The sequence below is a fragment of the Amia ocellicauda genome, chromosome 10, assembly GCF_036373705.1.
Source record: "Amia ocellicauda isolate fAmiCal2 chromosome 10, fAmiCal2.hap1, whole genome shotgun sequence".
Lineage (NCBI taxonomy): Eukaryota > Metazoa > Chordata > Actinopteri > Amiiformes > Amiidae > Amia > Amia ocellicauda.
This window is the reverse complement of record NC_089859.1, coordinates 20,862,176-20,929,229: the sequence shown is the minus strand read 5'-3', so window position 1 is coordinate 20,929,229 and position 67,054 is coordinate 20,862,176. Positions and strand designations below refer to the sequence as shown.

At 40.6% G+C, this 67,054-nt stretch overlaps 3 protein-coding genes and 1 long non-coding RNA gene across 4 annotated transcripts; 2 read left to right on the top strand and 2 right to left on the bottom strand.

Annotated features, from left to right (window-relative positions):
* The first annotated feature begins 16,016 nt into the window (after positions 1-16,016).
* On the top strand, positions 16,017-19,069 carry bet1 (Bet1 golgi vesicular membrane trafficking protein). Its single transcript, XM_066715481.1, has 4 exons — positions 16,017-16,197; positions 17,053-17,162; positions 17,471-17,527; positions 18,330-19,069. The coding sequence occupies exons 1-4, from the start codon at positions 16,179-16,181 to the stop codon at positions 18,483-18,485; spliced, it is 342 nt and encodes a 113-aa protein (XP_066571578.1). The 5' UTR covers positions 16,017-16,178; the 3' UTR covers positions 18,486-19,069.
* Positions 19,065-37,880, bottom strand: LOC136760188 (probable acyl-CoA dehydrogenase 6). Its single transcript, XM_066715480.1, has 9 exons — positions 37,627-37,880; positions 32,721-32,841; positions 24,310-24,439; positions 24,036-24,142; positions 23,493-23,660; positions 22,743-22,916; positions 21,294-21,455; positions 21,055-21,205; positions 19,065-19,695 (listed from the first exon to the last, which is right to left on the bottom strand). Exons 1-9 carry the CDS (start codon positions 37,876-37,878, stop codon positions 19,602-19,604), a joined length of 1,359 nt encoding a protein of 452 aa, XP_066571577.1. The 5' UTR covers positions 37,879-37,880; the 3' UTR covers positions 19,065-19,601.
* Positions 37,881-39,817: 1,937 nt separating this feature from the next.
* LOC136760187 (uncharacterized) lies at positions 39,818-41,319 on the bottom strand. Its single transcript, XR_010820170.1, has 3 exons — positions 41,229-41,319; positions 40,545-40,640; positions 39,818-40,004 (listed from the first exon to the last, which is right to left on the bottom strand). It is a non-coding gene; the product is annotated as an uncharacterized LOC136760187 (long non-coding RNA).
* Positions 41,320-47,725: 6,406 nt separating this feature from the next.
* Positions 47,726-51,312, top strand: tfpi2 (tissue factor pathway inhibitor 2). Its single transcript, XM_066715479.1, has 5 exons — positions 47,726-47,934; positions 48,217-48,387; positions 49,238-49,417; positions 49,870-50,043; positions 50,354-51,312. Exons 1-5 carry the CDS (start codon positions 47,862-47,864, stop codon positions 50,422-50,424), a joined length of 669 nt encoding a protein of 222 aa, XP_066571576.1. The 5' UTR covers positions 47,726-47,861; the 3' UTR covers positions 50,425-51,312.
* Positions 51,313-67,054: the final 15,742 nt, after the last annotated feature.

Below are 67,054 nucleotides of genomic sequence, written 5' to 3'. Positions count from 1 at the left end.
AACAATGGGGTATATATGCAGGGATCTGATGAGTTGGGAAACGAGAGACAGGTGCGTAAGTTATCATGTGACAAGGACTGACTAGATAATGATTAGGTAATGGGGTGCAGATAGCCAGAGGAAAGCAGAGAGATACTGGGGAGAGGGAGACATCTGATGGTGAACTTGGGCAATGTCAGGGTTGGGACATGACAGTCATCCATTCTAGAATATCTCAGATATCTTCAATTGCAATATCATATTTTAACCTTGATATCAGTTTGATAATAATGTACAGATGTCTGATTTAGATATGATGTGAAATGTTAAAATGAATTATATGAGAAGTGAGATATATTATGATAAAAATGCACAAGAAGATTTGAAGCCATTTCAAAATATTTAAAGATACAGTGCCTGTAATTATATTAAGATCTCTCTATTTCATGATCATTTGGACATACTATATGATCATTTGTCTTTTGCCATTATTGGTAATACTGTATTTGGCAGTACACAGAATTTAGGCAAAATGTACTTTAATTAGCTCTGATGTCACTTTATCTTCTGCTCCTTTATGGGACATTTGCACTTACCTGATGGCATTTCAGATGCTGTTTAAAAACTGTAGGCAATACAATATTTTGAACTCTGAGGCTTTGTGATTTATTTCATAGTTCATAAAAAGTAAAGAGTTCAACTGATTTACAAGCATCATATGTGCATTGTAAGCTTGATACAGTCATCCAGCTGAACAATTCACGTTTTATTAATAATTATACTACCATATGCAAAACATTTATACTAATCAAAGTAGTTAGCTACTTGTATATTATAATACATGCTTCATTGACAGTCAATTAGTTATATTTATGAGCAAAACGGTAGAATATTCCACAGAGAAATTAAAAATGAAAAAAAAAAAAATTAAACGAGATTCTGTTCTGCCTAATTGCTAGCCTGATCATTTTTTTTTCCTCAAATCTTCCTGTTAAGTTTCACCAAAAGCCAGTAAACTTAATCTGCTGCACACTGTTCCTCACATTCAAAACATGTCTGGGGAGACTTAATTACAGTCATAAATGGGATGATGCTCAGAGTGATATCAACCAAGATAAATAAAACCTTGGAGATCTGGGATTTAATAAAACAAATACAAATGACTGCCAACAATGGAAAAAAATATGTATTAAGATCCTACAATTCCCCACAGTGTGGTCTTTGGATGTTTTTTTGGCCGACACAGACTCATTTTAAGAGGACACTGACTGAAGGTCAAGATGCCAAGAAACCTCTCTTTGCTTTGCAACACCGCCAAGATTGGGTCTACTGAGATTTAGTGATTTGCTCACACACCATATGATCAGCTACTTGGGTAACTAAAAGATCAGTTTTCACCCAAGCAAACTACCATAACAGACGTTTAGCCAAAGAAGAGGGAAATAATAATCTATGAATTGCAAACAAAGGAAACAAGACCATATCCCATTGCAGCGCCCTGTTCCTCCTTTTTCCTTCCTTTAAGCTTCTGTAATTGAAAACACATCTCGTGATTTTCAAATGCCAAGCGCGACAGACGAGCGATTGACAAGCAATGTCCCTAAGCACAGATAACGAACGCTGATGTAATCGGTGACACATTGAGACAAGTCAAGTACCTTGGCTACAATGCCAAAGCCACACGCTATCGCTGTCTTCTCTCGCCTGTGGGTTTTGGGAGGAATAAACTCTGCTGCTAAATCGAGAGCTGATTTTATTTTCCCCGCTGCAGGCAATTCTCAGAAAGGTGCCGTCGCATTCTTTGCCATTATGCTGTACTTCCTAACAGGGTCCCTGATGTATGTCGTATGCGTAACATTTTGGAAAAGGAAATCCTTACATAGTATAGATCTCAATCATCGTCTTTCAATCCTTGACTTGTGAAGTGTGGCACATTCCCGTGCCCAGAGAGAGAGGGATGTGAACCTGGCAGGGCAGTCGAGTTAATCAGGAAGTGCCCCATGTCCCACAGTGAGTCTGCAGAGGTGAGTGGGCCACGGAAATCCTTTATTGTCACACATAATAAAGATAATTGAGCCCTGCCTAAGTTTTTATTGTACTTCCTGTGTTTATTTCCTATGCTGTAAATGTTGACATTCATTACTATTTGTCAAGCTGCAAGGTTAAGCCACACACAACCATCTACAATTAACAGATTTCTCCTGTTTTTGATTCAAACATTGACTGTCCCTGTAATCTAATTTTCTTACATGTTTCATACACATACGGTACAGTACGGTGCTCTTTCGAAAGTGTCACTGTGCCTGGTTTGTTTATAAGTTTACATTGCTAGATTATGGTTAATATTGCAGAAAGGAAAATGTGAAATTATTGTTACTACTACTTCTACTGACAAAGTGCGGTCCAGGGAGCAGGTGCTCGGGATAAATGGCACTTTGGCAGTCTTAGGGAAAAAGGGCATATGTTCTGCACATTTTGAGCCTTACCTGTGCACGTGCCTGCTTCTACTAGTAAGTCATGGCATTATATTACAGCATTCTCAGATTTTCTAATTGCTCTAATTACAACTATTCTCACAGGAGAAGACTGGCGACTGCTTTAGTAAAGTAGCAGATCTTTCAGACCATTGTTACTGAATAATACTTGTGATCTGTTCTATGCATGGACTCTCTAAAGATTATTGTCATTCTAAATCTGTCCCACATGGAGAGGACGTGACCCAGCGGAGTCAGGGGTTTTGCATGACTGGTAACAGATCCAAAGCTTGCTGCTGACCCTAATGGCGCCTGTCAGATTCATGCTTCAGGAGATTCCTGATGATGTCACATGTATAAATAACAGCAGGCGAGATGCTCGGGGCACTGAGTTTGTCTAGTCAAACAAAGGGCAGCATTGTCAAACACAAAGTAACTGTACTGTTTCATTTCTTTGTGCACGTGTATTATTTCTGTGTACTATTTGCACATGTATCTGGCTCTTAGATATCCTATTGTGTTCCAGTGATTGGCGCAGTGACGGATATTTAATTACATTTTGTATTCATATTTATTTTTAATTTTACATTTATCGGGACTAAAGCTGTATTCCTAGGCAACTGTTTCCTGAAATGTGTATAATTTGTGACAACTGTAAGTCTCCCTAGCTAAGGGCATCTGCTAAGTGCAGTGCGGACACAAGCTTCCTTATCAGCTCCTGACTGGGGGCCCAACCTATTAGGAAATCTTGATAACTATCTGAAAATGTAATACTTGTTATTTATAAACTCAAGAAAATTGCTATTTAAATTACTAGGTGTTCCTGATATACAATAGAATATTACTTGTGATGTATTTTTGCATAATCTAGTTCTATTAAACGTGAATGTTTGTAATACATATATGAGTGATTATCTAGCGTAAATATATATATATATATACACACTCACCTAAAGGATTATTAGGAACACCTGTTCAATTTCTCATTAATGCAATTATCTAACCAACCAATCACATGGCAGTTGCTTCAATGCATTTAGGGGTGTGGTCCTGGTCAAGACAATCTCCTGAACTCCAAACTGAATGTCTGAATGGGAAAGAAAGGTGATTTAAGCAATTTTGAGCGTGGCATGGTTGTTGGTGCCAGACGGGCCGGTCTGAGTATTTCACAATCTGCTCAGTTACTGGGATTTTCACGCACAACCATTTCTAGGGTTTACAAAGAATGGTGTGAAAAGGGAAAAACATCCAGTATGCGGCAGTCCTGTGGGCGAAAATGCCTTGTTGATGCTAGAGGTCAGAGGAGAATGGGCCGACTGATTCAAGCTGATAGAAGAGCAACTTTGACTGAAATAACCACTCGTTACAACCGAGGTATGCAGCAAAGCATTTGTGAAGCCACAACACGTACAACCTTGAGGCGGATGGGCTACAACAGCAGAAGACCCCACCGGGTACCACTCATCTCCACTACAAATAGGAAAAAGAGGCTACAATTTGCACAAGCTCACCAAAATTGGACAGTTGAAGACTGGAAAAATGTTGCCTGGTCTGATGAGTCTCGATTTCTGTTGAGACATTCAGATGGTAGAGTCAGAATTTGGCGTAAACAGAATGAGAACATGGATCCATCATGCCTTGTTACCACTGTGCAGGCTGGTGGTGGTGGTGTAATGGTGTGGGGGATGTTTTCTTGGCACACTTTAGGCCCCTTAGTGCCAATTGGGCATCGTTTAAATGCCATGGCCTACCTGAGCATTGTTTCTGACCATGTCCATCCCTTTATGACCACCATGTACCCATCCTCTGATGGCTACTTCCAGCAGGATAATGCACCATGTCACAAAGGTCGAATCATTTCAAATTGGTTTCTTGAACATGACCATGAGTTCACTGTACTAAACTGGCCCCCACAGTCACCAGATCTCAACCCAATAGAGCATCTTTGGGATGTGGTGGAACGGGAGCTTTGTTCCCTGGATGTGCATCCCACAAATCTCCATCAACTGCAAGATGCTATCCTATCAATATGGGCCAACATTTCTAAAGAATGCTTTCAGCACCTTGTTGAATCAATGCCACGTAGAATTAAGGCAGTTCTGAAGGCGAAAGGGGGTCAAACACAGTATTAGTATGGTGTTCCTAATAATCCTTTAGGTGAGTGTATGTGTGTGTGTGTATTGAGAGAGATCTACACCATTCTGGTATTAGCTTTTTGAGACCAAATTCAGTATTATCTATAATATAGCGGATTGATATAATAAACTGAAAGGTTTCCTATTGGCAGCCCATGGTGGCATCGTGAGCATCTCTCCCGATAAAACGAGATTCAATTACTAACCCATATTAACAAATGAAATTGGGGTTGGAGTAACAAAATTGAACATTCAGAGTAAACTTCCTCTTAAGTAAGATATTGTCACTGTTATAATCATTATTAAAAGTAACTTCTATCCATTTTATCATACAATGTATTTAACTTCCTATTTTATTTGTTATTTTAGCAATTTGGCATTGTCAGTGTACCTTTCCTTTATAATAAAGAGTTATTTGTAAAAGAGTTGTTTTTAAAACTGTTTGTGTCTGATCTACTCTATTGAATCGAGCTCTACTGGTCAAACACTGTACAAAAGTTATTTCATTGAAGAAAACCGAGTCTTGTATTACTATAGAATAGCACTACAGGGCTCAGATCTATCCTCAGTGTAGTGTGGATGATATTGGTGTTTCCCTGAATGTGCAGCAGCGAGGGCCCCACTACAGAGACTTACTCTCAGGTATCCTACACATGAGTCACAGGCTGAAAATGTTGTACGTTTTCAGTTTTGCACAGCTCCCACCAGCCTGCAACTAGAGTTAGTAAAAATAACGTATGCGTGCCAGTCACAGATATTTTGAAGTCTGTTGGGTTCTTCATTATTTTTTCTGTGTGATAATTGTGTTTGAATGTATTTTACCATTATCTTGGTTTCAGTTTCTTGACGGCTTCATGGTTAAGGGTAATTTAAACTGCACTGTGCATAGGAAATGCGCTGCTAGTTTTGGTCAGTCTGCACTGTGGACGAATGCGGTTCAGACCGTTATCTCCATCATTAGAAAGTGGCGTCCTTAAATACAGGATCATGCATGAAACCCATACATCAATTAGTAGATAAGTTCTGTGGTAATTTCCTTTTAGTTTCCACTGCAGTTACGTTCTGGCATGTGAATTGCCTTTAGAGGAAGATATCCATCAAACAAGGAATAACAAACGACTAGAATAATTTTTCTACTAGTTTCAGTTTCATCATCTAGACTGATATCTCAGCATATATGTGATTCTGGTACTGACAATATAGTGATCCAGTGGATCGCATTGGTATTATACCCTGACTGCTCTCAAAGGCAGATGGTTTGCTCTGAAGCCTTTTGTTTGGTGTAATGTAGTAGAAATATTATTTCAGCTTACAAAGGCAGTTCCATAAACTCCCTTTCAGCAGAGATGTTGCATACGCCACCCCCGTTTGATTATGGTGAGGGGGGAGGGGGGACGGACGGACTTACAATCTCTCTCCCCGCACAGGTTCAGTTTGAATCTCAGACACACACACCAGGAGCAGCAAGTGGTTTAACAAAAAACTGGAAAAAAAAAAAAAAAAAAAAAAAAAAAAATTACAACGATGTTGCACAAGTAATTCAGGAAGGCCAAAAGTCCAGAAGGGGCTTTCCTAAAAATAGTACAAACTATTTAAAATGCCTTTAATCTAGGGGCGATGAAAACAAAGAAAATGGAACAAAACAAAAGAAAAATGGGCAATTGAATGTTAATAAAAATTATGTATAAAACCAGTCCAACTAAATTAAACAAATTAAAGAAAATGAACCCAGGCCAGCTGGTTAGCCCAAACTCTAAATACCCGGTACCGGAGACCAAGTGTCCAAACCAAGTTCTCCCCAGTCCTGCCCTGGCCAGAAGACAGTCTCGCACCACTGCGTACTCCATGTTGCCTTCCTCGTTGTCCGATCATGGTCAGCGTCCTCAAATGCCCATTGGCGAGGGAAACTCAAGCCAGGGCTGCCTCCACTCAAAACCAGTGGAATAGACCCCTCTCTTGGTGTACGGCTCCCCGTTCGGTCTTCTTCACCGCTCCAACAGCTGGTTCAAGGAGGAGATGGGGAGAAAAAAAGAATCAGAGAATCAGGAGAACAGAAAACACAGTGAAGTTGGTTGCATTGCTTCTGCGCACTGGATGATGACCGATTATTCACGTTTCTCTCTCCACAGATTCGTCTTCAGCCGGCAACAGTCATCAGTCTTCAGAGGGATCCCAACTCCACTGGCCCTAAAAGGTCAAGATCATACAGGTCACTGGTCATATGCAAGTTTCTCTCGAAAGGATTTTTTCCTTTTCTACAGGAGTGGGCGAGAGAGTGGAGGAGGCTTCAAGAGAGGAAGAGAGAGCAGGTCCACAGCAGCAACAGATTCCAGCCAAATCAACACATCTACACCTCAATGAGGGTATAAATCCATAAAGTAAGTTCACTTAGCTTCTTCCGGTTGGACCTCTTCACGACCACTGCAGCATCTGCCGTCAGTAGACCCTAGTCTGGCTTTTTAAAGTCCACATCCTTGTTGCAGGGAGGTGAGGAGGAAAGGAAAAAGGTGCACGGATTGTTCAGTCAGGAGATAACGCCCAGTGCAACAGGTGTGCTGCGTTTGGGCTCAGGGGCTCATAACAATGTAACAGAAAAACCTGTGCAAATCAATAATTAACTAATTAAGGTAATGAAACAAAAAAAGACATTGCAATAGTGATAATAAAACACAAATAGTGCATAAAAAACATAAAACACCTAAAACAAAGTAATCAACCCCAGATACGCCAATATAAGTCAAGGAATAAATAATTAACACATAATCACCAATAATGAGCTCCAATGCACAATCTGCAACAATGAGATCTTATTATTATTATTATTATTATTATTATTATTATTATTATTATTATTATTATTTATTTTATTTTTTTATTATTATTATTATTTTATTTTTTTTGGCAGACGCCCTTATCCAGGGCGATTTACAACATAAGTGCAAAAATACAGAGAAGTACAAGGCATCAATCATTACAAGTTCAACTTAGCTAAAACATAGCAATTCAAAATACATTTTACAGATTCCAATTTACAATTTACACAAGTACAGTGAGAGACTTCCTACATCCTGGACGGTGAAAGCTAAGTGCTGTCAAGATGTAGGGTTACAGACGAGGGCTATGGGAAAGGGAGCAAGGAGGAAAACAATCAAGAACGCGAGGAGCATAATAAGCTGAAGTGCTATCTAGCAGGGATAGAGGACTAATATTACAAGTGCTGTCGGAAGAGATGCGTCTTGAGTAAGCGCCACAATGAGGTCAAGGACTCTGCTGTTTTGACTTTGGTGGGCAGGTCGTTCAACCATTTAGGGGCCAGGGATGAGAAGGAGCGGCTCTGGAGGAAGAAGAGTGGAGAGGAGGCAGAGTTAGTCTTCTGGCACTGGATGAGCGCAGTGGTCTGGAGGGGATGTATGGAGAGACGAGTGTCTGAAGGTAGCTTGGTGCAGTGTGGTCAAGATAGTGGTAGGTGAGGGTCAAAGTCTTGAACTGAATGCGTGCCGCTATCGGGAGCCAGTGGAGGGAGCGGAGCAGTGGAGTAGCGTGTGAATCGGGGCAGAGAGAATACCAGACGAGACGCAGAGTTCTGGATGAGCTGGAGTGGGCGTGCTATGAAATTCACCTGTGAGCCCTGGTTACATCTGTCTCACAAGCTGCCATCCTGACAGACATTGTGGCCTCTGTGTTGTATTTATTAATTGCTTCAAGAGACAAGCTCGTGTTTTCGTTCACACATTTTATAAGTGTCGAAATCCCTTTCTTGGAAAATAGTTATTATTTTTTCTTCTTCTTCTGGTTTTAATTAATTATTTTCAGGACGATTAAAGAAAGCGTAGATCAGCAGTACAAGTCGGGGGTTATGCGTTGTTATGGTAGTGATATTGTCCTAGAGCGAGGGGGTGCGGTCAGGGGTGAGGCGAGTCTATGGGTTTACACACTGTCTTCCCACCCCCTCACCTGCTGCCAAGGCCTCCTTTAACTGAAGGACACAATTAAACAGAAGGCGAGAGCTATTCATGTTCGATATCTGTGGCGGGTCTTTCTTCAGTGAGTTATTTAATCTGCTCAAAAGTAAAGAAATAACTGCAGCAACTGGCACTGCTGTTAGTGATTAACTGGTGCAATGTTATTTCTAGTTGAGACCACCGTAAATGAGGCTGTAAAGTGCTTGAGGTGGGTGCATGTTCAACAACCCATTAATAAGGGTCTTGCCATCTGAAGTGGACAGACACACACACTCCCACCTGCTCGGATTCAAACTGTCATCTCAGACACAACCTGATCCTCGCAGAGTCACCAGCAGAGCAACAAACCCACAGCGCGAAAAAGACCAGCCACCGGGCTCATACACTCTGAGCCCCGTTACACAACAAAAGATAGAGACACTAAAGCCACGCCTTTATCACACGCAAACTCGCATAACACTAACCCCCAATCTGCTGAACAACCTCTCTGGCCTGGCTTCCTGTGCGCTGACTTGCTGGGCTGTAATGACATTCAGCACCTTGGTCAGCATCCGTGAGGAAACCAATGCAATCTGGGCCCTGATCCCCAGAGAATAGAAGAGCTCAGATTCTTCTTTCATGATAAGCCAGGCTTACCAAAACACTGCAATATAGCACTTCACAGCCTTTTACTTGGGGAAAATAATCACAGTCACAGATTTGAAACTAAACTAAAATACTACGGTCATTACTGAGCTGTTATTCTTCACCCAACACTTTCTGAACATCTTCAATCTTCATCTTCAAACAAACTTGGTGCTCGCCTGGGCTTTGGAAATTCTTATTTAGTTAACAGGATGAAGCAGAAATATAATATCCCTCTCAGAAACATAATCATTGCCTTCATACACTGTAAAAGCTCTGCTCTTAATATAGGAAGGCCCCTGGGCAACATTCTATGTATTATTACAGATTAAAAAATGTCAAGCTGGTGAAAAATCCCTGGCAAAGACATGCACGCTGTACTGTTGCTGTATATACATGCTGTACTGTTGTTGGCTCACTCTATCCCCTTTCATATATTGAGTATTTCATATCATAGCAGCATGCCAACTATCTGACTAAAGAAAAGAAAAGAAAACCCTGAGAAATTAGTTAGAATTCAGTGGAGTAGACCGTTGGGGATTCATGCATTTCAATCAATGTTGCTCCTTAGGAACCGAAGCCTCACTCTCGAATAATGCATAATCTAGTTGGATTTGTCTGCTCAAACCTGTCCCTAAAGTCGGCAAAGTTACTGTGGCTTGAAAATTGCCTTCTTGATCAGCAAAGGTTTGAATTTCAATATGAGCTCTGAAGCTGCATTGCATTGTATCTGTGTTCAAAATAAAGAAAACTTGGGCTCGTCTGGAGAAATCTTTTCTGAATAGCTACAGTTATCTCTGCGCTGATGCAATATATGTGAATCACACCAGACTGCAAGAAATATTTTAATAATATGACGCTTTCCAATGTAACAGGCTAATAAAACAATGAACAATTTTCTGCAAATTTCCTCAGCTGTGGGGTTTGAAGCAAGTTACGTGTGACTGAAAACCTCAAAGTGTCAGTGTTTGTTATCGTTGTGCTGGTTAGATTTGGATAAAAGTGGAATTGATACATATATTGTTAGTCATTAGTTCTAAAGAAAAAAACATTATAATAATAATGGATCTGCAAGGCCGATAAAGTATGACCTTGAGATGTGCAATGAGGCTTGTGCAACTTGGTGTCCATCCCCTTCCGCTGTCTACGGAAAACAAGAAACAAAAAAAAACAATGGTTTGTCTAGACTACTTCCTTTCATCAAATCACATTACAAACAACGTGTTTCTTGGCTTTTATAGTTTGTAAAAGGTTGAGAGTATCTCACAAGAAGTAATTAAAGGTGCAAAGTTATTCAATATTTTTAAAATGAATGTCGCCACATTTGCATTAATTTGATTTGATCTTGATTCTCAAAGACATTATTATACAGCTGAGGGGATGGTTTCTGTTTTCTAAAGCTCTAACTTGTGTTAGGAGCACGGGGAGCATCAATCATGGATTTGAAAAGAAGAAAAGAAGAAATTGAAAAATATCTTCTATCCCCCTTCATCTCTCCCCCTCCACCTCTCACTGGCTTTTTGGTGACTCATTCATCAGAGATTTATACATCCCCTAATGAAATTAATTCAATCAGGATAAACTAGAAGCTCACAAATGTAATTCTCATATCAGAGAATGATTTATGAAGCTGAGAAAAGCATTTTTCATTGGCATATCTGCTTGTATTTAATGCAGTGAAAATTGAACATAGATTAGTTGGTATGGTTCTCTGTTGCACAAAAGAAAGCCAAACTTCTTCATTACTAAGTGGGTACAAATCCTGTGCTTTGCAGAAGAGATTCACCAGATTGCCTGATATGCATATTGCCTTTAACAAAGTCAAGACCTGTGAGAGGAAAACGTATTTTAAAAAAGACTTCAAAATCCTTCAGATGGAACTTCAGGTTCAGAGCTTTAGAACTGTCGGGTTCTATATCCAGTCATTGAGGTGAATAACTGACATGTAATACCTGCATTGTAGTCATTTACTATCAACAATACAGGACAAAACAAAACAATAAAAATGTGCTCTATGAATTCAACATTAAAAAGCATGATATATAAAGTGTACAGCTAAACCACCTGGAAATACACAGGTTTCTCTTCCATTAAGTATTTTGGGGATCTACAGTCAGTACTTACTAGAGTAATAGATTATGTAAATGATTTTTAGCATTAATGAACAAACAAACAAATAAATACAGGCTAGGTAAACATGTATTTGTATTTCTATTCAGTTTTTACATGTTATACTAAACAGTCTATGTGGTACTTTGTATCAAGGTCCAGCAGTACTCAGGTAGTGATGTATTCACTCCTGGTTGGAGGATCTGTCCGGCTTTCAGTAGAGAGATAGATAGAGTCCTTTGAGGTTAATAGCTTGTAATGCACGTTCCCTTCTAGATCTGTTTGTAAGTTAAAACATAATCATATTTCTGAAGAAAAGTATGTGATTTCATATTCTTATACACTGCTTGGAATCCGGCATATTTTACAGATGAATACATTTTGCCTCGGATCGTAATAAATTGCAACCCGCAGTGCCAAGCTGTTTAGGAGGTTTTGTATTATTATTCATAGGTAATTAATTTTTAAAACAATTCCTACTTCTACTTCTCAATCTGGATGAATCCTGTAGAGATTCTAGTTCTTTTTTCTGATCTTACTTTCACGATTTTATCATGTTTCTTCTTAGTAGATTCCATAGTTCCACACATATTGGACATTATTGCCACAAACCATCCCTTTCTACCGTCTAACGCAACCTCAGCCCAAGGAACGGCCTTGGTGGGATAATTATTACTAGTAGTATTGGTAGTAATAGTAGTAAACCTCCATTTGTATTGGGTATATATAATGATAGTAACTTACTATCATGGACAGTATCACTGATACTAACCTGCCTATCACCATCAAACTATTCCATATTCAATAATATATTTGTTACCCCACTAGTGACAACAAACAAAAAGGGGTAATCTTCAGTTTGGGGGAAGGATGCAACGCAAGACTCCAGATATAAAAAGTCTGTTGGTTTATTTAATTTTCAGTTTCTTCTGCTTAAAGGAATCAGTCATAGAAAGAGTCAAAAGAGAAACAGCTGGTAATAAAAATGGCAGCAGCCACAACTGGAAATAAACACAAACAAAACATTAAATCAACCCATTTCGATACAACACACCCATAGTTAAATGTAAATAAAGAAAACTCAATCAATAATATAATGTGAACATCTTACAAAAGTACAAAGTATGCTGGTTCCATTGACCTAAGAGACATGCAAATCCTTCCATAACACAGATTTAAAATTCATTACCTTGGTGGCACCTCCAACCCAGCACACAAACCACAGCTATCTCTGTTCTCCTGCCCACAGCTTAGTGTTACCTTTTTAAAGTCAGGGAGGGGGAACCAGGTGGGACATCAATCACCTTTTCTTTAAGATGCAGTCCCATTATACTACATATTATACAAAACGTACTGTCATATGCAGATACATTATCTTCACATACTTTAGATACTAGATGTTGTTGTCATTTCAGCTGAAGACTAGCCTATTGATTTGAACAGTCTTCAGAAGAGATGGCATGGAAGTGGTGGGTTTGGATCGAGCTCTTTGGCTGCCACCAAACACAGCCTCTGACAGCAGATAGCTCTCCTCTCGGCTGCCTGCTGAGGAGGTGTCTGCTGAAAGTGGGCGTGTGAACCGTGGGGGGCGCTGACAGATTGCAGTAAGCATGTGGGCGGTTGTCATCCCAGGCAGGCAGTGAACACGGGAGACAGGAAAGTCACATTCCAGTCCAAGAACATCAGGTGTGGCCAGACAGTTGTGCCAATGACATGCTGTGTGGCCTTCAGGACACGGAGAATGAACCACCGCTTCTCCCCCACCAGTGACACCAGCTGAACATGAAGAAGGACCAGTCTTGATGTTTATCAGCTGAGTGCCATTAGGTAAGAAAAGTATTGAATGTCAATCTGTTGATTTAGTGATTCCCCTGCATTATAAGCAGTTCAGTTTGACTCCTGAATTACATTAATTACATTTCACTCTTACCCCATCATGTCATTCCTCCCATCATTCCTCGAGCCCAAGGCTTTACGTTTCCTCTACACTAGGGGAAAACGTCACAAACTAAACAGGATCTGGAAGTGAGAAATCAGAAGAGATCTCACCATTCGTGGCGTCTGCCAGGTGGTGACACAACAATGACCAAACGCCTGAGCAAACATCTAACTTCTGACCAGATTAGAAACTTCCAAGTACTTCCATTTCACTAACCAAGGTCAGTGAGTTTATAGAAACAGTTAAATGAATGGAATGCATTTGGGAACTCCGTGCTCGAGTGATGTACCAGGAAACAATATTTTCCATCTTGTATACAGACCATTTACATGCTTCAAAGGAAATGTAAAAATATATTTCACCTTTTAAATTGTTTTAGTCTACTGTCCTTTATCTGTGCAGTGAGAGGAGCTGACTTTGATCTTATTTATTTATAGTGTTATTATTACAATTTATTAATTCTTTCTACAGCAACTCTAAAGTGATTATTCTATAGTGAAGAGAGGACAGGCTTAAAAATAATGCTTGAAAAGTACAAGAGTGAATTTAGGGGCTCTTCAGCTGATGCACTGCTGCGGCCATCTGTCTCTGAACTGGCACTGCGCACAAGAGCGCCTGGACACCTGACACCATGCTCCAGGATGAACAGTCTGCAGGCAACCTTATGGTCCCTTTTGGATTCTATCGGGTCATAATAAGTTCACTGCACGAACATCCTGAATTGGAAATAATCAGCACTAACAAGAGATCTCCAACACCATGAAGTTATTGCTTAGGGGGGAAACCGAGCGTAATCTAATTAAAATCAAAAGCACTTGAAATCTGAGTTAATATTTAATGACCATCCTTAAAAAAAGAAAAACACTGCACTAATTACCCACATTGCCACTGCAATACCATGTTTCTTTCTGTTTTGAGTGTTTTTTTATGAGGATTTAAAAAAGTGAGAAAAACAATGAGAAAGCGAGGAGATTGGGCATGCAGTCTTATGAATCTGTGGGTGTAATGCATTTTTCCTGAGGCGTCTAATTTTTAATGGCAGCCGAAGCAGCAGTGGGAGAACTTGTACGTCTCGCTAAAGCACTAAAATACAACCTTTGCAAATCGAGTCTGAAACAGCTAATGTTGCGCTGCGATTGCGCTTTGTGTTGCTTTGTTCTTTGGTTTCACGGCTCACTGCACTAACCCTGGCCCCTGTAATAATGTCACGCAGACGAACCTGCATCTGTAACTCCGATAGGTGAGACCGGTGGCCGAGCAGGTGACTCTGAGGCCGACACTGGATTCAGAAATGAAAAGTATTCAATCTGGCCGAGCTCTGATGTTTCCAGCCTTGCCACCTTTGAAAACAGTACATTATGTTCAGTGTTTCAGCAGGGACTGTCAGGGCTGGAGTTGAAACCTCATTTATTTTTGCAGGCTCAAGAAAAACACCGCTCTGAAATGATGTAGGACCCTCCAGTGCAAGGGCGTCTGTGTGATTAATGAGGCAACCAGAGCTGTGTAACTCATTGGCTCTCACCCGAAAGAAAAAGAAAGAAAATAAACCCTACATAATTTATTGTTTTACTTAACATTTGTCCCACACTGTGGTGATGAATCGGTGTCTTGCAACTTGAGAGGAATCTCAAAACGGTTGGTTAAAACACACTGGTATAATTAAATGACATGTTCCTGCATTTTACCGAGCTTTTTAATTCTCCGCTCAGTCGTTTATCATTTCTACCCTGTGAAACATTCAGGTCTTGATTTTAGTGAAAAGCGACTTACAGCGTTGATTGTGCCTGAATGTGACAAAACAGCAGTGACTTCCTCTGCACTGACAGCTTCTGATGCCCCATTCCACACGGTGGGCAGAAGTGTGGATCAGTACCCAGGGCTCTGGACTCCTGAGGTGGGGGCTGTGGGTTCAGTCCCAGGTGCGGGGCACTTCTGTAGTACCCTTGAGCAAGGCACTGTACCCAGAATGCACCAGTACAAACCCAGCTGTGTAAATGAGTATTTAAGACATTTGTGAAGCACATGGTTAACACTGAATCAACCAAATATGTAAAACCTTCCTAGAAATGAATCTGATATTCCTTCCAAAAATATGACCTGTTTCTGATCCAACAGATGGATTGAACAATCACAGGTTTACATTTTATGATAACTAAGGTCATTAATATGATTTTTATTACAAGTTTTACAAGTATTGTACCTTGGATATCTGAACAGGACATATTTAATGTAAAAAAATCAAAGCATACAGTTGTTTATAGCATAACTCGTATTCCCTTGTAGACTTCAAATAATAAAATATATGCTTATTTAATTAAGCAGTCTAATGTGTCTAATACACTGGATGACATTATGGCTCTGGGAAACAGCACACAACTCAAATATTAACATAATGTTGGTTTCACAGACCCAGATGAGCACAACTCATGGATTGCTCAATGTTACAGTAGGCAGAGTAGTCCCAGAGTACTGCTAATCTAGATCTGTGAAACCAGCCAATAAAGTGCGTGATGACGCCACTGACAAATCACAAGCCCACTGCTGGCAGAAAGACGTAAAGAAGGCGTTGGTGCTTTCTGGGAAATGTAGTCTTTTGGCACAGTTTGCGGCACAGCGTTTCTTAATTAAAAAGAAAAACATCAGATTATTTTTCTCCCTGAATCACCGAGACATACAGCTGAACCAACGCAGACACTATTACAGCACAAACAAGGGGACTGATAGAAAAACAGAAGCGACCAGGCCAGCAGCACGCCATTACCCAGCGGCCACGTCGTCTGCCGTATTCCGATGTGTTTGCTGTCGTGGCGTTTCGAGCGTAGGTCCAAATACACGTTAGCTTAGCAGAAAGAAGCGCTTTGAGCAATTACCGTTTTCAGGAGGATAGTTAAAATTAGCAACAAACCCGGATTTGACAGCTTCCCCTTCAAACTGTGACGACTGTAGAGACATCACAATGAGACGCGCAGGTTTGGGTACGAAGATCTGAGTTACTTGTTTCTACTGTAGTAATAATTAAGTGTCTGTCAATGGTTTAATCGCAGTTTTTAACGAGCAAATAAACGGAACAGAAAGCATATTTTAGTCTTACATTTCAATAAACGGAAATTTTGTTGTTTCTTAGATGCATAGACAGTGTATCAATTTGACAGGAGATTTCATGAAAAGGTGCAAATCTGTTACACGATTATAAAATGCCTAGATCTTCATTTTTCGTGTTGTGCAATGAATGACATCAGCACAGCACAGCTAAGCGTGGAAGTGTTTAGAAACTGCAATACAGACCAGGGATGCCCCTGACGACTCGTGTTTTCCCTCTGCTGTAACTGTAATTTTGTATATTTAACTTCAAACAAACTGGCACCGTTGCGCATGACGTCATGATACAGTGACACTTTAGAGTTGATCGATGACGTCATGAACAAGCTACTCCCATCTATTGAAACGTTGCCCACATGTGTATTCATTGAAATATCTTCACTGTGCGTTTTTTCCTCCGGTTAGGACAGATAGAAGAGTCATGGGCTTCTCTGGGGAAACAGAAAAGGCAATAAACAATAACATGCATGTAAATAAACATGTGCAAGAAGCACACACCTGGTTGCGTTGAAACAATATATTATTGTTTTTGATAAATGGATGCTTCTTGTTGCTTTTAAAAACGTTTCTTCAAAGCTCTGTTCATTAATGCAAAGTTTGTAATGTATTAGTAAGCCAAAAAATGTAGACGTGTCCACACACTTTTGGCTGTCCCGAACGTCAGTATTTGGCTTTTAGTATCACATATTTGTATCATCTGATTCTATGATGTTTGTTTTTCAAACAACAAGGTGAAGGAGCGCCCACAGGGAATTACGTTGCCAGTGGATACAGTGTCTATGAAGAGGAAAATGAACAATTGTCAGAAGGTTTGAGAGACAAAGTCAAAGCTTTAAAACATGTAAGTGCTATTAAGCCACATTTTATTATAAATAACAATGAATAAGATCTCTTACCTGGTGAATCTTTATATTTAATTATGTATACCCTTTTTATCTAGGCCTACGTTAGGATTGAGTTTTGTATAAGCCTTTTTGAATTGTCAGGATCCAATATGCAGACATCGATATTGCAGTTTTGTCTTATTCATAGTCAAGCTAAATAATTGATAACGAACAATAGGATTTTTAAGGTGCATCCCGTATATGTCAGGTACTGTATGGCATGTTTGAGCTACTGCTGTACCTAACTGAGTCTATTCTTTCACAGCTCTCTATCGATATTGGAGCAGAGGTAAAGCACCAAAATAACATGATCACAGAAATGGTAAGAATTACATTTTACATGTATACACATGTCCATTTCTGCGGTCATGAGCTGTATTTAAAGTAATTTCAATCCTTTTGATAAGTATATCTGTTAATATATACAGCTGTACCCTATTTCACATCTTCCATTTGAAGAACTAATATATATTTGGCGATTTAGTATAATAAATATTGTTCTCTACGCTGTACTTATAAATCGGTAAGATCTTTGTCGTGCAGCGATTCGGCAGAGAGAAAACTGTAAAGGTTCTGGCCAATATTTACTCCCCTACGGTCTTAACTCAGACGAGAATTAGAGTTTCTTTGAACCTCCCACTACTCAAAGTCAAAGCCTGACAGAGAGGAGAAGTTCAGGCTAAATTAATCCGAGACACTGTGCTGCCTCCTGGGTTTACCGAGCAATCTACTTCAGATTCCTCCACATGATGTTGGAGTGTCTCAAGGTGCGGCAATTATGTTAAGCAAAGGAGTTTTAAATTCGCAGAAAACCCCAAGAGATGATGAATAGGACTGGATCTGGGGAGGGAAGGAAACAAACTGCCTAGTGTTGAATGCGATTCACAGTTCTAATCTATGTTCTCAATAAGCTTTCTGCTACAGTTTATTTCACACTGGGTTTTATGGATGTATATAATCAATTAGTACAAGACGTGCTTTCCATTTGTTTTCTTCACCGAAATCCCCTTACCATCTCTGACCGAAGGGTCACGTATACAAGATCAAAAATGTGGCAGAACACTTTTCCCCTCTAAATAGTATTGTTTTCAGCGGACAAACCATGGCTCTCCATCCTCCCACAGGACAGTGCCTTCGACTCGACGGGGGGGCTGCTGGGGGCCACTATGGGTCGGTTGAAGGTCCTATCTCGGGGAAGCCAAGCCCGGCTCTTCTTCTACCTGCTGCTGTTCGCCCTCTTCGTCTTCTTCGTCCTGTACTGGGTGATCAGACTGAGGTGATGAAGAACAGCGCGGCCTGCGCTTTGTGCCACGGCTCTGGACTGAACACAGACGCCGGATGTTGGAATGGAAATGAATCCTGTGAGCAGCAACGATGCCTCTGTAGATCTGTAACTATTACTGTCATCCTAACAGTGTACGATGGTCCGCTGGGATGCAGTTCATACATTTTTTTTTTTTTTTTTTTTTTTTTACTGAAGTCAGCCAAGGATGTTTCTGTGTAACTCAATGCTTCTGAGTAAGATTGCACATTGTTTGTATGAAATGTAAGTGACAATTTACTTGCATCTGTATAGAATATGTAATCCTTTGATTTCAATATGTGTAAAACTGTGGACCACTCTCTCTGACAGACAAACATCTCTCGACAGTAAAACTGAGCCCTAAGGAGATGGAATATAAATACAACTTAAAGACGTGCCTAAAGGAATAAATGATCCGTTTAGTTCGATTGGGAACTGTTTTTTCTTCTTCTTTTCTTATTATCCTAACACAGATTATCACTTACAAATGTAAATATACTTAAATAAGAGTTTCTATTTATCTGTATTGAATTCTGCAAAATAAAGTAAAATTGAATTCAAGTTTTGAGTCAGTTTATTACTTTCAATTTGAATCACACACACACAAGGTATTTTAGCAAAATTAAAGTTTGCGTTAATGCATCTAAACAGTATATGAGAAATGCAGTTTATTAGAGGAAAATAAGCAGAATATATATTAAATCAAAACAAGCTTTCTAATTCAAGGCAGCAGTGGGCACAGAAATAAGTCACAGTTATTGATCAGGACATCTCCCTAGCTGCTAATTACACCCTTCTTCCCATTCCTTAATGATGATGATTTTTTTTGATCTCGCTATATTAAGTGCCAATCCTCTTCATTATGTTTTGATGGAGCCAATTGTAACACAGAAGAACGCATCAGGAAATGCACTGTTTCCACATTTAACTCAACATCCCATTTGGCAGGGACCAAAGTAAGAGCGACCTTAAACTGAATATAAATCGTAAATCGGAAGTCTAAATTTAACCAAAGTACGCTACAATTACGGTTAAACTCTCAAACCCTTGTATTTGCACTCAAAAGGCCTGTGTCGTTTCCTTCCCTCTGAAGTCATCGCTTCTTGGGAAGGGTGTCCATGTACTTGCATATGATGGACAGCATGACCTCATCAGCCCCAGCGCCAATGGACATCAGTCTGGAGTCTCTGAATGGAGGAGGGGAAGACAACAAGATATTTTAATGCTCAATTAGAGTGAAATACTGTTGCGCAGGTTCGGACCCTCGACAATGTGCAAGCTTCGTTCTACTGCATGATGGGAAAGATCAGAACACAAGATAATTGTGGAATTACAGAAAGATCCTCCGTTTCATTTTCTGTAATTGCTTGCTAATGTTCTCTTTAGTTCTCTCTTGAGTTCCCCACTTTCCTAGACCGTTCCTAATGCAGCAGTCAGGCAATAATGCTCTTCCCTCCTGCGATGATCAGCCACAACGCTAGGTGGCGACGGTGTGCAGCTTGTGCACAAAGACACAACAGACAGTCCAGGTTGATACCATTCATTCCTGGTGTTGTGTACCAGTCCCTTCTAACCCACTGTGTGCAGCTCAGCAGTCTGTGTATAAAAATTAATACATCTCTACGTTAAGTAAGTGGGTAGGGTCGGAAACCATGTACGACACAACCTGGTCGGAGAACTTGGCGATGACCGTCTCATTCTTACTCTCCGCCTCACTCATCCATCTATGCCATTTATAATGTCATCACGCTCTCCTGTGATCTGAATCGTGCGACATCGAAAAGGCGCAGGTGGAAATTATTGCCCGCCCGGCCATTTTCTTGGGAGCCCCTCTCGAAGCGACGAGGAGGTATTTGTGGTGTTGGCGTTAGATCACATCAGTGGCAAAGTGATTCCCCGCCTGCGTTAACACTCTGGTGAAAGAGTTAAATCAGTTCCAACAGAGAAAGGTGTATACATCATGCTTTGTGTACATAACAATATGTGCTATTGAATAGACGTATAAATAATCAATTAAACAGGATAGTTCACAGTACAAATTAATTCTCCAAACAAGGGCAACATTTTGCTGGACAAAGCTTGGGATTATATATTGCATCACCCAGTCATACTAACCGAGTCTGAAAAATTATGGGAATATCTGTCCCACGCCTGACCTCGGACTTATTCTTCTCCCTTATTTACTTATTAATCACGTCTTCTCCAACAACAGCTGAGTTGTACTAGTGGGAAGTAAAGGGTGGCCCTTAGCCCATCTCGTTTCAGTGGAAGTCCCCCTGGAAGCAGCAGGAACTCTGAATCATCATTATGTATGTGCATGAAATTAATTCACACTGACGAGCTGAATGAAAAAACAAAGGTGTGTTTGTCCACCCGAACTAAATTGCTGAGGACTTTATAGTGGATATGTACAGTATTATGGAGATACGTGCATCTCTTGGAAATATGGGCACTTTACTACCATTATAAGAGTGATCAATCATCGGTAAATGTACAGACGTTGGTTTATCAACAACATGCACACCAGCACACTAAAACACACGGACCTGTAAAAGCGGCTGACAAAGACATCACTGGTGAAGCCCATGCCTCCCCAGAACTGTAGGCAGCTGTCGCTCAGCTCCCGAGCCAAGCGGCCGGCCTTCAGCTTTGCCATGGAGGCCAGTTTGGTCACGTCGTTGCCTTTCACGTACAGGCCTGAGTAAGAAGACAGAAAGACAAGTCAGAAGAAGCTCCCCACCCCCAAATCAATTTACAAACAGTGTGATTTGTACCAAGACCTCACCGGTGGCGCGGTACAGGAGAGAGCGCAGCAGCTCCACCTCAGTCTCCAGCTCCGCCAGGCGGAAGTGGACGGACTGGTTGTGGAGGATGGGCTGGCTGAAGATCTTGCGTTGCTTTGTGTATTCAATTGTCTCCTGAATGACATTCTGCATTGACGTCAAAACTGAAACGGACAAAAGAGAGTCCAATATAAAAAACAATATAGTACTGCAACAGAGGGAGTTTTAGATTATAAATAGTTGTAGCAAAAAAAGCCAAAATGTCTATCTTCAATCCCGAGAGCGGCACAGTTGGTTAGACAGCAGGTACATCATCAAAACCCTCATTTGTTTCTCAGAGGTATCTCTGTTAAAGAATGACGCACTAACATTAAACCCCAACAAGATATGTTGAGCATGCACAGAGATGTGAAATGAATACATCTCCGAAATACAAAACAAATATATAATACAACTTTTTAATAAGACTGGCTACAGAAGTGTGCATATCTCGATGTCCTGATATCAATTATATGCCCATAATCAATTATTTTTTATGAACCATCTGATCAGGACATCGGGGCTTCGGGTTTCAATGGTCAGAGCTGAATGTGGGATGAATTCTTTATCCAGGGCTCAGAGTCAGACAGAACTAATTACATTTCTCTCTTAGATAAGGAACTCACACACTTTTGTTAGACATTAAGAGAATAATCTCTGGCGCCGCATTATTCATCGGGTATTTGACAGAGAACTGAAATTAACAGGGCTGTGAAGGGACACTTTTCCCACAGCGGTAGTGCAGTGATATCACACTCCTGTTTTCTGACAGCGATCCCTAATTACTTCAAATAAGTCATCGTTAAGAATTAAACGTGTTCCGTCTTTATGGTTTGGATATTCATTTCTTCCCTCTTTATTGTCCCCAGTGGTAGCCTTTATAATTTACTCCCACCTGTCATACCCGACTCCTTTGCTTCTCCCCAAAAACATCTGATTGGGGAGGCGAGGAGGGCAGTATTTTCTACAAGTTATCCTTGCGTATTGCAGGTCATATTCTGTTCCATTTATTGTTTGCATCGTTTTCTTTCTGTTTTTAGCTTTACATCTGATCAGCATCTGATCTGATCTGCTGTAAAGCGGTTTAGTTTGAGTACAGCCGCAGAGCATCACATGTGCAGAGAACAGAGAGATGTGCATTTTCCTGTGCTGCTCCCAAAGCGGGGAATGAAGACAAATCATTAACACCAATATAAAAGCAGGATAAAGCAGTAACGGGAAAGCATGCAGACATCTATACTCCTTTGCCGCCGAGAATGGAATGGATTTACTCCCACTTCCTGTGCTCAGAAATATTCTGTTCTCAAGAAGACAGTTGACTCAAAGTCATTATCAATTCTACAGAAACACTTGCCCGTCTGCCGTGGGAAGCGACTCTGGGCTCTATGGGAAGTTCTCAAGTAACCACTTACTGTTGGCCACGCCCCACAGGCGCTCCTCCTGAAACTGCAGCATCTGGTAGGTGAAGCCCATTCCTTCCTCCCCGATGAGGTTTTCACAGGGAAGGCGGACGTCATCAAAGAAGATCTCTGCCGTGTCCGAGGACTTCATTCCGATCTTTTCAATCCTCCGTGCCAGGTGAATACCTTTGTTAAAGATAGAGCACAAGCATCAACCGTAAAACCGCATCACTGCTGAATTCTGGACGTCGGGCAAAAAGAGCCATTTTTCCAGTCTGTACATAAAGACATGGAAACCTTTCACATCCTAAAACCTTTGGTCAATCAGGGACAGAAGAGAGAAACCTCTAAAGGCATTTCAGTTGATCAATTTTAGTTTGGTGATTATGTAATTCAGGGTTCCTCATTCTTGGCACTGAAGAGCCACAATGGTTTTGGTTGTACCAACAATGTCAAGCCTGTGTGGGCTAAAGACCTGGAAACAAGTGGTTCTGTATTAATTTATTATATTTTTGAGCAGATTTGTTTCCACCAGCTACAATACAATGACAATGCAATTCAGACCAGTTATTTTCACAAGCACTTTAATAAAGGTCTGGGTTGGTGCAGAAGCCAGTAGACCCTTAATGCTTCCTTACTTTACCCAAAACGTTGACTGGACTGTGACTTTCCAGAAACAGGAACGAGGATCGTTGGTATAACACGAAAACAACACATCAGAACTGAAAAATTCCAACCTTTCTTCTCTCTCGGTTCTCTTACCTGGAAGATTCATGGGCAGACAGAAGAGAGACTTGTTCCTGTGTGCCGGCCCGTCGCTGGTGTTGGCCAGCAGACACATCCAGTCCGCTTGGGTCCCATTCGTGGTCCACATCTTGCCTCCGTTTATCACATACTCAGAACCTGTCTTCACTGCTTTTGTTTTGATGCCTGTAGCGGAATATATTTAAATTTAAATTACATTTTTTGTCTGCGATATTTAAAATTCGTCATTTTCAGAAGAATGACTTGTTTCGCAACACTTTTACGGGATATCTAAATTTTTAAATGTATTTTTTTCTCATCTCTGGTTGTTCTCATTTTCCTTCCTTCATATTTTCTTAATCGCAATTCACAAATCAATTCTGACATAAAACGACACAGAGAATAACAGTAATAATAATAAAAAGCTAGCCTTGGGCAGATAAACAGAGATTTTGAAAAACCACATGACTAGTCTTGAAGCTCCCACAAAAAGGAAAACATTATCCTTGGAGCAGAAACAGCAACAGATTAATTCCCCGTCTTAACCCTCCCCCAATTTACTTGCGACATCCGATCCAGCTCCGGCTTCACTCACGCCAAGACAGGCCACCTTATCCCCCAGTATAGTTGGCATCAGAAACTCCTTCTTCAGTGCCGCAGATCCAAACCTGGCGGGCAGGAATAAACACACAAAAAATGCACACTCTTATAACCTGTTTGTGATGTGGAAGTAGCTGTCAAACCGAATTCAGACTGCTCGGTCTTACTCCTGAGTTCATGCTCTGGAAAATTACGCCCCACATCGCTATGCAGGGAGGCGTGGAGTCAGCCTTACCTCGCCAGGGCGGGGGTGGCCATGTCCGACTGCACCCCGATGGCCATGGGTACCCCCCCACAGCGGATGTTGCCCAGCTCCTCGGCCAATGCCACGGTGTAGGTGAAGTCCAGGCCCAGCCCCCCATACTCTGTCCAGGAAAGCAATGAGGATAAAGCAGAGGGAATCAGCTGCAGGGCATTGTAGTGGGCCAAGGATCAGTTTCCAATTTACCCAAAGGTCAGAGTTTCTCTCAGTAAAGTCTGGTTGGAAACAGGCAACAGGAATTTGACCCATCTGGAGTTTTTCCTGCATTAGCATCCTGGCATGGTTATTATTATTCTGTTTTCCCAGACTAAGACGCTGACCTCAAACTTCTTACCCCGACTCCTATAGCTGCTCAGAAAACAGGTTCTACCTCAGACAGGCTCGGTTCTTGGTTGGAACACAAATTAATTTTAACCATAAAATTCCCTTCAGAAACAAAGTCTTGGACCAACTATTTCCTGCATCACACAGCTCCCTTGCTGCTCCCTCTTCCCCATCCCTTCATTCCTAGGGACGGTGCCCTGACCAAGTCTCCGAGCCCCAGATGGCATGCCACACATCAGCACAGAGCAATGACCATGCGGGGGTACCCACTTACCCCACTATGTTCCTCACAGTCACCAGTGGGGTCAGTGGATGCCAGGCAAACAAGAGTCGAGGGGTCAGTCACTACTGCAGGGAGGTTCTCGCACAGCATTTTTATTCTTTCTGTGGGCATCACTCCCACGGCATACCAATGGTGTAGAAAGAAAAGGATGTTGTTGGCCAGAGAGGCAACAGAAGAGGTGGCTGCCAAATCAGCGAAGTAATAAGCCAAGAATCTCAGTGTATTAAAAATGTGTAAAAGCACACATGCCAGTAGCTCTTTCACTGCTGACAATATTTTACCTTAAGGGTAACTCATTAACGAGCCGCTACACCCCAGCAGTGCTCCACCTGCACACATGAAAGCTTTCAGAGTCACGATTCGCCGCTGTGTTTTACGCTTTTCATCTGAGAACAATGAGTTCGGCACAGGTACCCGTGAAACCTCTTTAACTCCATATGATCAGTTTTGGTGTCTTTATTCCCATTTCTTGCAAACCCTGCTGGAGAGGAAAAAGTAAAAGAAAGAAAAGAAAGGAGAAAAAATCTTCATGTAGACAAACCGTTTACCTGCACAGTCACTGCACTCTCACAATGCGCACAAATCGATCGCTGGGGTTTCACAGAGAGGCCATTCAACTGCTACAGAGTAATCATTAAATGGTAATTTCCAGGCTGTTGAATTAATTTGCATTTCAAAATAACACCTCTGAACTGTCCCACAAAAGCGGATCTGTATTAATGTGTTGATGTGTGTGTGTTTTTGTTTTGTTTGTCAAGAAAATTTAAAAAAAGAGTATGTACGTACTGTAAACATACATGAAGATTATCTGAAAGCATTACCCCCACAAGCCCCCCCCCCCCATTTATGAATATATGGCCAATATCACAGTGGCATTAAAATATAAAAGGGAAAACAGGCATTTGGAAGCTGAACTTCATTATATGACATTACTATCCTTTACATTAGACCATTCTCGTCTTTCACTCATCTTATTTCAGCCATTTTAAAATGCAGGCTGCATAATCAAGGTGCTGTAACCATAAATGTATACTGGCAAAGCTTTCTTACAGCACAACTGATTTTGTGATTGCAGAATTCAATAAGGGACTGAGATGTAGGAGATTATATATTATATATATATATATATATATATATATATATATATATATATATATATATATTCCACATCCTTTGCAGGCAGGAACTGTAAAGTAAATATAAAAGGCGCGAGATTCAAAACAAATTGAAAATCATGCTTCTCTCATCACCTTTTGATATTACTTTGAATCCTCATCCCAAACTATACATTATTAAAGACTAATCCCTTCACAAACGGGTCATTCAGGGGGCGAGCAGGATAAGAGAAGATCCTGTTGCCTCCCCATTGCGCCCCTAAACAGATCAAAACGGTCCTCGATGCGTTACACGAAACATGGTCGGTTCAGTTCATCGGAGCAAACAAGAAAATCTAGCACCAAATCTGACACGGGCTCCCCTCGGAAACAGACACAGCTGCAGAGATAAAAGAAGGGGACAAATAGAAACCACTGGAAACTCTGAACTGAGATAACGAGGACGGGTTGGCAGTGAGGAAGCCCTGAGTTTTAAAGAAAACGTCTGCAGGGACAGCACAGGAACAGAATGGGACACGTGATGAAATGTCAACATCCATATTTCTGTCCCCTCCTGGATATAGGAAATGGTTGTCCAAAATAGAGAAAAGGAAAAAGACAGTGAGAGGGTTTATTAAATCTGGATGTGAAAATGTACACTGCACACCTTCAGGGGGATACATTTTTAATTGACGATCTTCAATACTTCCTCAGAAAAATTTACTTACACTAGCCTTTAAAAAAAAAAACTCTTACATCTTTAGATTATGAAAATGCTAATAAAGTATAAATAATTCATAACCCACTCCGAGAACCATTAGATTTCTCCCCAATTCATTTATATTTTTTCTTAAGAGTGCATAATTAACAATAGACTGAAGAAAATTACATGCATTTGATAGGAATAATTACAATTAATGAAGGCAATTTGTGTGGAGAAAAACACACAAAGAAAACACTTTAATATAATTTCCTCACACTGTACGTGCTGAACAATAGAAATAACGGATGGGTAAAATCCTCCTTTTATTAGTCTAATTGTTCTCTTTAAAAGCATTAATGATCATCACTGATTGTTAATGAAATCCCATCGAGAGGGATCAGCATTGTGGGTCCTTGTGTGCAGTGATGTACTACAATCATCAAAAAAATTGATTCTTATTATTTTCTGAAGAAGCAGCTCAGTATGAGATGCAATAAAACCTTGCACTAACTTCCACTTTCATAATTACTACTAACAAACATCAGAAACCATCAAAATAAATAAATAAAGGAGACATTCTTAGAAAGACGACGAAGAAAATACACAATGACGGTGCACATATTAGAGGTGTTGTAAGAATTGGAAGCCGTTGTCACAGATGAACACTTTCTCTGAATTATATCTGAAACTCAGCTGTAGAAAAAGGCTGCTGAATCATCACAAAGAGAGTGGCCACTTCCTGTATGTGTCCACCCCAGAGGCCTGCACTGTTCGTGGAGAGAGAAACCCTCTGTGAATCATCTATCACTCAATACCATTGAACACACAGTAATTTCCACCAATTAAGGCCCATCATTCAACAGATGAAGTTGTACACAGCTTGGAAAAAACAAGAAACACAAGACACTGCAAGTCTCTGGGTCCAGGGTTGACTTGCCCTGGAATATACACTGTGTGATTGCACCCTAAAGTTATCCCCTTCTTAAAATTCAGGAAGAGTCCTGAGAGCTATAAAGTCTAATTATGTAATTATCTAACTGATGGAGAATCTTACACTGACATTATCTCAGCAAACGTCTCGAGCGCGTTGACTAGACTAAGACCCATTCATTCCCTTACTTTTGTTATCTCGCCCCTCCGTGAATTTTACCCACCGCCAAGGTCTGATTCACTGAGATAAATCAATTGTACATTTAAAAGCGAATCAATTCAGTGTTGATGATTTAAGAAACGAGCCCTTGTCTGCGAGTGTACCGTGGCCGCACTGAGCAATTACGCAGTGAAGAGAGGGGGCCTATTTAATTTTTATTACATTAATTGTCCTGAAACGAGTCCACTTCATCCTCATTAAAATAACATGCGATGTATAACGAGATAATATCAGTTCAATGGAAATGAAGCACAGTTTTCAAGTGCTGGTAAATACTGCGAGGGCATATTGATCATTTAAGAGAGTATGGTTTCTGCAGAGTTTACAGATGCCTTTCCATTAGCAATCGATTCAAACCTGGGGAAGCAGGGGATTTTAATTATTTTCCTAATAATGACTTCAAGTAACTAAGACTTAAATTCATACGATAATGTATTCTATCTAGGAACTGAACGTTTAAATTACTATTCCCTGGTTTAAGAAAAGTGTTATAATTGTTATTCTTTTATTAAATGTAATGAATGTCTTTGAGGAACATTTTCCCATCCGTTCTCATTCTGATAGGAGCTTTCGTGACAATAAAATACCTCCTTAGTGTCACTCAAAGTATTTATTTAAAGGGCACATCACACAAGTCACATGACAAACTTGTCAGTACAGAACACCAATGTCATATTTTGGGGGCTTTCTTGTATGTTGTAAAAAAGTGCGGCCGTCTCAGTCCTTTGACTTTGTTTTCTTTGTTCAGACTCTGCTATTGACAGGAAAGTCTGTTTGTAGCGTATTTTGTTCAGAGGCTCATGGGTGACTATACACTCACCTAAAGGATTATTAGGAACACCTGTTCAATTTCTCATTAATGCAATTATCTAACCAACCAATCACATGGCAGTTGCTTCAATGCATTTAGGGGTGTGGTCCTGGTCAAGACAATCTCCTGAACTCCAAACTGAATGTCAGAATGGGAAAGAAAGGTGATTTAAGCAATTTTGAGCGTGGCATGGTTGTTGGTGCCAGACGGGCCGGTCTGAGTATTTCACAATCTGCTCAGTTACTGGGATTTTCACGCACAACCATTTCTAGGGTTTACAAAGAATGGTGTGAAAAGGGAAAAACATCCAGTATGCGGCAGTCCTGTGGGCGAAAATGCCTTGTTGATGCTAGAGGTCAGAGGAGAATGGGCCGACTGATTCAAGCTGATAGAAGAGCAACTTTGACTGAAATAACCACTCGTTACAACCGAGGTATGCAGCAAAGCATTTGTGAAGCCACAACACGTACAACCTTGAGGCGGATGGGCTACAACAGCAGAAGACCCCACCGGGTACCATTCATCTCCACTACAAATAGGAAAAAGAGGCTACAATTTGCACAAGCTCACCAAAATTGGACAGTTGAAGACTGGAAAAATGTTGCCTGGTCTGATGAGTCTCGATTTCTGTTGAGACATTCAGATGGTAGAGTCAGAATTTGGCGTAAACAGAATGAGAACATGGATCCATCATGCCTTGTTACCACTGTGCAGGCTGGTGGTGGTGGTGTAATGGTGTGGGGGATGTTTTCTTGGCACACTTTAGGCCCCTTAGTGCCAATTGGGCATCGTTTAAATGCCACGGCCTACCTGAGCATTGTTTCTGACCATGTCCATCCCTTTATGACCACCATGTACCCATCCTCTGATGGCTACTTCCAGCAGGATAATGCACCATGTCACAAAGGTCGAATCATTTCAAATTGGTTTCTTGAACATGACCATGAGTTCACTGTACTAAACTGGCCCCCACAGTCACCAGATCTCAACCCAATAGAGCATCTTTGGGATGTGGTGGAACGGGAGCTTCGTGCCCTGGATGTGCATCCCACAAATCTCCATCAACTGCAAGATGCTATCCTATCAATATGGGCCAACATTTCTAAAGAATGCTTTCAGCACCTTGTTGAATCAATGCCACGTAGAATTAAGGCAGTTCTGAAGGTGAAAGGGGGTCAAACACAGTATTAGTATGGTGTTCCTAATTATCCTTTAGGTGAGTGTATATACATTATTGACATTACTGGCATATTGGGACATACTGGAGTATCTTATCTTTATTGTTTATTTTGCTGAGAGAGAGTAAATATCTCTTCCTAAAGACTAAATCATATTCCCCTGCCAAAAAAAAGGTTAGAATTCAGTCAGGAATATCAGAGAAAAATAAACTCTATTGTTAAGTTACATTTCACGCCAGATTTCACAAGTGTTTCTCACTATAGAAGGTCTCTTCGCCGAATGTGGGTTTACGGAGCAACGGCCCGGCTGCCAGACACAATCAGTGAATAACAGAAGACAAAAGAATGCCAGCAGGGACATAAAATAACATGAACTCCGCTGGGCAAGGATGGGTTACGGTTAATAAAACATGATATTAAAAAAGAACAAAGAGGTCAAAGGAAGTTACGTCCTCCCTTGGAAAGTCAACACGTGCTCTTTTCAACTTTCCGCTAGAAAGAATTGGGTCTGATTTTTGTTTTTGTTTTTTTAGCTCAATTGAATTATGTTATTGGTTTATTTTTTAGTTAGATGTCATGTTATTTGTTTTAAAAAATCTTTCCATATTTCGGTTTCTTAGCATCTCAAAGCTAACAGAAGTCGTATGAAAATGAGTTCTAATTAAAAACTAACAAACACAAGAAGGCTCAGTTTACTCCCCATCATTTTCTTAAGGCGAATAAGTTTAGAAAAGCTTTCCCGAAATCTGGACCCAGCTGTTTAATGACTTCAGCAGCAGCTATTTTCAGTTTCATGATGCGTGTGGAAATGCAGGATTACTGATAAAGCTGGGAGCTCAGAAGTTCAATACCGAGCACCCACGATAGTGGAGGGTGCTCTCGCGATCGAGCTGTGGGGGGGACTGTCACTTGTCTGCGGCCAAACTGACGTCTGCAGGAACAGACAGTTACAGTGGGGGAAAGACTGTGCTACCATTTGTTGAACAAGATACTTTATGCATCTAAACATGTCTGGCAATAGAAATAAATAAATACAGCATTCAAGCTTTATAGAAGATGGCAGAGAAAAATGGATGATCAATATTTCATGTACACCATGTGCTTATGGTGTACATTTATGATTAAAATATTGTAGTAAATATGTGTATATATTTGGAGTGATATTATGAGGAATGACATTGGAAGATAACAGCTGCATTATTATTATTATTGAGAACAACATTAATAACAATAATAATAATGTTGAGTGCATATTCACAGTGCCATGAGGAACAGCTTTGAATGACAGGATTACCTGTAGTTAAAGTAATCTGGCACCTTCTGCAAACCTGTCTGTCCTCGGCTCAGATCCTGTGAGCTCTTAATGCTCTGCAAACACACTCAGCACTTTCGAATGCATCTGCCTGTTCTGCACTGACATACAAGTTTATTAAGCAATCTTTCCACCGTACAGACACATTTAATAACAGTGTTCCTAGAATTTAATTAGAAAAGCCCATATTTACAATATAGACCCTAATGCATGCCCCTGAATATCATAAAACCTCTAGAGAAATGTATGACTGCTGACTCTGCATGGGGGGGAGGAATCACTTGCTTTGAATTACCAGCAGATCACAGGTCCTCGAACCCCGGTCTCCTGTGCAGCAAACTTACTGCATCACTTAAAGCTACACTACCCCCCCCACCCTGTGGTTACAGACGTCCTTGCGCTGCTCCTTCATGTCTCAACCAAGATGGAACATCGTAGGCTTGTACATCCCACTTCTAACACCAATGTAACACCGTGGGGTTCCAGCCAGGGCGAGACTCGAACGCCGTTCTCCCACGCCACAGTGCTTTACACGAACTTTCCACAGCACCGAAAGGTCCAGACCCCCTATCAAGGCTTCAGAATCGCCTTTTATAGGACATATGTCTATATATAGATGTGTGTGTGTACATAGTCAGATAGATCAATAGTTGGATAGCGCTGGTAACACAGGCCAATGTGAGCTTTTCAATACTTAATTTTAGGTACATTAATTAAAGTACAATTCTGTATCATTTAAGGCATGTTTTGATTGACACATTAAATAACACAGAATAATATGACAGTACTATTGTGTTAATCGACAGCGGATGTTGTTTTCATTACTGCGAGACATCCGAGCAAGGCTTGCCCTTTCAGTCTGCCTTGGCATCAATACAGGTTCTCTGAGTTACTCTCGTTCTCCGTCTTCACTGCTTGTCTTGGCATCCTACCTCGTGTGCGCAATGAGGTCGTACCTTATTGTGCAATTCAAAATTGGCCCAAAGGAACAAACGTTATCCAGTCGGAACTGAACTTGTAACACAGAGGCCAGGACACAACGACAGGAGGACAGCCAGGCCGTCAAAAACAAGCCATTTGCGTAAAGGAACCTAACTGACCCACCTTTCTTTCCAGTTTTCAAAATCAGCTGCAGCCTTCATGGGTCTACCTACGCCAACCAAAAACAATCATCCCACTTGTACCAAAGGATTGTTTTTTGTTTTCATTAAATTTTTCGGTTTCTAACACATGAACATTATGTTTTTCTGTTGCTTACTCAGAATCGGAAGAAAGCATTAAATAGTGCATATAACACGTGTGTCATGCAAAACTTAAAGTGGATTATTATGGTTGAACAAGATTAATGTTACTAATTGTAACCAGTAGAACAACCTCAAGAGTTATCAAAAGAAAGATAAAATAAATCAATTAAATCATGAGCTAGTACCTGCTTCATGAAAAGACTGATTAGCAAGATTGTCCATTCCATGTGCATTTCATTTTATATCTGTTACAATGGTATTAGTGGTGAATATTTGATGCAGTACCTGTTGGTTTGTTGACTCCCAAGAAACCAGCACTTCCAAGGATTTTAAACACCCTATGAGCTGGGAATGTTCCTGCCTCTTCCCATTTGTCAACAAAAGGGTTGATCTCTTTATCAATGATCTGTAACACACAACAACAAAGACATCCACACACTGGGTAAGCACTGCACTACTGCCAAATACCAGAGTTGCTACAGCAAATGAATATGTTCATGTGCTGTACGTTTTAATGAAATGTGACGTGACATTACAAAGTAGTTGTGTGTGTGTGCAAGCTGAAACTGGAAATCGACAAAGACTGAAATACATTTGCTATCCACTTCAGTGCACTTCAGGGATTATCCACTACTCACGTTTTGCTGCTTGGCATTGGAGGTTTTAATTTTAAGATAAAATTGTGCTATTCTTTTTATTCATTTAATTTTTACTGATGATATTGAAACACAGGACCTGCTACACAATAACTTTTGTGTTTCTTTGTCATACATTATTTTCCAAACGGCAAAACTGTACACCAATACAATCAGCTAAATAACACATGGCTCAGAATCAAAAATACGCTTACATCGAAAATCTGGATTCCCAGCATACATCAAGAAGCATGTCAGATTGGAATGTATGGAAAAATACTTATTTTACAGCCAAACCTAATGGGCCATGAAGATCTCAATATAATACAATTGTGTATTCTTACAGCAAGAAGGATTTCCATGATGTGCCACCGTGTCTGTGGAGGGGGAGTTAGAGGGATTGTTTTTGGTTCCACACAGTTTCAGACTAATCAATTCAGTCTTGGTACATTGTTTATTGATGCATGTATTTATTCAGAGAAATTAAGACCACGAGCATTAGAAACATTTCTTCTGAGAAAATATTTCCTGTGGGCACAACATTTTAAAGGAAACACTTCACATAACTCCAAATCGGTCCGTCTTCAACGAGGCAGGAGTTACACAATTGTTTGCACACTAGCCAGAGTGATCCAGCTGGAAACAAAATAATTCTGCTTAAATCCACCACCTGCCAGTTTTCACTGAGTGGCTGAGGAGAACTTGCTGAAAAGGTCAAATCGCTTGCATGGAAAAGCAGACTGTGACAGCTGTCTGTACAAGGCTGCAAATTGTAGGAATTCTTAGGAATTACAGGAATACTTAAGACCGCACTAATGTTACTAGACTCACCCAAGCCACAGTTTAAAAAGACATCTATATATAGAACAGGAAGAAAATCTCTTTCTAGTGCAGGATAAAACCAGAGGGATTGACGATTCAGTGAACAACCTTTCAGGTGACAATTTCCACAATGCCACAATGTTAAAATTGGTACATTAGTACATTAACATGGCACATTATATCGGAATATTCAGGATGTTCCATTCCACTAGAGGATTATTGAGTTTAGCTGTGCATGCTTCCCACTGCAAACCTCAGATCCGTGAATGTGTGCTTGAAGTTCACCTGTAATTCTGTCGAGATCTGCTGTTCTTGTAGCCTAGTATTTAACAACGGACACTTGAACAAAGTCTACCCTGCAAAGTAAATGGTGCTTTAACTTGTAAACGATGTTTCTTGCAAGATTATTGCATTAACTCCACAACACTGTACTAAATGTCACATGAAATTTACTCCACATCCTTCAGGGCTTTCTTCAGTAGCGAAGATAATGGAGTGAAACAATGTTGTCCCCCATGACAGTTTTAATAGTAATGGCATTCAGTTGGCCTTTTTATGAACTCCGATTGGTTCAGCCAGGTAAAATAATTTGCAGATGATACTAAAATAGGTGGCTCAGCAGATACAATCTTGGCAGCACAGGTTATTCAAAGGGACTTAGATAATATTCAGTTGTTGGCCGACACCTGGCAGATGAAATTCAATGTGGACAAGTGCAAGGTATTACATGCAGGTAATAAAAATGTCCACTATAATTACACTATGGGAGGAATAGCACTAGATGAAGTAACACATGAGAAGACCTAGGAGTTTAGAAAAGTGTAGAATGGAGAACAAGGGCAGTGATGTTCAGACTGTTCAATGCACTAGTTAGAGATCATCTGGATACTGTGTGCAGTTCTGGGCTTCACACTTCAAGAAAGATATCGCTGCTCTAGAGGCAGTTCAGAGGACAGTTCAGAGTTATTAATGGACACCAAGCGAGCACGATGGGGCGAATGGCCTCCTCTCATTTGTAAACTTTATGTTCTTAATGAATTTAACACGTGATCCCAAAACTATAATCACCCATCATAACAACCAGATTCCATATAATATAAATTTGATAAAATGATGTTAATAATTGTTCCTTGCTGTTCTGCAGCTGTTGACTACAACACTGCAAAAGATCAATGGTTTTTCAGTCCTGTCATCAACCAACCAGCAGGGTCTATGCCTGAAGAATTAGGAGAATAATTTTTGACTTTCTACTCCATGTTTAATCCCTCTGTTACAAAATGTAATGTTAAATATAAGACATGCATATGTATGAATTGTTATTAAAATAAATACATTACATGCATTGCTGCCTACTGTATATGGCACTGATGAGCAGGTTCACAAATTCACATGTGCTTCCTACTGAACTGCCTGCATTTATTACAACTGTGTATATTTCTAGTGTTTGTTTAAACTGCTTCTATTTCTGAGGTCAAGAAACTTGCATCACATGTAGATTGCAAGAAGAGATGTCATTCCTATGAAGTCAGATTGGAAAATATAAGAGACTGTAAATTACAACAGGTTCTGAATGGCATGTATAAGCCCTACCACATCGCAATGAAGTTCAGTGCTGCTTTTAATACTTCAGTTATTCAATAATTCCCTGATATAAGAACGGAAGGGAGGTTCGATGTAAACCTGGAAAAGGAAACTGATACAAAGGAAACAATCCTTTATACATTGGTCTACTTATTGTGGTTAGTCAGTACTCTGATCCAAAGTTTATTTTGTTTGTGTTTGTTTTTTGTGAAGTGTGCAGGGGTATATTTTAGCCTTGCGTTGTGAAACGTAAAATCATGCAGACACTGCAGGTGAGGCCAACTTTCAACTGCACGAGAAACGCAACAGGCCAATGTGTATTAAGAGCTGTGTTAGGACACAGATATGAAACGCACAAAACACAACACAAGGCTGAAAAATAAACAAAATGTCAGTCAAGAATTCTATTGCATTTATTTCTCTGAGGACTTCCAGTAATGTGCACACATTGCCATTGAGCTACCATTGTATATTCTTATAATATTATTGTATGTAGTCTTTAGTTATGTAGTCTTTAGTCCTTGGGTCAGAGAAAGCATGGTGTGGTCAAAATTGGCAGGCCACTGCGAACTCACCTACTCGATCATCTTTTCTCTGATCCTATATACAAACAATTCTGACTCCTGTCACTTCTTTAAGCGTATTGACAAAGATATCAGCCATAATACGCTGTTGACTGACTTCATTTTGGTGTTTCTTTTTCCCTCAACTCAGATGGGTCTCTTTTTGTCTTCACTCGGTCTGCAAATGTACCTTTTGGGGGGATTCAGTATCTGAAGAAACTAAATAAAAATGCAGAACTTTTGAAAAAATTTAAACTCTTGAGTCAGCTTAAAGACACTACGAACACAAAGCTGTAACTAATTACTTCTCACTATGATCTGTAAGCAATACTGCAGCTACAAAACAGTCATATAGTTTAAGCTCATTGGAAAATTATGGCATAAACCATTCATGTAACACCATATAAATAAATTCAACTCTTCAAGCTGTACAACAGTAAAGGAAAAAAGAACATTAATTCTTAACAGATTCCACATTTTTCAAAGATCAATGGGAGAGGTATTGACAAATCCTGCAAGGGCTTTTTAAAATGCAAATGATCAGATCAATAACAGAACACTTATTTTTAAAATCTGGCAACTTCTGAGAAATGTGACAGGTGCAGTCAATTAGAAATCTAATACCCAAGAAGGAAGGTATTACAAAAAAGGTGAGTCAGCATTAAAAAACAATGAAATAGTAGAAGTACAGAAAGCTTGTGGAACTTCATGAATAAAATCTATAGCAGACGAGAAACTAGTGAAAAATATGCTGGCATCCATTAGATCTTGGTGTAGACTTCACAAAGGCAAGCTTAATCAATAAAATATGTGATTAAGTATTTATTTTGCGTGCATGGTATTTCTTGCTGTAATATATTCATACAAAACTCTCCAAACGCATATTTTAAAAGTAGTTAATTCCATGTAACAGTGCACTACCATTTTCCCAAATGCAAACACTGCACAAGCCAAAGTACTGTATATTCTTTATGTATTTACTGTGTATTACTGATGTTATTTTTATATTATTATTATTATTATTATTATTATTATTATTATTATTATTATTATTATTGCAATAAAAGGGCTTTATGCCACTAATGTAGCATTAAGTATGTGAAAACAAATGCATAATTTATATTCTTTACATGTAATGCATACAATTCATTATTTAAAACCACAACTGCTATGGCTTTCAATTTGCAATGAAACTCAACTCAGGTAAACTCGTATCATGTGACGCTGGAGGCCTCCACGGCGGCTTCAAAACAGTGGCGACAGCCTTCATCACGCCGAGCTACTGTGACAATGGAGGACACATAGTTGCATTTGAACTTCTCTACTTGTGAGGGGGCTCCTGACTTTATTCCAGTTTCGGTGCATTGTTTTTGATTCCGTACAGAGCAGAAACGTTTTGAAGCTCAGATATTATATGTGGAAGAAGAAGAAGAAATCCCATAACCTTTCACCTAGTATTTGCTACTTGTATATATACACTGATAATAACTTTCTTTGCACTTTTATTGTCGTACTTTCGTCTGATGGCAGTTTATGTAGTTGTGCTCAAGAGGAATAAAGTGCACCTAGACGTGTGGCGTGCTCGCGTACCTTTCTGAGGGACTCCTGCAGGGCGAAATGGTCCTCCGTAAAAATCATATGGTCTGTCCCCTCAGCCCTGGGACGTGGTTTGGGTTTCTGGGACGCATAGTCTGAATAGGTCCTTTCACTGCAGACCCGGGAGGTTTGGTACGACTGACAGAGCTTCGAAACGTTGAAGTGCAACAACCTTTTGCACAGAGACATTGCTGCTGCCAGAAGGTCTTTGCCCCTCTTACGCATGCGTACTAAACTTAACACCATTGCCGCTAGGGGTTGGGTTCGAATGTGCGCACACGGAAGAATCGTGTGTCATCGGTACATAGTTAATTAACACACACACTCACACACACACACACACACACACACACACACACACACACATCTTATGACTTTAGCCTATTCCTGACGCAGAATCTGCACAGAGAAGTGAGGATTGTATTTTCTAATGGACAAGTATGACTGTTCAAAAGTTTTCATGCCTGGAGAATTCTCTCTCTTAACAGGTGTGGAGTGAGCAGTGAGAACTGCTGAGTATTTTGCAAATTGACCATATAAATAGGCAGAACCTCCCCCTGCAGCCCTGGAGAATCTCGCCAATATGGCGCAGGAATTTGAGTTTCTTCTTCATCTCCAGTAGTACTACAAGAGTCGGGGCTTTGTGGTTATGTGAAGCTGGCGGTTGCTATTTCATTGGCCTTCCTGTTTTTAATATCATTGTCACCTCAGCTATAGGATGGCTAGTGTTTCTCTTCTGACGGCATAAGCTTGTGAAAGCCGCCTGTCCTTTGTGGAAATATTTGTCCAATTTGTTATGTTTTTGAATGTCACCTTTCATCAGAGAGCTCTGATGTACCAAAGCCTCTGCTCTTTAAACGAGAACACTGAGGAGAAATTACAGAGGCTCCGCTGGGTTGCTCTGAATATTTATTAATGCCATGCAGGGTGTTTTCATTCCTCTCCCACAGTACAGTGCAAAGAGGGGTCATCCTGTATGGAATTATCAAACTCTGAGATGAAGAGTGACACAATTTACCAGAAGCAGCTGAACTGTGGATCATATTAGATAAACATCTGAATACAGTGAAGTCCCCCCACCCCCTCTCCTTTGCACTGCAGCATTGATTAACTTTCTCATTTGCATTTTCTTCTCATCTCCTATGATAGACGACTCTGTCAGGATGATTAGGCTACTACTGTTGCTCCATGATTTAGTAAAATAATTTAAATAAATAACGCCCTGAGTGACATACCTGATTAATTGTGTTTTACTTCTATACACAATATTTATATTGTAGATTTCTTATTTGATAGACACTCACATTTCCTATAGGCATATTATATCCCGCTCCAGTAGCATACCAGCCCTGAAACTGGGTCCTTTGTTTTCTTTACATGGCTGCCTTTGTAAAACAGAAAAGGTTTCCCCGGTTTAATCTGAATTCAAACCAATGTACTCAGGCGAGTCTCTGGACCCAAAGAAAGCAAGAAAGATGTTACTGTCTTTAATTCTGTATTTGATTGAATGTGGTGAATCAGGAAGGTTTCCCAATTCCCAGTCCCTAATGCATGCTGCTTCCAAACTGATTGCCAGGCCCTGATCAAATCAAAGCTTTAACCAACCCACCCTTCATATATTCATAGCAAAGCACTTGATGGGAAGTAGATGAAAGCATCCTCTGTCAGGTGCTGGTACTGAATGTGTGATTGGCAGCTGTGTCAACTGGGTTTTGACTTGGTCTGGATATATCAAAAGGAATACTTTATCTCCAGATCTCGTCCTGCGAGAACTACAATTGCGCTTTCAACTTATTATATTAAATTCAGTTTTAATCTTCAGAAAAGAAAAACAACATAGTATAATTATACCAATTTCAACAATATGTATTTTTCTTCTGTAAATAAAAATCAAATCCTTAAACATTTGGGACCCCAAAAAAAGCACTGTCCTGTTGTAAACAAGCTCATTTAATGAAAGTGTTACGTTGGGCACTGAAACAGATGGTGCAGAGACAACAGGGTCTCAGGGAAATTAAACATATTCCATCTAACAAAGCTCACAATCATTGCACAGTATTTCATATGTTACTATATCACTTTAAATAGGGATTTAAATGCACTGTTTTGGGAAACACAGACTGATGTGGTGCAAGGTGAGAATTTGTTTTTGGGTGTTTCTTGAATCTTGGCTATCACTGCTGTGATCCAATGTTATAGGTGTCCATGTCTCCTAAAGTAAAGGAAGTTCTTCTCTGCCATCCAGGTTAACACAGCACACAGCCTCCCTTCTCCTTGAATGGGTTCTTCTCCTCAGGAATTCCTTTCACGAGGGGATCCTCACCTGATCCACTTTCGATGTAATCTCGCACCTCCTCACAGCATTTGGAGACCTGCAATGGGATCCACAGAGACAGAGTGGGGGTCACATCCGCTCTGTGAATTCCCAATCTTCCCTTTTCTGACCCATTCTAAATTCCAATTCCAGAGCTTTTTGCCATTTGACAGAATTGGCACTGAACTTGAAAAGGATTTGCAAATGGAATTGGATTGGAAAAACTGACAAAATTGACCCCAACCCTGTATGGGTAATGGAAAAGACTAAAATAAATGGGAAGGCATGCCGATCAGCTCTCTTAGTGTGCCAACGCTGTGGATCAAGGTAAACCTATTACTGCAAACATTGCACAGGGTAAGTAAACTGTAATCTCAACAGCGTGAGCTCTCTTCCCTTTAATAGGTTACTGAAAAAACAACAATAACAGGTTAATATTTGGGAAAAGATGTATATCTTTGGTTATATAGCAAAATAAACATTATACCAGGACGGAAAATAATTTTAGAAAATGCCTCGAAAACAGTCGATGTGTTGCAACATTATAACAAGTGAATGGTGCTATATATTTATATATTGTTTGTAAATGTATTCCCACCTAATCTGACCTTGTGTTACAGCTCAGATCAGAATGCAGGGGTAATGTTTCAAAATGTAAAATATCCTTTGTGCGTTCCTCGGCACCCTCAGCTCTCTGTGACAGAAAAGATTATACATAACAGTTATAGAATGTGGTTTTGAAGACGTATACGCTTTTTGTATGGCTTATAATTAAAAATTAACCACCTTAACCAAATGAAATTCACAGGAACTGCTCCACTATTAAAGAATGCATGAATGAAATGCTAACTTGTTTAACCCTTTCCACAGAGCTTTAAACTGTCAGTCCTTGAATCTAAATAAGGCAACCATCAAGGGTGTTTTCAACAGGCGTTTACATTGCTGTGTCTCATCAAGATATATTTACATGTATTTAATATACTGTGTCTCTTTAAGATATATTTACTGCAAAGTCACTCAGTAAGAGACACACGTATTCAACATTTCAATAGCACACCGTTTACAGATTTCCCACTGCATACGCTAAGCATTATCAGTGCCTACAAAAAAAATAAGAAAGAGAAAAATAAAGTCACTACATAATTTGGCACAATCTTATTATCTTCTTCTTTTAAGGATCCATGTTATTGTCAGTATTGATTGCAGTTTGATTAACTACAATGTCTCCAAATACATAAACAGTACTGTATATTATAAAACATTTCCTTGGTGCCGAACTTACCAGCGCTCTCTCGAGTTTCACCTCGATCTTCAGTTGATCTACTTCCATTTTGAGTTTATCCTTGTCTGTCAAATCGTCCACATTAATTACGGGCATTTTCTATGGAAACATGGGCAAAACAACAGCTAAAACTTAGAATCACATAATCTAAACACCAAAACTACAAATAGTTTTCTTATATATGTCAGTAGTAGTTGTTGGCTTGATTGGCTATACACCATGAACATGTGTAGCATAACCTATCATTTGTTTTCTAATAGGTATTCAGTGTACAAGATTGAACAGTACAGTTCACTGCAGTAAGTGCACAAAGAAACCCATACGAGCTGGCTAAAAGTTTTGTTAAAAGTACAACGAAACATACCGCCACTTAAAGTGAGCTGCCCTCTGTCCCTGCCCGCTCCTCGGCTCGCTGGTACAGCCCTAAAGAGACCTGCAGCCCCTCTCCAGTCTGGGTTTTAAAGTAATCTGTATAAACATCTTAATCTCTTAATCTGATTAAACCGAGATCTACAGTTTATTTAACACATCTCATATAATATTAAAGGTTTCAATTCATTAGCCTAGAATTCTGAGAACTATAGACACACACACATGAACATCTATAAATGTTTTCCCCATTTAGTTCAATTACACAAAATGTTGAAAGCTGTTGTCATTTAAAGGGAACATTTTCAAATATAGGTATGTCAAATTTACCTGGCCTTTTAACGTTAATGTAGGTCAAGGGGACATCATACTAGGCAGACTAGGCCCACAAAATGACACATCTAATCTTGACTTAACCCAAACCCGTCATTGCAAATAATACTTAAGTGTTCAGATCCTTCAAATTACCAGCTGCAATATTCATGCAGCAGCTAAACTCACTTGATAAATGTTAAATGTTAAAAGCAAAGATGGGACACTAAAGACACTGTTTTCCAAGGTCACTGCAGAAAAAACAACAACACACACACAATTACAGCACAAAAGAAGTAATAAAGATACGTGGACTGGATTTCTGAATATCCCTCTCACTTTCTGTGCTGAATGATAGCAGTGAATATTTGGTTGTAATCAGTGCATTTAATAAGACTAATTAAGGACTTTGTGTTTGTATGTGAGACACACTTGGGATCTCCTGGGTCTTTAACATGCAGGGAGTGGAGGACTAAGCTACAGGACCCATTGAACAGATAGTATTTTACCTAAAACATCGAGGGCCAAGCAACCTGGTTTCTATTCATTCTCAAGTAGTCATGAAGCAACACAACTTAGAATTGAACATACAATAATTGATATAGATACTGTAGTGCATGTAGCGTGTTTCTAACATCCAATTTGATCATAGCAACCACATATGGGGCTTATGAGGTGCCAAATAGACCATAAAAGTGGTCTGATGAGTCATGATAAAAACTAATCAACGCTGCTCACAGTCAAACCGGCTGGTTAATTAGTGATAATTGATTTTGTAATGAGAATAAAGAGCCATGAAATGAGCTTGCCGTGTGGCCATCCAGCGTGACTGTGTCGTGTGGGAGGAGGGAGCAGTGCGATAAGAGGTGTTGGCATCAGTAAATGAAAGACCGATCAATAAAATAGATCATGGTGCTTGGGTGAGTCTGGGACGACTCCACTGTCCCGTGAAGAGCTGGTGGAAAATGAAGCAGCAGCAGCCGAGAATCTGCTCCTCTCTCTCTGCAATTTTCAGTGCGATCTGCAATTTCGTGAAGCCGAGATCCACTCAGAGCGCTGACGTCCGCTCTGGGCGAGAATTGTTTTTTGGTTCAGCTGCTGGCCTCCTCCACTGGGGGACTGGGTGCATCCTGTTGATCAGAAAAGCACACATGAGTGCCAAGGGCGGAGGGCTTTCCACCAGGGAACCCCAACCAAGGGGCTGAACAAAACCTCCATGGCATGGTTTGGGCTAAGTGTTTGTGTTCATAGAAACCATGTAATTACTGTATATATGTATAGATAGTATAATACTGTATATATATGATGGGTTTGATTGGTACCACTTTTAGGGAATTAAATCTTTGTGTATTTTCCAGTTCCAAGAACACAACTGTAAAGGATCCAAATCAAACATCACAATCTCCTTCGATGGGAGCCTCAGAGTCGGGTCATGAACTCTTCAGAATACATAACTGTGAAAATGTTGTGAAAATCTGCAGCTACTATTCACGTCTACGGCCTGCACAAAGGACCATAAAAGGACAACATAGCCGTGGATTTATCTGGATTCTTTGAAAAGTCACTGATTCAAAATTATTATGATTCAAGGAGCACATTTTACACGTGGAAGTATGTTTAATAATATTGAACACACTGTACTCGTGGAAATAAGTCATAATGTGTCCCATCCCTTTGTACCATGTAATATTCTTTGTTAAATAGATGTACAATTCCTGTCTGATTTCCAGGTGTTTATTTAATTTTATGAAGGCACTACAGAATATTATAGAATTCTCACAAAAACTGAAATATTTAGATGTGTTTTAAATGTATCATTTATTCATGAAGGTTATTCAATGACTCTCATAAATGTGACACAAAATAAAAAAAATTACATTGACATGAATATCATAATTAATTATTAGTATACACTACAAATTGTCTTCAGGACACAACCAACCATATAAGCAAGAGAAGAAGCAGGATTAAAACAGGAGTGAAAATGGTATGCAGTTGAAAGGAAATACACCCACTTGCCTGATGAGAAAGTATTTGATCAATGCGTACTAGCAATGCTCACTTGTGGTTGTGAAACGCGGTCATGCAAAATTGCAGATGACACAAAGAAGCATGGAGAGATGTCTGCTTGGAATAACAAGATATAGAAAAATAAGTGAATGGATCTGAGAACAAACAAAAAGATGTGACATAATTGAAAGAGTGAAAATGTTAAAGTGGCAGTGGGCCGGACACAGTGTGAGAAGAACAGATCAAAGATATACAAAGGAAGCTATTGAATGGATCACAAGAGATGAAAGTAGACCTAGAAGACAACCATATAAAAGATGGGAAGATGAAACCATACACTTTGCAGTGGCATGGAAAAGAGATACTATAGATTATGCAAGTGGAAATATCTTTAGGAGCCTTCATCCAGCAGGGGACCGTTGTGGGCAGATGATGATGATGATGATGATGATATATATTTCCTGTATATAATAATATATAGATATGTCCTGAACAAAATGAAACCCCAAATATATATGTGATCCTTAAAACCTGAAATAGTTCCTTGAAAAAATAGGATCATGACATAAAACATTTAATCTTTTCTTAGTTTTAATTCTGAAAAAAATCTAATAAAACAAGTTCAAATTGTTATTATTATTGTCTTCTGAAGGCAGATATTGCATGTGTTTGGTCTTATAACAAAGGCGTCTTAAAATTAGAAAACACTAAATCAGCCTGAAGTGTTTATATTGGAGGACAAACCTTTAGACATGTGTGTTGAACATCCTCTTGATATTCATAAACTGATATTTATCTTAAAATTTCAAACACTTCCTTCTCTCTCTCTTGCAGCCTGTATTTTACATTCATAATATATCACTCTGATTCTTCCTGATCATTTAAGCCATGGTTTACTATTTTTATCTGAATAAAGGCTCACACCATAAAACCTTGGGCTCTGGACCAAAATCACAACTTCTTAATGCTATAACAACATTTCCCAGCTAGCATAATCTGTAAAAGGAAATTAAAGGAAATGTTCCCCACAAGCAGGCTCTATTTTCGTAGTGACTGCCTGTTAAGATATGGAAATATACCAGCTGTGCATGAATAAACATAGCAGCCTGTGATTATCTACAGTTAAATATTAATTGTTTCTTCTGATGACATTTAACTAGTAAGTCATATCTTTGAGAGCAGTATGACGTCAAAACAGTGGCCGTTCTGAGGGGGGGCCAGTGCCCCCGTGACAGCAAGCTTGGCCCCTCCGTGGCCCCCTTACTAGCACCATTAACACCCCCGCTAACATCGCGGACAAATCTCCATCAGCACCCCCCCCCTCTTAAGAAATCTAATCGGACAATACACCCCCCAACTCCAGCAATGCGGAGAAACTGATGGCCCCCCTAATATTACAACTGGCCCCAGCCAGGCCCTCCCAGTTGAAAGGGTCTAGAACCGCCACTACGTCAAAAGCAGGTAATGAGTTCTGACGGCTACTGTTTTTAAGGTTGGTCTGGAGAGTTGAGGGTGAGGGATATCTGGGGTAACAGTACACAACTTAAATGTGTCATGTTTAACAATCGAGAGCTATGTTTTGTTTAAGGTGGGTGTGTGGTGGGGGGACAAATACTAATAAGATCAAACAAAAGGTAATCATATAAAACAACGAGATTTAATTATTAATACTGAGCTGGGGAGGGGGTTCTGTAAGGAATATGTACAATCATTTTGTAACAAGTCATTTTGTATGAATTCCAGAATGGGTTCATGATCTTAAAAGCGCCAAAAATGTTAATGTAACTGATGATCCTATGGAGTAAAATCACTGTCAAAAACATTCCTATGCGTCCTGTGGTACAAATCACCAAAAAATTTACTTTCAAAACACGAATTTATAAAACCCACCTTCAAAACAAATCATACCCACACAGGTGCACAGATTCTGTGGCGTAGATTTTTGACGACTACGATTTTGAAATTACGTCATAGGGTCAAAGGCATGAGCTGCCGAACTGGGAGCAATGGATGCGGCTGTTTACACGCATGTGTTGATCATTATCGCTGCTTTATGTACATAGCATAAGCTATACATTGATATTTACATATATACACCGATCAGCCATAACATTATGAACACCTGCCTAATATTGTGTAGGTCCCCCTTTTGCCACCAAAACAGCCCTGACCCGTCTAGGCGTGGACTCCACTAGACCTCTGAAGGTGTGCTGTGGTATCTGGCACCAAGATGTTAACAGCAGATCCTTTAAGTCCTGTAAGTTGCGAGGTGGGGCCTCCATGGATCGGACTTGTTTGTCCAGCACATCCCACAGATGCTCGATTGGATTGAGATCTGGGGAATTTGGAGGCCAAGTCAACACCTTGAACTTGTGATACATCAGACCAGGCCACCTTCTTCCATTGCTCCGTGGTCCAGTTCTGATGCTCACGTGCCCATTGTAGGCGCTTTCGGCAGTGCACAGGGGTCAGCATGGGCACCCTGACTGGTCTGCGGCTACGCAGCCCCATACGCAACAAACTGCGACGCACTGTGTGTTCTGACACCTTTCTATCAGAACCAGCATTCACTTTTTCAGCAATTTGAGCTACAGTAGCTCATCTGTTGGATTGGACCACACGAGCCAGCCTTCGCTCCCCACGTGCATCAGTGAGCCTTGGCCGCCCATGACCCTGTCACCGGTTCACCGCTTTTCCTTCCTTGGACCACCTTTGATAGGTACTGACCACTGCAGACCGGGAACACCCCACAAGAGCTGCAGTTTTGGAGATGCTCTGACCCAGTCATCTAGCCATCACAATTTGGCCCTTGTCAAAGTCGCTCAGATCCTTACGCTTGCCCATTTTTCCTGCTTCTAACACATCAACTTTGAGGACAAAATGTTCACTTGCTGCCTAATATATCCCACCCACTGACAGGTGCCATGATAACGAGATTATCAGTGTTATTCACTTCACCTGTCAGTGGTCATAATGTTATGGCTGATCGGTGTATATAATAAGATTATAACGGTATTTCAATAATTTATGTGGTGAAAAACAAACCAGACTATGAATTCGGTGTTTTATAATAAATCAGATTATCGTTTGGTCTGACTCAAACATCCATCTAAATTAGTTAATTGAGGGCAGTTCAAAGAGTCCCGGCAGTGTGTTGTTGGCTGCAACGGCTGTAACGGAGCTGCTGATATAAAACTGTGTCTCAGTCTCTTATTAAACCTGTCATTTGATAACTGAAACTATTTTATTCTCATCACTGCCAGGAAAAACTCATTTTTATATTTTGTAAGTCGCCCTGGATAAGGGCCTCTACTAAGAAATAAATGATAATAATAAGTATAGCACATGCACTGATATAACCAAGTGGTGATAAAAAAATAAAATAAATAAATACAAACTTTAGTTAACTAAGTTTCACAGGACAAAATGCCAGACAGACCCAATGAAAACGTACACACCTGTCCCTGTCGCGGGTTCGTGTATTGCTAGAAGTTACACTATTAGCAATCAAAACGCACCATTTAGTACAACTTATTAGGGATGTACGTTTTGTTTTTCCATGATGATCTCACATCAGCCATAGATAAGAGCCTCCTCCTCATAATAATACCGATGATAAGGAACTGCCCTGCACGTCCATATCCAAAATTCCCTGAAGTTGTATGCTGACATCATTTCTTTGGCTTCAACACAAAAGGGTGTCGCCACTGAGCTACAACCGCGAATTGGCCAACATTGTTTTACTTTCTTTCTGATCCCCCGGGTAAAACCCCAGTGATGTAAAACCTCATGATTCAGGACTCGGAGAAAGACGGAGGAGCAGAAACCCAGTGACTCACCGGCCCGCCCCCGGCTCTGGCTATAAAACACTGTGGACACACACTGGTACGTCCTGCAAACTTTCCAATCGGGACTTCTGCACTGGGGCAGTTTTGTGCACCAATGGGTTCGTTTGCGCCGCTTTGCGTTACAGCTTTGCTGCTGCTGGTTCAAGTGTCTGCTCTGACACCGAAAGGTAAGGGCAAACTTCATACTTTGGCTTCATGTTAAACTTTTGGGACCATGTAAAGGATCAGACTCCAGAGGCAGATTACTCGTACACATAAGCAGGGAGACTTCAAATTATTTTTCATTTGATTGCTCTAGAACTGGAAACAGTTTACAGCGTACATTATGTTTAAGTATCAAACTCTTTCATTTCAAGTGCATGCAGTTGCATATTATGGAAATATAATTGGGTAGATGCATTCATCCAGTAGTATGTTTACAGGTAGCTGATGCCTGTGCTTTGTTTCAGAGATGTGTCTGCTGCCGGTGGACGAGGGTCCCTGCCGGGCCTTGCTGCCCCGCTTCTACTACAACAGATACACGCAGCAGTGCGAGGAGTTCAGCTATGGGGGCTGCGGGGGCAACCCCAACAACTTCCCCACGTTTGAGGACTGCGAGAAGAGCTGCTGGAAGATCCCGAGTGAGTATCTACTCCCAGTCTCAGAGCCTGCAATCAAAAACAACCAAATCAAGTATCTGTAGTGATAGACTAAACTTTTACAGTTATGTAACAGTGGAATACTGTACCATCTGTAGAATAGTGTCATTAACAATTATGCTTTATGTGTGTGTATGTGTTGCATGTCCAATATTTTGTGAATCAGTTAAAGTTAGTGCTAAATCAGTGCTAAAGTTCAAACTACTGACTTTTTGTGTGTAACAGGGGTTTTACAATTACAATCCGTTTTAAAGATGTCTTTTCACTCAGTTTCAGTTGTAAATGTGTTTTTATTGACTGGTGTTCTCTGTGAAGCATTTACACAATGCTTTCACGGTATAAGAGCTATGGCTCAGCCCAAAAACACAATTACTATAGTTTAAATCTTTTCAGCTAAACTTCACCTGTATTTCCCCCAAACTGTGCTCTGAATGGATCGCACATATAATCCTAGCTGAGGTTTTGTTTTTTCAAGCTTGCCAATTATTTGCTCCATTTACTTTCAGGATATTGAAAACCCAAATAACACATGCTTTGATTTTTAGACAGTCTCAAGAGACAAACTCAGAGCGATATCACCTCGAATGAATATGTAACAGGGGTCTAAAACAATCTCTTTATTTGCTCGCTTCTCTGTGTCATCCACATACCAGCATGTGCCACTGCATTCAATCCATTCATTTGAAATAGGAAAACTGAGTAAAAATGATGATAATAACAATGCTCAACCCATTCTTTAATAGTTTACAAATTCGATAGATATATTGTGGCTTGGCGAAGATCTCGGGACAAAAACAGGACGACTAAAGCAGTTTCTGTCTCGTTCTTTCAGAGGTGCCTAAAGTGTGCCGGCTGGACATGGACGAGGGACAGTGCCGGGCGATCCTCAAGAGATACTTCTTCAATTTCACCTCCATGCAGTGTGAAGCTTTTGAGTACGGAGGCTGTCTGGGCAACGACAATCGCTTCATGGACAAAAAATCCTGCTCTGAGAAGTGCGAACCTCAGAAAAGTAAGTTCTCTTGAGCATGTTGTAGAAACACACATGTATCATTTTCAGCCCTATACTGTAGTTATCAATTACAAGCCCTTCTGTGCCATCTGCAGCAGAGCACTGTAATATGACAGTTTCGGCTAGACTGATGCTTTTGTCATACTGTTGAAGTTGTTCAGATGGAAAAACAAAGGGAAATCTATGTATTTTTATATCTACCATAATCTAAATGTTCATTCAAGACCTAAAGTAATAATAACTTTGTCTAGATTTCAGAGCACTGCAATATTTGTACACAGTGCCTCGATAAACGAATAAACTGTCATCCCAAACCCTGACTATAAACTGCAGGAGGTTTTGATTGCTTATTCCTGCAACCCAGCTGATACCTGTAATGTCCACACACATCTCTGCATGTACGCAGCGTGGGGAAACGTCTCATCCTCAGCGATTTGTCTCTTGTGTCCCAGGTGTCCCCCTCCTCTGCCTGGATCCCCTGGACGCAGGCTCCTGCTCGGCGGCCCTGCCTCGCTATTACTACAACCAGAACTCCAAGTCCTGCGTTGAGTTCATCTACACGGGCTGTGGAGGCAACAACAACAACTTTGTCGACCAGCAATCCTGCACTCGAGTCTGCATCAAAGGTACGTGGAGAAACGACATCCCCGACACTGACTTCAACCGAGGGGCCCGACCAGAGAACAGCCACGTCTTTCTGAGCCTTTGAGCGCCAGCGTGTGTCACGATATACAAATCCCTGGCTCTGCCGAAGCCTGTTTAAATAGAGGGGTGGCTACAAACATCCCAATTTAGATGTATGATTATAATTTAAAGATGAGTGCCCCAGATATACAGGCTAGACACATTAAAGCATGAAACCGGAGTGTCGATAATGTACAGTTTGTGGGATATGTCTACCCTGCCTCATGTTTTTTATTTAATAATGTGTTCCAGGGAGAAAACTAAAGACTGACTTTCCCATAAGAAGGCTCATCAAGGTGAAACGAAAGAAAGTGAGCCCTTAAACTGGAGAGGATCGTTGTGTGCCGTGTGTCTGATGCCACACTAGCCCTCGGATGTTCCTGCTACTGTCTAATTTACAATGTCCTATTTTGTTTACATTTTGTTTTATATGGTTTTTATTTCTCGTTTGTTTCCTTTAAAAAAGCATATTTGCATAAATTGTCCTGAATTGTTCTACTGGACAATAACTGAGTACATTTCCACCACCCTGGGACTGCTGTTCTTGTATTATAGTGTTTTACTGCATTTTCACCTGCATTTGTCATGGTTATTGTTTAATTACGAGTATGTTTACATTAATTCTGTTCTTGAATGTCCACAGCAAATGTACAGAGTTAATGATCTGGGTGGAGAAAAACATCAGCAGCTTGCTTTCAAATTGCAATGTATTCTAGTTGAAAGGAAGCTCTAACAAAATGTGATAAAGTTGCAGGTGTCTATATGCCAGAGGTTTTAAAAAATGTCACTACTAAATCTACAAAAACCACAAAACAAATTTGTAGATGAATACTGTTTCTCCTTTCATCTTTGCGTAGAAGTGTTTAACTTTATTCAATCGGCGTTTCCTACCACCTTTTGGTATCTGCCACAATAAACAGATAGTGTTTGATTTTGTTTCTGCATTGTGCTGCTATTTTACATTGTGATTTGTATCGTGTTTAATATTTGTAGAGAATTGTTTGGTCACTGCTTTAGTCTTGGTCCATGTCTCCCGGGAGTAAAGGCATGACCGCGAACTAAGCTATCTAGTGCACCATGCCTGTTATTATTTTATTACTGCATTTATTTTGTATGCCATGTGTTAATATTGAAACTGAGCTATACTTGTAATCACTAAAGACTGTTTATATACTATATCTTTTGAAATAAAATGTTTTATTATATATACATTCCATTTGTATCGTGTATATTATATATTGTCTCATTTTTTATCATATTTATGTACTTTTAAGACATTGTAAACTTGTTTATTGTCCACAGCAACCCTAGAGTGCAATGATGGTAACAATAAATGTTTATGGAAACACAAAGTGCTTTCAAACTTTTCCACAAGTCCCATAAATAGAAAGCAACGTGAAGTCACTCGCTTATAACGTGTCTATAAATCAGCACTGAAATAAAAGGATGTTAAAGGACGTCTCTCCCTGGGACAGTCTGTGTGCAGGGCTGGCACATTTCCACAGGAAACTCTGAGAGGAAACTACACCCTTTCAGGTCACAGAAAACACGGCAATATTGACAAACTGCTCAATTGTGGTGTGTGCAAATACCAGCAAACAAAAGGGACACATCTTTCCAAAGTTACAATCTCTCTAATGCAGAGTTAATGAGTTAATAGAGTAAGGCTGTTATATTGCTTGTGCAAATCACTACATTGGTGTCGGGGCATTGAATAAGAAAATTAACTGCTGAAGGTTTATAAATATTGTACCATGCAGGAAATCTTGGCACAAACAGCAATTTTATGATACCATAATTTCAATCCCCACATATAATTGAAAGTAGTTCTCCGCAGCCAAAGGCAGAGAAGGTGAGCATCCCGGCCCTCGAGCTGCGAGGCAATCTGCTGTGTGAGCCCCAGGCGGGAGCGGTGCAGGAGCTGTTCTTTACATTCCTGCCTTCAGTTCATGTGCATTTAAACTTTCACTCCACCATCGACTGAATCCGAGCTGAAATGACACATAATATTGTTCCCAGTGAAGGGTTTCATCCTTAATTTGGATCAACTGAACTTTTGTTTAGTTGCCCCCCCTGTAATAATATGTAATAATATCTGATGGTTTCAGAACTGATACTAATGTTCAGTTGGATTAGGTCAGTCCAACACCTCCAGGGACAGCTTTGATATCTGAGCCCCGCTGTCAGTCACACACCAGTAAATCACCCTCCCAGTCCTGTGCTGGTATGTAGCTCACATCTTGTTTATAGTGAGAGAAACCTTTATTTTGTGTGTGTTTGTCTTACTAGTGGGTTACATGCTCAGAAATAACAATTATTGTATTCAGTAGTATAACAATACTTTATTATTATTTATTACCTCATTTGGGTTTACTCGGAAATCCCCTCTCACGGGGGTTAACACAAAGTGTATCGTGTGTGTCCACGCTCCCCATTATTAAAGGGTGAATTAAGTTATCTGGACACATAAATCAGACTTTTAATAATTACCAGTTTCCTATCTTGCAGCTTTTGAATGCATGCTGTTTCAACACCCCCTGCTTATTCAACTCAACCTGAAATGGCTTAAATGTAGATCAATTTTACTTCTCCGCTATATTAAAAAATAAAATGCAATTTAAAAAAATGATTGTTTATTTATAACATTTTAAAATTATAAGCTGAGGCACTGCGCCCAAATCAAATATAGCAATTTTCAGCACAGAAGGGTAGTAGATATTTACATTGGTGGCAAAGTCGTTAAATATTTCATAACACAGTTGAAAGCAAAATTACATTTCAAAGTTTTTTTGAATCTGTTGGGAAAAAAATAGATTTTCGCACTTTAAAAGCAATAAACATGTGAATGAAGTGAAAAGGCAATATCTAGTCTGTAGTACAGTAGGTGCCTTATCACTGAATGGCAGGAAGTCTGTTTTCCGTTACGGCAAAGATAAAGTGGACGGGGAGTTCCTTCTCATGCTGATATTTCTAATTAGTCTGTTAACTGAAACATTTACAATGGGACTGAAATATGTATTTATAATACAAAATGCGTAGCAATCAAAGCCAAACGTATCACATGACAGCCTACACTGATTTGAGATGGTGTTGGAACAAAGACAAAATCTGCAAATCAGTATAATCTTAACAAAAATAAGTGCCATTTGGAAAATCTGGTGGAAAAAAGCAACTCAATGAATGAGTGACACTGTCTTCACTGGGGTGACAGACTGCAGTAAACATTATGATTATGATTCATGTCTTTCATCGAGTAGCATGTTGAGTTAGAAACACAGAGCCACACGTCGCAGAACATTTCAGATCTGATTCGAGCTCCTTGGTTGAGCAGGTGAGGCAGGACTTTCTCTGGAGTCTTTCTTCTCAGCTGTTTGATCTGTTATTCACTCCTGCTGGAAGGGACACCGACATTGCAAATGCTCTTTAAATCCCTTGACAAGAAACATCAAAGCGTGCTGTTATCTTGAGTCTGATTTGAACAAGGGAAAGCCAGAGGTTCACGGTGGTTTTGGAATTCCTCCAAACAAAACAGGCTCTCTGTCTGGACTCACATCCCCATCCACAGCTAACAATGGGAGCAGGAATAAATCATATACATCAGGGCATCTGGGCGACGCAGTTTCAGAAGGTTTTTTAAATTACTTTATTAACACCGAGCTCTTGTGCCATCCTGTCTTCTGCAAGGAGCACCACAGGATAAATAATGTCCATAGAGTACCATCTGTTGGACATCTGTGTACACTTTACAGAGCGGTGAACCTGTTAGCTACAACCAACTATTTTTCTTCTTGCAGTGTTAATACTAACCAAGTGACTTCTCTGAGATCTGACAACCGAGCAGCCTTCGCAGTAGAAGCCCTGGCCGTGTGATTTCATTTCAAGTAAGATGAATTACTGTTGGAGCGATTCGACGGATGGCCATATAAACCTGTCTCTGGGTTGTCGCTGTGAAACTCAGGTTTTAAACACATTTGTCTGACATGAGTCTGCGTCCATTAAAACCCTGTGAGAATTTAGAGTGAAGCCGAGCTGAATTCAATAATCCGGCAGAGAAATCAAAGCGCTCCAATTGCCACAGCTCAAGCACACAGACAAGGAACATGAGTGTGTGTATATATTAATATGCATATGTAAATAGTGTGGGTCTCGTCATGCCATTGGCACGCGTCTTGATTGATTAATTAATTGATTTACACTTGACTATGAAAACAGGGTTGACTGGCTGTGCGTTGGTTGATTAGAAATGTTATAACAGATAGCCGAATTACACTCCTTGGTTTAAAATAAACATTGGCAAGAAACACATTAGATTAGATGTTTTTGTGTTCTAAGTGCCTCATTAAAAACTGCACTGAGGTGCCCCCTAGTGGTGGATTTATCATTTCTCTAAAAATGAAGATCTCCAGTTCTCCTGAAAATAACTGTCATGGAGAAGGTAGGGATTCGCTATTGCGGCCTGCAGAGTAAGCATGCCAAACAACAATTTAATAACACAGATATAATTTAATAGTTGATTGATTAATTGATTTACAACTAAAACTACCCCTTAATTGCCCCTAAATAGAAGCATGGACTGTATAACGCACTTATTTATTTGCTTTAATTAAATTATACCCGTATTAGGACTACATATGTGTATTGCATTCTTTGCCTCTGACTCTATTGTGTTTCTTTAAATATACACTACCTTTCAAAAGTTTGGGGCCACTTAGAAATGTCCTTGTTTTCAAAAGAAAAGCACATTTTTTGTCAGTTAAAATTACATCAAATTGATCAGAAATCCAGTGTAGACATGGTTAATGTTGTAAATGACTATTGTAGCTGGAAACGGCTGATTTGTAATGAAATATCTACATAGGCATAGAGAGGCCCATTATCAGCAACCATCAGTCCTGTGTTCCAATGGCACGTTGTGTTTGCTAATCCAAGTTTATCATTTTAAAAGGCTTTAGAAAACCCTTTTGCAATTATGTTAACACAGCTGAAAACTGTTGTGCTGATTAAAGAAGCAATAAAACTGGCCTTCTTTAGACTACTTGAGTATCTGGAGCATCAACAATTGTGGGTTCCATTACAGGCCAGAATGGCCAGAAACAAAGAATTTTCTTCTGAAACTTGTCAGTCTATTCTTGTTCTGAGAAATTAAGGCTATTGCATGCGAGAAATTGCAAAGATCTCGGACAACACTGTGTACTACTCCTTTCACAGAACAGCGCATACTGGCTCTAACCAAAATAGAAAGAGGAGCGGGAGGCCCCGGTGCAAAACTGAGCAAGAGGACAAATACATTAGTGTCTAGTGTTTAGTGTGAGAAACAGACGCCTCACAGGTCCATACCTACAAAACTGATGCTGGCCTTCTAGGCAGAGTTGCAAAGAAAAAGCCACATCTCAGACTGGCCAATAAAAAGAAAAGATTAAGATGGGCAAAAGAACACAGACACTGGACAGAGGAAGATTGGAAAAAAGTGTTATGGACAGACGAATCTAAGTGGATCACAAAGAAGGACATTCGTGAGACGCAGACCAAATGAAAAGACGCTGGAGGAGTGCTTGATGCCATCTGTCCAGCATGGTGGAGGCAATGTGATGGTCTGGGGGTGCTAAAAGGGATCTTGAAGAAGGAAGGCCATCACTCCATTTTGCAACGCCATGCCATACCCTGTGGACAGCACTTGATTTGAGCCAATTTCCTCCTACAACAGGACAATGACCCAAAGCACAGCTCCAAACTATGCAATAACTATTTAGGGAAGAAGCAGTCAGCTGGTAATCTGTCTATAATGAAGTGTCCAGCACAGTCACCGGATCTCAACCCTATTGAGCTGTTGTGGGAGCAGCTTGACCGTATGTAAGAAGTGCCCATCAAGCCAATCCAACCTGTGGGAGGTGCTTCAGGAAGCATGGGGTGAAATCTCTTCAGATTACCTCAACAAATTGACAGCTAGAATGCCAAAGGTCTGCAAGGCTGTAATTGCTGCAAATGGAGGATTCTTAGATGAAAGCAAAGTTTGAAGGACACAATTATTATTTCTATTAAAAATCATTATTTCTAACCTTGTCAATGACTATATTTCCTATTCATTTTCCTATTCAAACTCATTTCATGTATATTTTCATGGAAAACAAGGAACTTTCTAAGTGACCCCAAACTTTTGAACGGTAGTGTATGTAATTTGGACAACTATAAATTACCCTGGGAAAGGGTGTTTAGGATCTTATTATTGGAGGTAGTATGTGTGAAGGAATATCTATAACTTTCCTAAAGCAAACCCTAAAATGTCTATGAATCTTTATCCCCAGCTTTTTGTAGGAGGTTGGTCAGATGAAAATGGAGAACTTAATATAATGATGTAGCCTATGCATGTGTATAGTTGTTTGTGTGTGTGTACATATATGTATGTTTATGTATGTTTTTCCTGTTGTAAAATGGCTTCAGTTGTTCTTGTCTTCAGGCATGTGGGATTGACCAGGTGATTGAATGTCGACCCCTGGCGATCTGTTCAGGGCCCACAGCCGAACGAGCCTCCAGCCAGACACACTTATGACCGTGCTGGTTTTCCTCATCCTCTACTTCCTTACACTCCCTCTTTGAATGTCACAGCTGGGTGGCTGCTCGCCTGCTGCTCTTTTCTCCGTCTCCACAGTTATGCGGGCCTTGGTGTCAAATGCCTTACATGTTTGTTCTTGAATGAGTTTTCCTGACAGCACAGTTATATCCTTTTGATAATTGGCAAATGCCAGCTGTCCGAGGGCAGTCACTTCTGATCTGTGTCATCCCGGCTGCCTCAGGTTCTGGCCTCTGGGAGACGTTCAGCGACAGGCCCAAGGCCGCAGGGGCGACTTCACGGGCCTCTGCAGGACGGACATCCTCTGTAATCACACGTAACCGGCAGAGACAGAATGGGAGGATTTTTATACACGCAGTGAAATTTGAGTTTGAGAGAGAACTTACTAAGGATTTATCTTGGAATTTTCTCTATGAAAGCCCTGCTCATTTCCCAGACCCTTCTTCTGAGCCGACACACTTGGGCTGAGACAATGTCTAGACCGGGGCTCATTAGTGTCAATAGCACTGTGGGCTTTGTGGCCCGAACAGTCTCTGCTGATCCCTTTAAGCCAGGAGCTCCGGCCTGAACATTACCTGAGAGCAGAGGTGAGAAATGGCAGCTGGTGAACGAAGGCTCTCAGTGTCGTGTGAAACTGGGAGGATGAAATGGAGTTCAGGCAGCTGGGAGAGAGTAATGCAAATCTGTTGTGTGGGAGGAAAACAAGAACTACACATCAATAACAGTATGTAAAAGGAAGTAGGTTGGAATATAAAAGCAGGTTTAATGAATTTTCATTTCTGAACTCAATACAGTACCAGTATAGTGCACACATGGACCAATACAGCATTGTAACAGTATTGAACTGTCATGTTCTCAACAAACAGCATTTATTTACGCCCTGTATCTGTTATCTGCTCTTTCTTAGTTCTGGCAAGAAATAAAGACTGTATGAGACGCAGGCTGAGGGGAAGGCAGGATATCAGACACTTACTGACCCGGCCAGGGTGGGATGGACAGAGGTCAGTACAGAGGGAACAGGGAACACAGGACAACAACACAAACCCTCCCTAACACACCCAACTATGTACATGTTGTCCCCCTTGTCCACCAGTCCACCATTAGTCCAGAGGGGGTCCCTCCCTGCATATATCAGTCATTATGCCAAGACCAGCAGCAGCCACCTGGTGCAGCACCGTCCGAGCACCAGAAGGCGCTACAGTATACAGTATACACACAGACCAATACAGTACACTGACACAAACCAATATAATGTCGACACATAAACCAATACAGTACACACACAAATCAATACAGTACACTGACACAAACCAATCAATTATGGCCTGTTTGGACCCCCATATGATCGTGTAATACTTCAATGGTATGAGCAGCAGCAGTGAGAAGTCAGAAGAGAAACAGGCAGATTCTTCCAGTAGTGGTCATTAGGTGTCAGTGTGAAGACTGAGAGATTAGAGGCACGGACACTGTTTTCAGGCTCACGGGTCAGATAGTTTTACACAGTAAGAGTGTATACTGGTGATCTGGTCAGCTGATTGAATGACGTTTGGTAGCAGGCTGTTATTTTGGGAGCTCTAGTAATATTCCATCTGAGAAGGACAAAGTGATATAAATAGCCACAAGAGATTAAGTGAAGAATTCAATTGAAAGGTTTTTTTTTGTCCGACACGTCCAAATCTTAGTGCAAAAATAAATCATTCACGATTTTGACCGGCTCATTTCCCCCAGGTTAGTAAAACAAAACCACAGTTAAGCAGTTGTTTTATAGAACAATAATACTTAAAATGCACCATAAAATAAACGTCTCTGACTTTCACAAGGTCGTGTGCTGTACGTGGCGTTCCTGCCCGTTTACTCTGTTGCCGTCTGAGCGCAGGTTGCCATGAGGTAAATGAAAACATACAGAGACCTGTTTGAGTATGTATGCAATTAAGAAAGTGTTTCATTCCTATAAATCACAATGACCAGCACAATGAGTCAACGCAAGAAACAATACCGATGTGCAACACAGCATGGGCGAATGTAGAGGCCTTCAATTAGTTTCCTTTAGCTCAGAGTTTGCATATCCTTAAGACTGTGCTCCCCTGGGCTTTTCCAATAACATTTAGCCTTGCAATAATTAGTTCGTAATCTTGTTTTCTTGCAGTAATTGAAAGGTTTAACATAATTAAAGCCCAGACGTGCTGCAAAGCTATCATGTTGCCATTCCATTGACTTCCCCAGTCGTTGCTAAGAACAGAAAGCAGCTCCTTGTTGGATGGAGATGTTTTTAAAACATGCACAACCTAGAACTGTTTAAAATAAGATGTGTGAATGGTTTTAAGACGCCGAAAGTAATTCTCAAACAATGCACCCTTATGCCTTCAATGAGAGAAATTAAGTGTATTTCATTAACCAACACGCATTTGTCTTTTATTTCATTCTATGCTGTATGCTATTCATTACAATACATTACACTTTGGCAACAGCAAACCGCTTTTATGTCCATGTCAGACATAAAACAGAGGAAATCCGCTTCTCCGTCAGCCGTGGAAAACTACACCACATGATTTCTAAAGTACTCTATTTGTTTGCACCCAGGGACCAATTTGGGAAGTGGCCCAATTTTATATTATTGAAACAAATGAATGAAAAGAGAGAGAGAGAGAGAGAGAGAGAGAGAGAGAGAGACATTATTGCTATTATCGATTTTTTTTTGGTGGTACTTCATTTCATTCCAGGTTTTTGTGATTGTACTGCTGCTGTAAACTGCAGGGTCAGCAAGAACTGAAGGGACAATGCTTCTACTACAAAGAAAGCTTAATAAATAAGGCAAAGAATCCCAGAAAACACTCAGTATCAATAGTCTAAACACCACAAGCAAAAGAAACAGGTAAACAAGGATGGAGGGGTCTTACAATAAAGCTACCGAAACCAAGCCATCTGCATTAATTTCCTCCCCCCTGCACACGCACACGCACACGCACACACACACACACACACACACACACACACACACACACGCAAACACACACACAGCCCCCGAGAGCCGGCACAGCGCACACCAGCCAGCCTGTCGCAATGTACACAATCTGTATGCAGAGCGGAGTGTGCCGGCTGTGACTCATCGCCACTGCACCCACCGCCCACACCCACCCACGGCTCAGAGTCTCTCCGAGCTCGACTGGAGCATTTCATATCTACAGCACCTTGGCAAATGCACCTAAGGATTGTGTGCCCTGCGTACCTCACTTAACGTGCCTTTACCACAGAGTTACAGGGTTCTGTGGTGTATATATGTATATACAGTGAGGGAAAAAAGTATTTGATCCCCTGCTGATTTTGTACGTTTGCCCACTGACAAAGAAATGATCAGTCTATAATTTTAATGGTAGGTGTATTTTAACAGTGAGAGACAGAATAACAACAGAAAAATCCAGAAAAACGCATTTCAAAAAAGTTATACATTGATTTGCATGTTAATGAGAGAAATAAGTATTTGACCCCTTCGACTTAGTACTTGGTGGCAAAACCCTTGTTGGCAATCACAGAGGTCAGACGTTTCTTGTAGTTGGCCACCAGGTTTGCACACATCTCAGGAGGGATTTTGTCCCACTCCTCTTTGCAGATCCTCTCCAAGTCATTAAGGTTTCGAGGCTGACTTTTGGCAACTCGAACCTTCAGCTCCCTCCACAGATTTTCTAGGGGATTAAGGTCTGGAGACTGGCTAGGCCACTCCAGGACCTTAATGTGCTTCTTCTTGAGCCACTCCTTTGTTGCCTTGGCTGTGTGTTTTGGGTCATTGTCATGCTGGAATACCCATCCACGACCCATTTTCAATGTCCTGGCTGAGGGAAGGAGGTTCTCACCCAAGATTTGACGGTACATGGCCCCGTCCATCGTCCCTTTGATGCGGTGCAGTTGTCTTGTCCCCTTAGCAGAAAAACACCCCCAAAGCATAATGTTTCCACCTCCATGTTTGACGGTGGGGATGGTGTTCTTGGGGTCATTCCTCCTCCTCCAAACACGGCGAGTTGAGTTGATGCCAAAGAGCTCGATTTTGGTCTCATCTGACCACAACACTTTCACCCTGTTCTCCTCTGAATCATTCAGATGTTGGCAAACTTCAGACGGGCCTGTACATGTGCTTTCTTGAGCAGGGGAACCTTGCGGGCGCTGCAGGATTTCAGTCCTTTTTATTATTATTATTATTTTTTTATCCAGGGCGACTTACAACATAAGTGCAAACAAAGTGCAAAAATACAGAGAAGTACAAGGCATTAATCATTACAAATTCAACTTAGCTAAAACAAAACAATTCAAAATAATACATTTTACAAATTCCAATTTATAATTTACACAAGTACAGTAAGCGACTTCCTACATCCTGGATGGTGAAAGCTAAGTGCTGTCAAGATGTAGGGTTACAGACGAGGGCTACGGGAAAGGGAGCAAGGAGGAAAACAATCAAGAGCGATTGTTCTTCATGGCGTAGTGTGTTACCAATTGTTTTCTTGGTGACTATGGTCCCAGCTGCCTTGAGACAAGATCCTCCCGTGTAGTTCTGGGCTGATTCCTCACCGTTCTCATGATCATTGAAACTCCACGAGGTGAGATCTTGCATGGAGCCCCAGACCGAGGGAGACTGACAGTTATTTTGTGTTTCTTCCATTTGCGAATAATCGCACCAACTGTTGTCACCTTCTCACCAAGCTGCTTGGCGATGGTCTTGTAGCCCATTCCAGCCTTGTGTAGGTCTACAATCTTGTCCCTGACAACCTTGGACAGCTCTTTGGTCTCGGCCATGGTGGAGAGTTTGGAATCTGATTGATTGATTGCTTCTGTGGACAGATGTCTTTTATACAGGTAACGAGCTGAGATTAGGAGCACTCCCTTTAAGAGAGAGCTCCTAATCTCAGCTCGTTACCTGTTTAAAAGACACCTGGGAGCCAGAAATCTTGCTGATTGATAGGGGATCAAATACTTATTTCCCTCATTAACATGCAAATCAATTTATAACTTTTTTGAAATGCGTTTTTCTGGATTTTTTTGTTGTTATTCTGTCTCTCACTGTTAAAATACACCTACCATTAAAATTATAGACAATCATTTCTTTGTCAGTGGGCAAACGTACAAAATCAGCAGGGGATCAAATACTTTTTCCCCTCACTGTATGTAGGATATGCGAATCTGGGGAGACTCAGCTGTAGTGTCCTAACATCAGCCATGTGTCCAACAGAGATTCAACATTTCTTTCATTCAGGTTGAAAGTTGTCTCCTCACCGTGTGGAGCCCACTTCTGAAACCATCTCAAATCTGCAGCACAAACCCAAGGAACTCATTTAATCTGAGTGTCTCTTTTTTGTTTCCTTTCTATTCGTCAGAGCCACCACATCAGCTCATGTTGCCGGGCTGCTCATTCCAGGAAGCATATGGTTCTGTTATCTCTTGTCTCCGAGGCTGAACCGGCGCTGGTTTCGTGTGGAGTGACGAAGCGAACTGGACGAAGCTGAGCGACCAATGAATGATCTCTTAACACTAGATTCGGATTCGAATTCGGAACAAATCAAGGAATTCAGTAACCCGAATTGAGAAACACACGTGACAATGTGGTCTTCGAGGACCGGCATTTAGTTTGCCCGTGTCTCCTGAGGCATTGTTCCTTATTGCACAGGATGCTCACAATCACACGTGTGGCAGCTTCAAAGAAACATTTCAAATCAGCCCCACTTTCATATTTATTATAGTTATTATCTGCTTCGTCGCATTTTACTCCGGGGATTATGGGCGATTGTCTTGTTGTTCTGTCTTACTATTGCGGCACAAACTAGCTTCTGAAAGGATGGCTCCTGGTTCAGTGAAAGGCAATGTGATGGGAAGGCAGACATTTGTAATCACTGAGGGGTGTTTTATTTATTATTATTATTATTGAAATAAATGTTCTGATAGTTGCAGGTGCACATTTAGGTGCGAATAACAAGATCGTTTTCACCGAACATCTAACAGACAAAAACACATGCAGGGAACACAGCTGGTGCTGTAGGAAGGACACTCCTGCAATATGTCTTTCTGCACAGGATAGCAGAGCCATCAGAAACGCCGACCCCGACGACACAGCTGGAAATGTAGACGCAACACAACACAAAAACCTGACAGTCTTGCTGTGAATCTGGAGTCTTTTTTGACAGCACACTGAAAATTGTTTCATCCAGCCTTGACACTGCTGCTATTTTCTGTGGGTGTACAATATATAGATAAAAATACAAAAAGATGAAATGCCAAGGTTTGGAGAGGATAGATAAGGCTGACGTTATCATTAGTTAGTGTCGTAATCCAGTGGTTCCCAGTCCTGGTGCTGGAGCATTGAATCGATGATCGCCTTGATTAGACCTTGACAGTTGTTTTCGGCTCTTTACACAGGCAGAGATCATTCAGGTAAGTAGCTGACAACTCCTGGGGCTGGAATTAAACCCAGAGGAGACGGAGGTCCCTCAAGACCAGGACATGATTAGCCCATGTAATAATTCTCCAAAAGGGTGACACTCCAAAACCTGCTAGTTGGGGCTCTTGAGGGCCAAGGCTCTTGGGCCCCCAGGAACAGTAAGTACAGTGGGGACAGGGTGGGACACTGATGCGCCATTCAGTCATCCAATGAATGTTCAGAACAGGGTTTCACCGGACATGAGACCTACTCTACACTGGACATCTGACATACTCTACACTGGACATCTGACATACTCTACACTGGACACCTGACCTGCTCTACAATGGACATGTGACCTATTCTACAATGGACCTACTCTACACCAAATCTTCAGCAAACATCACATATTGCAGCCATGCTTCAGGTCTCTGTTTGAAGGGTTATTGATTTACTACCAGCTGAAAAGGAAGTTTAGACCAAATCACACAACGTTTTTAGCCTGAGGCATGCGTTAATATATTAACAGAGAAATAATCTATTGCTACTCTAGCTTTTGAATTCCAGACTTTAGGCTACCCTGTTAAATGATTGATTTAACTTGCATCCTCTCCATTTATTGTTTCTATCGACTCAATAATAAAAATAAACGTTGCTTTCAGTTGATTAAAGGAGGGAATTACTTGAGAAATGCTAAATTGTTACTGTATAATGCATTGTAAAAATGTCATTAAAAACCTCACAAAATAAGATCGCAAACTATCCTATAAAGGTTTGTCTTCAATATTTATTTATTCATTTTAAATTTACATCTCCAATCGTCCTCTTGCTTTCCACTCTCTTTCCACCCTGATGAGCACTTGCAGTCTTGATTAATGGTCAGCCGTTCCTAAGCAATTAAAGTTGTCAACAACTGTGATAACAGATCGAGGGAAGGTGTTTAATTAATGGAAGGGCCAAGTTTTAAAAAAAAAAAAGAGAAAAAAGAAAAGTAAAGTGAAAGCACTGAACCCGAGGACTGACCCCGGAGAACTGACTCAGCCACACAGATTGCTCTTGTCTGCTAGGGGACTGGTAATGATGAGTCTTATTAAAAAAAACAAGTGGTTATTATTAACCAGCTGTTGCTGCCCCTTCGTTTTGGGGCACGGTGCGAGTCAGTGAAATGTAAATCAGCCCTGCGTGGCTCTGGGGTTTCTCCGCCTGCATATTTTGAGTCCTGCAGCTCTGAAGGCCTTCTCTCTCTTGCGTTCGAATCCCCGGGTCTGCAGTCCTGCCCTGGAGGTGTCGTTGAGCAGCAGGGTTTCAGCTCTGTGTAAATCACTTTCTTTCTCAGCGAGATTGACTGGTTCTGTAGACAGTAATGAGCTGAATTAGAGAGGGAGGGTTAAAGGAGAACAAAAACCTGGAGACTAGAACAATCTCTACAGGAAAGGGACTGGAGACTAATCCATTTTCTTATTTTTTTATATAACAGAGAGCAACTCAAATAATCAAGAGTTGTGGAAGTATTCAACTTATTTTCTTATTTTTCAACTTTTGTACTGTTAATATAATATTTGAGCTCCTACTTGTGTATAGCCAACAACAGTTCTGAATAAAAAGAGTTCAATTCGAACGAGTCAATCAGTTCCTACAGAGTTAACTGCAATGTGGCAAATATAGATGTTGCTGATTGATGACTCTGCCTTGAACCTCTTGAAATGTTTGCTAATCCCAGTTTTCACTAGGTTGGGTGGATATGTGATTTATGTGGGAAAGTCTGTTTCCGGGAGAAGAAATTTTGTTTTGTTTTGATTTGTTTTGTTTTTAGAATACATGAAAGATGCTGTCTCTCAATATAATACATAGTTTGATTAAATCACAGTAATAAAACCTACAGAAGACAAAAGCAGAGAACAGAAAATAGATTTTGTTTTGTTTTTAAGTGGAAATAGTTCTCAGGAATAGAGAATTGTGTGTGCACGTAGTCAAAGCTGAACACAATGTGAGAGTAAATGATGGCCCTTGTGTTGAGTGTTAAAGCTCCCACAGGGTGTTTGCATTCCATGAAGCATTCCTGCGCGACGCCGTGCACAGGGACATTGAGCAGCTCTTTCACTCGGGGCGAGGGCAGCGAAGGCGGAACAGAACAGAAATGGCCATGAGAGACTGACCACACAACACCTCTCAAAAGATCAATAGCTGCACATGACCGTGCAATCATTTTCAAAAGCACATCAAGTAAATACAAGAAGACTGTAAATCGCGAGGATGATCTTGACATCGGTATCAGGAATCGAGCCCCTGTTAAGCATCTGAGAGCGTGGCTGGAACACAGCCCAGAAGACACTGCAGCAATCTAACCTCCTGCCCTAGACACAATCTCTCACATGGGCAAGGGCCATCATTAATGATTTGTTTGTTAATTTATTTAGACCAAAAATCATTTAAACCTGCCAGTTGATACTCAGATAGTCTATCTGCTTGTTTCACAGACCTCGATTAGCAGATGTCTTGGGCTACCCTACTGAAATGAAGTTTTAAAGTTGGGGAGGAGGACAACCCAAGCACCCAAGTCTCCAAGCACAACCAATCAGATACACCCCTCACATACACCCACAATCATAGAAACCATGTTACAAGCTTCCTTTCCTCTGTGTTAGTTGCTCACACAAACACGCTCCCTCTGGCAAACAACACGAAGAATAACATCCCTCCGGAGTCGGTCTGTTAGGTATGATTTAGCCCACGACAGATTCTGGTGAGATAAGCCAACAAGGTCTTCTGAGCAGTGTATCAGCATCTGAGGGTCAGACAGTCAAAAGCCACGCTCAAGTTTAGCAAAATAACAACAGTAACATGCCCTCGATCAGAAGACTGACACACACGATTCAATCGGGCCGCTTCAGTGCCGTGGCCGGAGAGAAAACCTGAGTGAAAAGTCTCAATGTTTTTAGCAGTTACAAAATTGTGTAATTGGTTAACAACCTCTTTCTCCAAGACCTTAGACAGGAAGTGCAGCTTTTAAATTGTTCAGTAGTGTTGAAATGAATTAGGGTCTGAATTAGATCTTTTGAGGAGAGGTTTAATTAGAGCCATTTTAAAGGATTCAGGAAGAGAGCCTGGGGACAGAGAGGCATTAATAAGATTATGTATTTGCAGGATAATTAATGGCAGAGATTCCTTTAGCGGTTGAGTAGGTATGGGGTCTAGTGCGCAGGTAGAGGTTTTCATTTTTCCAATTAAGGAAACTGATTTCTGATGATTCATTGGGTTAAACGAGTCCAAGGAAGGCGGGGACTGATGACTTTGATTAAGCTAGCTGTAGGAGTATTGCATTTACAAATTGCAGTAGGATTTAAGTGCTGGATTTTATGTTCCTCTCCTGTGTGTGCATCGCTACGCCAAGCAGCTTGAAGCTAATAAGGCAGCGATCTGAAATCATCTGGTTTTGGGGTGATATTATTAGATTGTGACTCTCTACTCCACAAGTAATAACTAGATCAAGTGTGTGATTGTGGCAATGTGTGGGTCCCGATACAGACTGCAGTAGAGACAGGAAACTCACAGAGTGGGAGTCCTCTTTAAAATCAACATGTATGTTAAACTCCCCCAATAGGAATATATCATAGTTTATGGCCAAGTTAGACAAGAGATCACAAAATAAAAGTGAAATAGGGGCCTGGAGGCCTATAAATATCTATAGAGGAGGATAAAAGGTCTACTTGATGAATTTCAAAAGATGTGTAGATATTTATAGGTTTAGTGAACAGATGCACAATTGTGCATTAGATGGAAATAGCCTAGCCTTCCAAAGTATACAATTCACAGAAACTTAAAGCCTGTAGCATCTGTTATCTTAAAGACTGTTATGAAGAGCCTGGAAATGTTCTTTCTTCTTCCTATGTCCTTTGTTTGGGCTTCTTCTAGAAGAACATGACGGTTGTTATGTTTTGACCCATTTCTCACATTTTCGCTTCTTTTTACTCAGGAAACACCTGGA

Coding starts and splice junctions, on each gene's coding strand:
- bet1 (XM_066715481.1), top strand. Junction 17,163..17,470: donor AAGTCAAAGCTTTAAAACAT/GTAAGTGCTATT, acceptor ATTCTTTCACAG/CTCTCTATCGATATTGGAGC. Junction 17,528..18,329: donor ATAACATGATCACAGAAATG/GTAAGAATTACA, acceptor ATCCTCCCACAG/GACAGTGCCTTCGACTCGAC.
- LOC136760188 (XM_066715480.1), bottom strand. CDS start 37,878: ATGGTGTTAAGTTTAGTACGCATGCGTAAGAGGGGCAAAGACCTTCTG. Junction 22,917..23,492: donor TCTGCCCATGAATCTTCCAG/GTAAGAGAACCG, acceptor TCTTTAACAAAG/GTATTCACCTGGCACGGAGG. Junction 21,206..21,293: donor TCTCCTGTACCGCGCCACCG/GTGAGGTCTTGG, acceptor CTTCTTACTCAG/GCCTGTACGTGAAAGGCAAC.
- tfpi2 (XM_066715479.1), top strand. CDS start 47,862: ATGGGTTCGTTTGCGCCGCTTTGCGTTACAGCTTTGCTGCTGCTGGTT. Junction 47,935..48,216: donor GTCTGCTCTGACACCGAAAG/GTAAGGGCAAAC, acceptor GCTTTGTTTCAG/AGATGTGTCTGCTGCCGGTG. Junction 49,418..49,869: donor GAAGTGCGAACCTCAGAAAA/GTAAGTTCTCTT, acceptor CTTGTGTCCCAG/GTGTCCCCCTCCTCTGCCTG.